Here is a 70,544-nt window from a genome sequence, read left to right as displayed (position 1 = left end):
ACAGCAGAGCAGCACCTCGGGTGGGAAACGGAGGAGCCTGCCTTGGGCAGGATTCTGAGCACCTCAGTTTCCCCCTCAGCTACCTGGGGCTCTGCCAGGAGCCCAGGTGTCCATTCTTTCTCCCACCGTGGCCCAGGGCACCCAGCGCTGGCTTTGTGTGCCCCCAGCCTCTGCCAGGCTGCAGGTGGGTGGTCGAACAATGGCCAGGGAAGTTCGGGCTGCAGGACAGATGGCAACGCCCTGGCTGCCTGACAGCCTCGCCACAATGCCGAGTCTCCCGTGAGGGCACCGCATGCGGGCCTGCAGCAGCCTCACCAATCACTGGCTCGGCGCATCACCCCGTGCTCCTGTGATGGAGCGGAAGTAGCCCATGCTGCCACCTCGGGTCAGGGACCACTCAGGCCCGAGACGGCGCAGGTGGGGGGATCGATTTCTATTATTGCTCTGATTAGTGTTGTTGGTTTAGATCAACTCGAGCGAGCCCAGGGTAGGAAATTCAGATGGTACCAATGCTGTGACCATGCCCAACTCCCAGCCACCCCAGCGTCCCTGGCCAGGCGCCGGCCTGGTCACCAGTCGTGTGAGTGCACAGAGAGTTGAGGTGGATCCTTGATACTTCAGAGCACATATTCACTGCACCTCACTGGTTTCCCGGGCTGTGGGGTTGGTGGCTCCTGCTTGGCTGCGCAGAGGCTGATTTGCGAGGCGTTCTCTGGCATGGCTTTGCATCCTGTCCCGAAGGAGCTGGAATGCTCCTGTCTGCTGCTGTCATCGGCTTCCCTCGGAGCCCAGGCACAGTCAGGGTGGAGACCCTGCCTTTGGCCCAGTCCTGACCTGTGGCTTTTGTGTCCTGGTGTTCAGACAGTGGCAGAAGGACCTCGAGGGCCAGGTGGAAGACCCGAAGGCCTGGCAGCTGGAGGGGCTGGAGAGAGGGCTGGGACCCTGCTACTGCAGCCCTGGAAGCTGCTGGACAGTTCTAAGCAGCAAAAAGCCTGATTGGATCTTTCCTTTCTTTCTCTAAATTCTTTCCACAGGGTTTCACTGCGTAGCCTGTCAGGGCTGGCCTTGAACTCCTGATCCTCCTGCTTCAGCCTCCCAAGTGCTGGAATTACCTGGGTCACCAGGCTCAGCTAGTAAGGCACCACCATCCCAGGCTTGGATTTTCACATTTAAAAATCACCTTTCTGGTCGGGTGTGGTGGCACACATCTGTAAACCTAGCACCTGGGAGGCTGAAGCAGGAGACTCATGGGCTCGAAGCCAACTGTCTTACAAATCAAAGCAAAAACTACAAAAAGTCACTTCATCCATAAGCGGAGCACAGTGCTGAGGGCTGGGAGCCAGGCCAGGTAGGAGGCACCCAGGCCAGATGGACTGGAGGCCGGGCGGCCGTGGGAGCCAGGCAGTGACCAGACTCAGTCTGAAGACCGCGCTAACAGGACTTGCTGAGGAAGCGGATAGGGTCGGAGGGAGGGGTCCACCGGGCCTGGGCCCCAGCAAAATCCACCCAGACAGGGAAGACGGGTAACCCAGAGTGAGTCACAGGGAAGGCGCACTCAGGGAGCTGCCCCAGCCTGGCCGAGCTGGAACCCAAGTCATTAGGGTTGGGCCCAGGTGTCCTCAGCCTCAAAGGCTCCACATGGGCTCTGACCCCGGGTTCCTCGGCACCCTGGCCGTTCTAGCACTGAGGACAGGAGGAAGCAGTGTCTGTGAGGGGCAGCGTCGCTACCTTAGCAAAATTCCTCAAGCTTAGGTGACCAGGAGGTGGGCAGGGTGTTGACAAGGGGAGGGACCTTAGGGGCCGGTGGCTGAGCCGTTGATTTGGGGGGGAAATGTGTAGATAGTAGATTACTTTTATGTTATATAAATAATTACTTAAAATAATTAGCCAGGTGTGGTGGCCCATGCCTATAATCCCAGCACTTGGGAGGCTGGGGCAGGAGGATCATAGGTTTGAGGACAGCCTGGGCTACACAGTTGAAGATAGCAAAACCATGTCTTAAAAAAATGATTATAGAAACAACAGATATTTTATTGAACAATTATTACACAGCAGGATCCAGGCCAACTTGATCCGCCAAGCTCCACTCCAGGGAATCACTGGAATTCTCTGGAGTCCCAGCCGTTTCCCCCATGCCTGGAATTGGAACTGAAACTCCAAGGCTGCTCGCGCCGGCCACAGCGAGAGCCAAGCTGGTGAGTCACTGGCAGGCAACAAGACACCAAAGGCAGCATTGGGGTCAGGGGGGCGCCAGCTGGTACAAGGGACGAGCCAGGAGGGACTGACAGAGTGAGGAGGACCTCTTCCTCACAGGGGTGGGGATGGATGGATCCCCGCACTCGGCCCCACAGCTATATCTATCCCCAGCCTTGCTTTCATCTTTACGCTTTGAGGCCGGGTCTCACTAAGCTGAGAAGTTGCCTAGGCTGGGCTTGAATTTGCAGTCTCTCAGCCTCAGCCTCCAGAGTAGCTGGGATTGTACCACTGTGCCCGGCCAGATGAATAAATGCTCAATTGCAACCGTCTGATGGATGGCAGTGAATCTATTTTTTTTTTTAAGGGAGGAAAGGTTTATTTGGCTTATAGTTTGTAGGGATTTCAGTCCTTAATCGGCTAGCTCCAAGGCAGAGTGGCACATGGCAGAGGGACGTCGCAGAGGAGAAACAGTTCATGGCGCCCACACATAGCAAAAGCCAACAGTGAATCTATTTAGAAAAGCAAAAGAGGCAGGCATGGTGGGACATGCCGGTAATCCCACGACTGAGGGAGGCTTAGGTAGGAGGACTACGAATTCAAGTACTACCTGGGGCCACTTAGCAAGACCCCATCTCAAAAATAAAGTATAGGGCTGGGGATTTAGCTCAGTGGTTCTGACGTCTGCCTCGCAAGCCCAAGGTACTGAGTTCGATCCCCAATACCCCCCCCAAAAATATATATAAAATAAAGTAAAATAAAATGGCTGGGGATGTAGCTCAGTGGTGGTTCACCCTGAGTTCCATCCCCTGTACCACATAAAACAAACAAAACCCCCAAATGTTGGTGGCCACTCAGCCCCTGCCCAGAGCTTGTCAGGCTGGGGTGCCCTTTATCATCCTGGTGTAACCTCACTTACGCAGCCCCTCAGCACATCAGCGTGTTGGCTCCAGCCACAGTGGTCTTGGTGCTGGGGACATCGCGCAGGGCCCATCGTCTGGGGCCCACGCTGGGGAGCTGGCGCTGCCAGGACCTGGGGCCACTGAACCGAGACACCCCTGACATCTGTGGAGGCAGGTTGCATGGACCTCTCCTCTGCTCTGTTTCCGTTGTTCACTGGTGTTTGCTTTAGGACATATTTTAAGATGCTTCCATGTCGATTCACAAGGAAGTACCTCCCTTTTTGGAGCTGTATCATATTCGACCGTATGCAGGGCCATGTTATTTAACCAGAGGTGAGCATGTTTCTGATGCTTGGGAGAACGAAACTGTCTAAGATGGTCTGCTCTTCCACCAAAACTTGTGCTTTCTTTTGACCTGGGGACTGAACCTAGGGGTGCTGTATCCCCAACCCTTTCTTCATATTGAGACAGGGTCTCACTAAGTTTCCCGGGCAGGATTAGAATTTCAGATCCTCCTGCCTCAGCTTCCCAAGTGCTGGGATTACTGGTGTGTGCCACCATGCCTGGCTTGTGTTACCCACTTGGGAATGCTTGCTGTGCCTTTCCCTTGGAGGAATGACTTCCTGAGGAAGGTAACTGGGTTTCAGACCATTACCCTCTGTGAAACAGAGGTGCTGTGTTATCTAGAGACACAACCAACAGCCCAATGTTTTGTTGTTTTTGTTTATTTGTTTTTGAGACAGAATATTGCTGTATAGTCCAGGCTGGTCTTGAACTCATTATGTAGCCCACCCTGGCCTCAAATTCACAGTGATCCTCCTGTCTCAGCCTCCCGAGTACTGGGATCACAGGTGTGCACCACGATGCCTACCACCCAATATTTTGAAATAAATATCATTATGTGCATTAGCATGACACATGATCACAGCCCTCAGGAGGCTGAGGCAGGAGGATCACTGTGAGTTCCAGGCCATGCTGGGCTACATAGTGAGATCCTGTCTCAAAAAACAAAAAAAGTATCATACATGCAGTATCTTTTGCTACTGTTTCTTCCAAAACTATGTTCCAGAGGCCTGAGACATGAAAAGTGTTTTGTGGGCACCAGTTCTGTCTCCCTCGAAAATGGCTTACTGGGTCCCACAGCTTGCTTTTGGAGATTCACAGCTCCCTCAGCACATCAAAGGCTCTGATAAGTTCTGCAGTACAGAAATTGTTGTTGCCCAGATGAGTTTGAGACATTGCTCCATCCCGCCGCCATCCCCCAGGTGCTGCTGGTGTCAAGTCCAGAGTCTTACAGGCTGAGAAATGCTGGCTTTGGGAGCAAAACAAAGTTCAGGACACGCGGGCAGGTGGCACCTTGCGTCTCCCTCAGGCGGAACCCCGTGAACTCGAGGTTTTCCTCCATTTCTCACTTGGAGGCCTCAGCTGCAAAGGTCCTCCGAGCCAGCATCCCTCCACTCCTCCCAGGAGGCACTGCGGCACAGTATGCAAATTACACGACACTCACTGTGCAAATTAAATAGCATCCTCCCGAGAGTGCCCTCCTCTGAGTGGAGACCAGGCCGACTGCCTAGGCCTGGGAGGGATCACATCCTGGTGCTGAGGGCCCAGGAGCGTTAGGCAGGTGGGACAGGGCGTTGTGGATTCTCTCTTCGAACTGCGAACAGGTGAACTCCAGGCTGGGTTGGTGGGAGTCTCTGCCCAGACCCCTTCCCCAGAGGGCACTGCGGTTGGGAGCCGGGGCACCCTGGCCCTGCAGTCTGCACAGGAGCAGTTGGCTGGCTGCTTAGGGGTGGCTCCTGAGGACCACAATTACATTAATTAGGCCTTTCAGGAAACAGTCCCTGAAGAGAGAGGCAGCAAGGCCTTAATTATGGGCCTGTCTGCCAATTAGAGTGGAGCCCGAGGTTTATAAATCCCAAGCAGAGGCCTTTAGAACATTTCTAGAACATTCCGGCTTGCATTCCAGAATGATGTGGAGGGGCCTTTCTATGCCCAAACCATGGAGGTCCTCTTTCTTTTCATTTTTTTTTTCTCTTTTAATGATGTACTGGGGATGGAACCCAGGGCTTTGCACACACTAGGCATGGACTCTATCACTGAGCTACATCCTTAGCCCTTTTTATTTTATTTTTGAGACAGGGTCTCGCTAAGTCGCCCAGGCTGGCCTTGAACTTACGATCCTCCTGCTTTAACCTCCAAAGTAGCCGGGATAACAGGCAGGGGCCGCTGGGCCTGGTGATGCTTTTCCTTAAAACAGTGCTGCCTGTGGTGTAAGAAAATGAGTCAGCAGTCTGATCTCCTGGGGAAGTTCTCCTCCCTCCCCCTCCCCCCGTCCCTCATCTGTCCAGCTTCTGAGAGCACCTGCTCTGGGCCAGGACCAGCCCCCACCCTGGGGTGCTGCACACCCAGGCCAACCATCCTATTTCCATGGGCCCAGTGAAGATCGAACACTTTCTTCCCTCATCAGCCCCGGCCCAGTGGGTCCCTTGCCAAGGCTTCTCGCGTGTGCCACTCACAGTTAGCGAAGCGCACACAGCCACCCCGGCTGACCCTGGAACTCTGAAGTCACCTGGGACCCACATTACCACCCTGCATTTGTAAGCTATTAACTTATCACCTACTGTGTGCCAGCTGATGTAAAGCGTACGATAGATAAAACAGACCCAGTCCCAGGTGACAATCTAGCAATGACAACGGACACCGGGGGTAGACAGGCTGAGTAGCCCCATGCCCTTCGCCCCCGCTGTCATGGGGTCCCTGCTGTGACCCTTCAGAGGAGATCCAGAGTGGACCCTCAGAGAGTGGGTGGAGCTGAGACCCACCCACGGCCTCTCCCGACCCTCAGAAAGCCCCGCCCACGTGGGGAAAGCCCCGCCCACGTGGGGAGTCTGCGAGGCCGGGGTGGAGCAGCGGAGATCTCCGGCACATTCCGAGGCCGGGAGCCCCTCCTCCGGCGCTCCAAGAAGCCTCTGCCCTGGGGTGAATGGCGAATCCGCTCCCCTTCCCCTGGTGGCTGGGGATTTCCGGTCCCCAGCGCCCCGAGAAGCCTGGGGAGCAGAAGCTGGTGTGCCCGGGCTGAGGCCTGGCCGCAGGCTCCTCCCGGAGGCAGAGCGGTCGGAAGAGGCGCAGAAGGGCATTTTGGGGCGGCGCGGAGGGGTCGGGCCCAGGCTGGCGCGAGGAGAGGGCGGAAGGCCTGGAGGGACGGGCAGTGGGGGCACGGCGGGGCAGCGGCGCCCTGGGCACCGAACTCGTGGTCTGGAGTGAATTCTGAGGGCCCCGGAAGCTTCTGCAGGGTTCGGGGTTCTGTTCAGATCGCCACTGTCAGGAGGCGGAAGGGTGGAGCGCACTCTGGAGCCCTTTTGATGGCTCTGATGGTGGGGCGGACCCTGAAGAAGAGGCCCCCCCTTCCCCGGGACAACGGGCTGACTGGTTCCGAGTGTGGGCCCGAATCTGGAGTCCAGGGCCTGGAACGATCTGCATACTGGCAATTCCAGCACTCTGGGAGGCTGAGGCAGGGGGGTGGCAAGTTTGAGCCCTGCCTGGGCAATTTAATAAAACCACGGTTCTAAAAAATAAAATTTAACCCCCCCCCCCCACGTCTCAAAATAAGAGAAAAAAGGGCTGAAGATGAAGCACAGTGTGAGGCTCTGGATTCAATCCCAGTACTGCCAAAAAAAAAAAAAAAATCATGGAAGTAAAAAACCATAAGCTTTTTTTTTGGTACTGGGGATCAAACTCGGAACCTTGCATTTGCAAGGCAGGTGTTGGAACCACTGAGCTAAATCCCTGGCATCATAAGCTTTTAAATACAGCAGGTAAGAATCAATGTGGTGCCAGATGTGGTGGCACTTGCCTGTGATCCTAGCACTTGGGAGGCTGAGACAGAAGGATTGTTGTGAGTTTAAAGTCAGCCTGAACTACGTAGTGAGACCCTGTCTCAAACAAACAGACAGGCTCGGTGTGCCTCCACTGGTAGGAGTCAGTAACAGAGGTGAAAAGGACACTGTTCCTCACAATGGATGCTAATAAACAGCATGAAATTCCCCAGAAAGCTGGAGCCAGGAAGCAATGATTGGCACAACAGTCATCCTAATAATCCAGGCAAGAACCACCTGGAGCCACAGGTGGGGGTGGCATTGCATGGTGCCCCCATGTTCATATCCTAATACCAGATTGTGAATGTGAGCTTATTTAGGAAAAAACTGTCTTGGGGGATGTACTTCAATTGGGGACTTGAGACGAGATCGTTCCAGATACTGGTGGGCCCTAATGCAGAGACAAGAGGTGGGCTGTGTGGTGGAGAGGGGACACAGATAACAGAAAGTGGAGCAATGGGACTGGGAAGCTGACATTGGAATGATGCGGCCATGAGCCAAGAACACCCGGAACCCCCAGACACTAGAAGTGCAAAGAGGAGTGTCCCAGCTCATATTTAGATGTCCCCAAAGCCTCATGTGCTCATGGGGGGGCTTTGGGGAGGTGACTGGGTCTTGGGTATGTGATGCTGGATTAGTTCCCAATGGGTTTTTAGAGGGTGTGATGTGGAGGTGAAGCCTGGTGGGAAGAGATGGTGCTGTGGGTGTGGCCGGGGAGGGTGTGGCTATACTATGTATCTATATAGAGATACTATGTATCTGTGTGTATCTCCTCCTGCCCACTTCCTGCCTGCCATGCAATGAGCTGTTTCCCCTCTGCCATGCCACCCTGACTTGCAGCCAGCCCACTATGGCAGGAACCTCTATAAACTGTGAGCTAAATAAACCTGTCCTCCTTTAACTTGTGGGTGTTGGGTATTTTGTCCCAATGATGAGCAAGTAACTAAGCCAAAAAGATTGTCCCTCCATCCTCGGGAGGGGACACTGCCCTGCTGCACCTTGACTCTAGGTGCTGACTGCGAGTCACTGCATTCCTTACATTCAGCTTGATGCTGGAGAGACAGGTGGCTAATGCTGGTGTCGGAGCACCTCCCCACAGGGGAAACTGAGTCACATCACAGTGCAGAATGTGGCCGGCTCAGTTTTAAAGGGGACTAAGGGCAGCAGGTGGCTCTGGTCCCGTGGCTGCCTGGGGACAGAAGCGACCCCACCCAGATCTGTCCCCTGTGTGTCCTGGGAACCCACTCTGCAGGTGGCATTGACCTCGGCTTGCTCCAGTCACAGATGCCAGGGCCACAGTCAGATGGACACTGGGGCTTGCGGCTGGCCCAGGGTGGGAGCGGGGCTTCCTCTCCACACTGCTGGGCACTCAGGGCTGCCTGACCATGTAGACTTCTGTGTCCCCGAGAGGGACCTCAGCCAGAGCTGCACAGCTGGGTTCAGGGCAGGGTTGGCCACACTGCCCCCCTGGGCCAGGACACCATGCCCCTGTAGGGGAAGGAGGGAGGAAGGACCCTCGACAGTGTCCCCCCAGGAGTCTCCTGCAGTTCGGGTGCATCCTGTGAAAGCTTTCCCTTGGGAGACCTGACTGCGAAGGAGACCTGGAAGGTTAAAAAACAAAAGAAAACCCACAAAAACCAAAAAACAATATCTTGCCTTGGGTGCCAGGAGCCCTGCGACACAGTTTTTGTACATTATCCTTGTGCTTTTGATACCTTGGTCATTCAAGTCCCTCTTTCAGAATTTAAGCCATACCCCCTCCTGTCAGGCCAGTGGCACACACTTGTAATCCTAGCACTTGGGAGGCTGAGGCAGGAGGATTGCCGTGAGTTCCAGGCCAGCCTGGGCTACATAGTGAGTTTTAAGGCCAGCCTGAACTACATAGTGAGACACTGTCTACAAATAAGTAAATAAATAGATAGATAGATAAATAATAATTAAAAAAAAGTAAAATACCCTTAAGTGCCCCTAGACCGCGAGTCCACGGCGGCAGAGCAGTGGGATCTTCTGACCATGGCGACCCCTGCAGATTCTCCAGGCCGGGTCTGAGTGCCAGCTGGGCAGCGGGTTCAGCGGGTAACCAGGGTTGGAACCAGGGGCAGATTTGGGGCCCCACGCTGCAGGGCCAGTTAATCTTGCAGCACCCTGCTTTTCCAGGTGGGCCGCGGGCAGGTTGGGATTCTGCAGCTGGGCCTAGGTGTCTGGGTCAGGACGGACCCGGGTGTGAGGGCTTGGACCCCTCCACTCTGGCCTTTCTCTTTTAGGGGGACCCTGGAGACCAGGGCGAGAGACCTCAGAACACTGTGGCTGGGGCTCTGCTGGCTTCCTTCGCCTGCCCGGCTCAGACGGTGGGAAAGCAGGGAGCATTCGCGCAGCTGGCTCCAGTGTGGGCGTGTCGCAGCAGGACTGCTGGCCCGCACTGCCGCAGGAGAGCAGGAGGGTCTCTGGGCTCACCCCCTCTCCACGAGGCTGCCCCGACTTGACTCTCTTCCCTCTTCTGGAGAAGCAGCGGAGACCGAGGACTCCTTCGACCAGGGCGTCCTGCGTTGGGGCCAGGCTCCCCAGGGTCACAGGGCACAGCGGATGGGGCTGGTGTCACGGACTGGGGGACGACACAGGCCACTTGGGTTGCAGCCCGGGCTCAAAGTCGGTGCTTTATAAAGATGAAAGCTGGTCGATGACGATTTGGAGCTGACAGTGGATCTCTGAAACCCTAAGGAACCAAATGTCAGAACTCTGCTTTTTAGGTTTCTGATGAATGGGACTTCTCATGGCATGTCAGGTGCTTTGAGGACATGAAGCAGTCTCCTGTCCTGCCCTTCACTGTGACCAAGGAGCTAGGAGAAGGTAAGGCACACCCCGTCAGGGGGAGGGAGGTGGTACTTGTGAGGAGGGGAGGGGGAGGGGAGGGGAGGGGGAGGAGAGGGCTGGTGATGACAGAAGTTCTTTTTTTCTTTTTTGCCGGGCTGTGATGGATCCCTGGGCCTCACTCATGCTAGGCTTGAGCTCTGCCACTGAGCTACACCCCAGGCACCCCAAGTGCACAAGGCCAGAAAGCTGCAGACGCTGAGGTTACATCCGGGTCCGCCCAGAGGCTCTCTGGGACGGGCTAATGGGGGAGACTGCAGGGAAGGGAGTCCCTGGTGGCCGGGACAGTAGTGCGGCTGGGCTTCTGAGAGTGAACTCAGCACCTGGCTTCAGCTCCCAAGACCAGCAGAGACCTGGGCACGGAGGAAGAGGGGGTGGCGGAGCAGAGCGTGGCTAGGGCCGGTGTCATTTGTTGGGAAAGTCCGGTGCTTCCTGGAGCTGCACACAGGAGGAGGAAGGCTGTGTTTCCGCTGTCAAGTGCTTGATTCATAGGGGTTAAGGGATGCCACCCTGGAAAGTTGTTTTTAGCTTTTTAGATTTCTAGATTAAAGAGTTAGCATGATGAAGATACTCCAGCAGAATGGAAGGACTGTTTGCTGGGAAGTAAGTTCTGTTCCTTCCTAACCCTATTAACTATTTACACTTTTCTCTCAGAAAGCCTGTGCGAGTGTAAACATAAGGTATAGATTCCCTCTCCCCATGACAACTAGGAGCACACTTTCACATTCCTTTGTCCCTTATCTTTTTCCCCCTAGTATACTGGCACTTGTAGATGTGTACCCATTTTCATAGCATGGCTGTATGCTATTCCACGGTGCTTGTGTATCTTAATTTATTGACTGTTGCTATGGCTTGGGTCTAGATGTCCCCTAAAGCCCCATGCAGTCATAGGTGGGGCTTTTTCCGAGTTGGCTGGATCTAGTGTGTGGCATTGGAATTGACTCATGGTTCAGTGCTAGGCTCAAGGGCACTAGGATTAAGGGTGTGAGTGCTACCCACTCTAAGTATCCTGGATAAGATGTGAGGGATAGAAAGAGCTGTGGGCAGCCCTTGCTTGCTTTGCTGCCATTCTGCCCACCATGAACTGTTTCTCCTCTGCGATGCCCTCTGCCTTGGAGCCAGCTGACTATGGACGGAAACTTCTACAAACTGTGAGCTAAAGAAACCTTTCCTCCTTCAAGTGTGGGTGTCAGGTATTTTGTCTCAGCAACGAGAAAAGTAACTAAGACAAATGTGTAACACTGGACAATGCTTGTTTTCTTTTTGTGTGTTACAGGGATTGGACCAGGCTGTTGGAACCTGGGCAGGGGTGTGGAGAGCAGTGTTGCAGGCAGAGGTGGAGGAAGGGACATTGCAGTAGAGCACAATACATGGGCAGGGTGTCCTGGGAGCCATACATACACTTCGGGGAGGCAGGGGTGGAAGCGAGCCTGTCCTCTGGAGTGGGGTGCTGGGGGAGCTCAGGGGTAAGAGGTGGTATCTAGGAGGTCAGAGATGCCGGGTTCACTTCCCTGCAAGCAGCTAGAAGCTCCGCAAGGGTTTGAAGCAGATGATCAGATGATAGCTTTGTATTTTACCAATACCACCCTGGTGAGCAGATTGTCGGAGAGCAAGATTAGAGACGGAAGAGCAGCCAGAAGGGGACAGTGCCCAGGCGAGCTATGACGCAGACCCTCGCTGGTGTTGGGGGCAGGAGGGACAGACCTGGTGCAGGCAGCAGGGACTTTGCTTGCTCCCCGTGGCTGTGGAGCTCACTGGGAAGACGGCAGTGGGGGGCAGCAGTGAGGATGGGGAGATGGGCACCATCAGAGAGGCTGCCCCAGGCTCTCTGCACAGAGGATGTTTCAAAGGTTCTGACCCAAACAGATACCTTTTGGGGATGTCTTTTAGGACAGACCCTTCCCTTGGGACCCTCCTTCCCCACCCTGGTTGTGGGCTTTCACTGCCAGGCACGCCTGTCCATCTTCGGGTACCCAGACAGGTGCAGGGACCCGACCCACAGGACGCTGATTGGAGCCTTTTCCTGGATATTAGGAATCCTCGTGTGGGGACGCTGGGTTGGTTACCTGTGGAACTGCCCGGATACCGTCACCTCCTGGCTGCCATAGTCTCCTGGCCGCTCTGCCTTCTCTAATCCTTTAATCTTGTTCTCCTAAATCTACTCTACAAAGAAAGTCAGAGGAGTATCCCTAAAAGACAGCAGCAGCCCCTGGTTTGTCCTGTGGACTCTGGGAGGCCATGCTTGTGCCGAGGGTCACCCAGGGGAGTTTCTGGACAGAAACGAGCAAGGACCTTGGGTGTGATGGGGCCGATGGAGCCCACAGGGTTGTCATGACTAATGCAGCAGGTAAGGAGAGGAGACTGAGGAACTGAGCAACGCCAGATGATCGGGAGCAGGAAGCGGGAGGATGAATGAAACCAGGCTTTGCATTCCAGTCATCCCATGAGCTAAGTCTATGAGATGGCGGGGGTGGGGCACATTCATGCCAGGGAGCCCAGAAATGGTCAGAAATGAGAGGCATCAGCAGCTGCTGGGTGAGAAGGAAAAAAGGAGATTTACTGTCTTTCCCAAGGCAGGTAGACTCCAGATCTGCTTCGTCACTTTGGGCAGCTCTTCCTTATTTTGCTTCCTCTGAAGGTCAGAACCAGGGGAACTTGGATTTGGAGATTCCTGCCTGTAGGTCACATGCCGAAAACAGGGAATTGTGGGAACTGTTGGTTAAACAGTGATATGGGCAGTGTCTTCCTGACTCAGATTCCAGAAAGCTGACAGTCAGGGCTCCACTATGGAGGATTCTCCCCGGTGAAATGCAAGATACACATCAACCTTTAATTTTCTGATAAGTAACATCTTCTTTCTTAGTGCAAGCATGTCCTCAATATTGCCAGTTTTTGTTGGTGAGATCTGGGGTGCAAATCAGGAGAAACTGAGAGGTTCGAGAGAAAAGTCCTGGGGTGCTAACCCTGGCTCCACCCTCCTTGAAATGGTTTGGTCCCTGACTCCTGCAGAGAGGTCCCTGAGTAGATGGTCTGGTACGTACCCTGGGATGTCAGTCACACCCCTCTCACCTTTCAACGACAAAGGAGCTCACGGGTGCAGGGACAATGCGAAGAGCAGAGAGTAGCAGCGAAGCAAAGCAAGTACCAGTCTGCTTCTCCTCTGAGCGTCCCCAGGCTGGGGTGCAGTCTTCCCACCCAGAGCCCCTGTGTCCCTGAGCTGCTGGGAAACCGTTTCCTTCCCTTAAATCTGAGCTTGTCTTCCAAGAAAAACCGAAGCCCCCAGCAGGATGTGTCTGCCTGTGCCCTCACCAGGCTGAGCCCGGGCAGCTTGGATGGAGAGGCTGCCCCTGGGGCAGCCATGGTCCCAGGGTCTCTGCCAAGTGACCCTGGCAGCTGTGGCCTCCTCGTGCCTGGAGCCTGGAGCTGGCCGGGGGCCGACTGCACTCGCTTCTCTGCTGGCAGCGGATGGAGCCAGCTGGCTCCGTCTCCAAAGTGGGCTCCACGGTCCACGCTCACTGTGTGGCCTCAGCAGTGCCCTCTGCCCTGGCTTCACCATGCCAGGAAGGGCTCAGGATCCTTTTCGTCTCTCCTGCGTCCAGAAGCCCCGGGCAGCACAGTGGTCGGATTAACAGCTGGCCCAAGCGCTGGAGAAGCATGGACCTTCGCTGGGTTCACTTGTCCCACAGCTGCTGAGCATTTCCTCTAGGCCTGCCATCAGGACTTTTCCTTCTTCTTTTGTAACTAGTTTAGTTTTGTAAGTTCCGAGTGCTAACATTGATAATTTCATCAGTTGTTCGGAAAGGATGATGACGTCATTTTGGAAGCACAAACATTTGAAAGACTCCCTAAATATGTGGACTCTGAAGAATCTGAAAAAAAGAAGTACGAAAGTAAAAGGGACATTCTTATCATTAGATAAGAGGAAGGGAATGAGGGGCGGAGGATGGAAGGATGGGTAAGGGGCAGGCGACATGGAGGTGATCAAAGTACGCACTGAATATTTGAATATTTGGATTCAAAACATGCACTGAAGCCACCCCCAAAACCTGAAACTGGTGGGAGGGTGGGGCAAGGGGGGTCAAGGGGGGCAAAAATGACCTAAGTAAGTTACGTGCATGTACGAATTGGCCAAAATGACACCTATATTCTGTATGACCAATATGCACTAGTAAAAGAATTTAAAAAGTGTAAATAGGGGTTTGAGGCATATGGTCTATTAATTTGTCATTCACTGGCACCAGGCATCTCTGAGACTCACCCTGAACACGCTAATGATGGTGGAAAACAGTATGGACAGGGACTGTCCCCCGCCGGTGGGGGTTCACGGGCCCTGGTCACCCCACTGACAGATGGCTGGCTGGAACCTTTGCACCCCAGTTCGTTTTCCTTTTCCAGCTAGGTCTCCGTATATTGCCCAGGCTGGTTTTGAGCTCCAGTTTCTGGTTGGCTGGGGCTGCAGGTGCCCGGCTCCACTTCTTTCTCAATGTGCTAAGACGCTGGACCCGAGGGAGCAGGCAGGAGTGACCAGGAGTGGCGGCAGGACGTCTTCAGCTTGTTTCAGCTCGTCTTCAGCTTGTCTTGGCTCGTCTACGGCAGTGTTGGAGAACTCCAAAGTCCGGGCCGCCTGCTTTTGGAAATAAAGTTTTATTAGAACAGTGCCATGCTGCTTGTTTACATTTGGTCCATGGCTGGTTCTATGCTGCAGGGACAGTGTAGATAGCGGCACCAGTATGGTTTCATGCCTAGGATGAGTAGTATCTGCCCTTTTCAGAAAAAGTCTGCCGAGCCCCATCAGGGGATCATAAAAGACTCCCAAAGTGCCCTCCCAGGAGGCTCTGTTCTCACTGTCCTGAGATGGGCGATTTAAGGGCGCTACAACCCAGGCCAGTGCTGAGAGCATAGGCCCAAAACCACCAGACACTGCAGCTCCAGGGAGCCCAGTGGGCATTTGTTTTTTGAGCTGGTCATACAAGCTGCTCAGGCTGGCCTTGAACTCACGATCTCCAGCCTCAGCCTCCCGCCTACTGCCTACTGGGGTTACAGTCGTGGGCCGCCACACCCGACTGATCTTTAGTTTGTTTGTTTGTTTGTTTATTGGTACTTGGGGCTTGGGCCTTCACGCTAAGCTACAACTGCATGTGTACTGTGTATGTACTGATCCAATTCCCCAAGATGAATGTAACCACCATGTCTATACAAACACATTAATAAAAAAGAAACAACTTATTTTTCTGTTTAGAGACAGAGTCTCTCTGAGTCTCTAACTTGTCCAGGCTGGGCCAAACTTTCCCATCCTTCTGCCTCAGCCTCCCAGAGTGCTGGTATTACAGGCGAGAGTCAGTACTACTGGCTAGGGCTCCAGTGATTAAGATCTGGGAAAGTCAGGCTGGTGGCACACGCCTGTAGTCCCAGCACTTGAGAGGATGAGGCTGAAGGATCCCCGAGTTCAAGGCCAGCCTGAACTACATGGTAAGACCCTGTCTCAAAAAAAATAGAGAACATAAAGACTTGTTCTAGACTCCTTCACTGGTTTAGTCCTCCCGTTGCCCTTCTCGGGCTGGACTCTGCCTTCTCTATTACAGATGGGGACATAGGTGCCCCAGATTCTGGGGGTTAGGGATTTGCTCCAGGCACAAATCCTAAAGCTCCATGCAAACTCTAGGCTCTCTCCAAAGCTGCAGCATGGCTCTGGGAGAGGGTTCTCCTCCACCACCCTTCCTGTCTGGCTCCTGCACATTACGGAAGACTGGTGAGGGGGGTGCCGGTGCCAGTGGAGGCCGTGGTCTTTACTGAGCACCTAGTAGCTGCTGGGCCTGGTGGGAGACAGTGGACAGAGAGACCCTACCCTTCGGAGCCTGACTTCCCCGACCGGCACCAGGAGCTGGGGTGAAATCGCCCCTGGGGTGTCAGCCAGGGGGAGGTCAGGGCCTGCGGTGCCTGTGGGGAGAAGAGCGCCCTGCACCTTAGGAGGCTCCGGCTGGAGCCCCGGGGCCTTCGGGAGCCCAAGGTGCTGGGGCTCAGGGAGCAGCTGGAGGTGGAGCCGTGGAGGGCAGGGCAGGCAGAGGAGGCAGGTGAGTCCCGGCCCTGGAGTTAAAGCGGCCCTGAGTGGAGACTCCGGGGAATGAGTGACTCGCTGCCTCCCCATCTGAGGCGGCCCGAATTCCAAGGCGGCCCACTGCTTCTTCTACTCCAGCTCGTCCCGGAAGTGGGGGAGGCAGGAGCCGCCAGTAGCTGGTACTGTGGGTCAGAGGTCAGCCCCGGGTGGCCACTGGATCAGAGGTCAGACTGGAGGGCGGAGATCCCCAGGCTCGGGTACAGAGCTCCCAGCTGCGCCTCCCTGCAGCCGGGTCTGGGAGCCTGGCTCTGAACCCCAGGCTCACGCAGGGAGGTGAGTTGGGGCGCGTCCTCGGGGCGGGGGGCGGGGGCAGAGTGGGCGCCCCGCGAGGTTTCAGCTGTCTCCTAGGAGCGTTGAGCCAGCGTCCGGCGTCGTCCGGTCTCCAGTCAAGGCAGGAGCCGTTTCCCACCCGCTGCATGCAAATTGCCCTCCAGGGAAGGGGCCGCAGCGGGGGAGGCGGGGCTCTGGCTGGTTTACTAGAGGAGCTGCGCAGTCCTTGCCCTCAGCAGGCGGAATGCGGGGATCAATCTGGGGGGGGGGGATCTGAAGCCACACAGTGTGCTCTGTGCTGCTGCCCAACTTTGCTGAGCTTTCTTTGAGCAAAATGGAGCGTTGAGCTATTAGAATGCTTGCTCTTGTTTGTTTTTTATTTTTTTATCTTGTTTGTTTGAGACACAGACTCTCCCTTGAACTTGCAGGGATACTCCTGCCTCAGCCTCCTAAATGCTGGGATTACAGGCATGCATAGCCACACCCGGCTGCCCCGCTATCTCAGGGAGTCTGGGCACTTTTCTGCTGAGAGATCTCGACCTGGAGTCAGTGTCTGTCGGCCGCTCCGCTCCATCCTGGGACGTGAACTGTCCCTTTTCTCAGGCGTGTCCACCTGCTGGTCATGGCTCACCCTTGTTTTACCTCATGGCCGCTGTGACTGTCCGTGGCCTTGGGTGTCTCTCTCTGGGCCTTGTGTTCTGTACCTGGAATCAGCAGTGTTGACCCCCAGGCCAGGCTGTCCTCACTGTCCCCTTTGTAGGGTTGGGAGCCCATGGAGCGAGTGGGGAGGAGACAGTGAGGTCAGCCTTCGAGGTGGGGGGGGCTGTGGCCAGGGCGGTGGAGGCGGAAGGGTACTGGGTGAGCGCACAGGTTTGGACACGCTCCTGGCACCAGCGTGCCCTGCCTCGTGCACTGGCAGTGGCGCAGCTGCGGCTCCGGCTGGGCCCAGGCATGTGGGTCAGGCTGGCCGAGCTGGCTGTCGCCTCTCGTCTCAGGCTGCCAGGCAGGGCAGAGGCCCCATGCCAGGCTGGAGGGTGGGCACCAATGAGCTCTTCTGGAGAGCAAACACGTGAGCAGAGCAAGCCTCCCTTTTCCCTGGCGGCTATTAGAGGCCACGGGGAGGCTGGAAGAGCTCTGGAGGCTTCTGTTCCTTGGAGGCATGGAAGGTGGGCTCTGCTTTCCTCCCTCGATTCCGCCCTCCGCTCTAGCTCTGGAGCCCTTTGAGGTGACGTCGCTCCCGCCCCTTGCTGGCCTCCTGCACTCAGAGCGGCTGCCAGGAGAGAAGCCCAGGCCTGGCTGCAGGTGGGCACGTGGGCCAGTCCTGGAGGGCACAGGGACGGTCACGTGGCAGTGACGGGTCGCTCAGAACCTTTCCACGTTGAGTCCTGCACGGGCTTGGAGAAGTCCCGTCCCGTTCCTCTGGGATGTGCCAGCCAGGAACCCTCTGTCAGCGGCCGATGCCAGAGCCGCAGAGGTGTGGCGGCTGAGGAGAAGCCCGGCCCCCCTTACCTGTGGTTTTGGTTTCCAAGGTTTAAGTGGCCTGTGGTCAGGCATGGCCGGAAAATAATAATGGGAAATTCCAGAAACCAACAATCCCTCAGTTTGGAATTGAAGGCCGTTCTGAGTCTAGTGATGAAATCTAAGCCACCTGCTCCATCCTGCCTGGGACATGAACTGTCCCTTTGTCCAGTGGATCCACACCATCAACACTACCCGCTGGTCATCAGCGGCCACCAGAGCGGTCGACCCGGTCCACAGCTGCTTGCGTTCAGCTCACCCTTGTTTTACTTCACATCGGCTTCAGGGTACAAGAGCTGAGCTTGTGGCCCAGGAGTGTGTAGAGAGAAGCTGGAAATGCTTCCATCCAGTGAGACAGTGAAGATCCAGGAGATATTCTGAGAGAGAGAAGGAGCACGTTCACATTATTACAGTATGTTGCTGTAAGTGTTCTGTTTTGTTATGAGTTTTGCTGTGGGTCTCTTAATGTGCATAATTTATGCATTTAACTTCGCCATAAGTGTGCAGATATAGGAAAAACATGACACAGGATCTGGTGCTGACCAGGGTTTCAGGTGGCCACCGGGGCGCTTGGCGCACACCCTGTGGATATGGGGGAGCCCTGTGAGTCATTGTGATTGTCGGATGTGTGGTTCGTTGCTTTTTGTGCAACTGCGATGGTTCATTTTGTGTGCCAGCTTCCCTGGCTGGGAGAGGGGAGGCTGCCCACTCGGCTGGGGAACATCCTTCTGGTTCATCTGAGACAGCGCAGTTCAGCCTCTGAATCAGAGCCCCTGAGACCCTGTGTGACACCGGTGGCCCATCCAATCAGCTGAGGGCCCGTGGGGAACAAAGCTCTGGAGGACAGCAAACTCTTCTTCTCTCCTCCCCTTTTCTCTCCTTCTTCCTCTTCTCCTTTTCTCCTTTTTTTGTAGTCCTGGGAATGGACCCTAGGGGTGCTACACCATTGAGGTACATGAGCCTTTTTAATTTTTTTTTGGTACTGGGGATCAAACTCAGGACCTTGAGTTTGTGAGGCAAACGGCGGAACCACTGAACTAAATACCTTTTTATTTTCATTTTGAGGCAGGGTGTCACTAAATTGCCTGAACTTGTGGTCCTCCTGCCTCAGGCTCCCGAGTGCTGGATTCCGTTCATGCACAACCACACCCATCTTCCCTGTCTGTCCTTGAGCTGAGATGTCCATCCTGACCTCAGAGCTCCCGGGTCTCAGGCCTCTGGATTTAGACTGCACTGCCCCGCTGGCTTCCCTATTCTCCAGCTCACAGACAGCAGATCAGGGAGCCTCTTGGCTTCTATAATTGTGTGAGCCATTCCTGTAACCCTGTTGGTTCTGTTTCAGAGGAGAACCCTGACTAACATAATAATAAGAAAGGAAAAACATCAGCTGGTGAAGCAAGGACATCCCTTTGGTTGTAAGTCACATTCTCTTTTCAACTAGGCGTGGTGGCACGTCCTTGTAATCCCTGCATTTGGGAGGCTGAGGCAGGAGGATTGCCTGAATTACAGTGAGAGATCCAGTCTCCAAAAAAAGAAAAAAAATCTGATTTCAGAGACATTAATCCGTGAAAAAAAATGTATGTTTAAGAATCAGTGAAATGTGTATGTGAATGGATGGATGGAGAGAGAAGGAGAATATGAGAATGTGAACCAGAGCAAGAGAATAAAGAAGAAAAAGGGCAGGAGGGAGAGGCAGAAAGAGAGATTTCTGAGGACATCTTCTTTTTTTTTTGTACCGGCGATCGAACTGGGGTCCTTGAGCTTGCACAGCAGGCACCGAAACCACTGAGCTAAATCCCCGGCCCCTCTGAGGGCGTCTTTGAGAGCCTGGATGCAGCCATTCCTGAAGCTGATGTGGGTTGGGAAGCCCACTGAGATCCCTCGTTTCTTAAGCACTGTCTAGTCAGATTTCTTTCCCTTACGCTGAAGGAGGCAGGACTGATCCTCTTCTGATTTGGATCCTTTTTATTACCTAGATGAGTTAACAGAAGGGCTTTTTCCTTCTGTGTCACCCTACCGGCCAGGACACTGTGGTCACTTCACTTGCAGTCCACAGAGCCTTGGGGCGGAGTCTGAGAAGTCCTCAGCAGAGTGCAGAACTGGGCTGGCCTCGGTTGCCAGGCCTCGGTTAGCCCGGTCCAAAGCGCGAGGGCGCCGGGCGGACCTCCTGGCCCGGGTGTGACAGTCCCAGGCGCTTCCAGCTTTCTGGCTGTCCTCGGGGCTTCACCTTCAGGCTGGCTGTCCTTGATGCCCGGTCTCATGGAGACCCTAGAAATTAGTGGGAAGGAGCTTCTCCCCCGCAAGAATTCTACCCACGGGCGGGCGTGGCCCGTCACCAAAGTGACGCTCTAGCCCCGAGCAGAGCAGTGATTGGCCACACGAGGTCACGGGACCCCTGCCTTGGGAGGTGGAGCAAAGCTGCCTAAGAAGGGAGCCGTTTTCCAAAAGGAAACCTTGAGCACCCGCAACAATTCTCCTCCTGTCTCCAGTTGACCCCACCCAGAGCGGCCTCCAGGGCCCCCGGAACCTGGTCCTCGGGGTCCTGGCCTCCCTGGAGATCGTTGGCTTCTCATGGATTCCCTTGTTTACCCCGCTTGGTGGGCCGATGCCCACCTCTGGGATCGCAGATGGGCGGGGTCTCAAGTGCACTTGCGTGTCACGGGCGGGTGCTGACCAGCAGGCCTCGCGTCTGCACAGTGTCCGCGTCCACCCTACAGCGCGGGCGCGTTCCGTCACTCCCGGCCCGTCCTCATGGCTGGACGTCAGGCCTCTTTCTGCCTTCCCTCGGGGACACCCCCAGCCCCAGTACTGGAGGTTGAACCCAGGGCTCACACTGAGCAACATCCCCAGCCCTTTTTAAAATTTTGAGTCAGGGTCTTGCTACATTGCCCCGGGGCCTGAACTTGTGATCCTCCTGCCTCAGCCTCCTAGGGTGCTGATTACAGGCATGTGCCACCACACCAGGCCTTCATTGTGGTTTTGATTAAATCCTTTTTTTTTTGGATGGGGGATCGAACTCAGAACCTTGTGTTTGCGCAGCAGGCGAACCCACTGAGCTAAATCCCTGGTCCCTTGATTAAATCTTTGTTTTTAAGAATTCTCTGTTAGAGGAGACTAAAAACAGATCCTCATTTAACATGCGAGGTTTCTTTGATGAAGAGGAGCCTGAGGACCTGACTTGGTCGGGGAGAAAATGAGCACTCACCTGCCTTCTGCTGTGTAGGAGCTGGGCTGAGTCTTTACAGATTCACCTCGTCATCCCCAGGGCAACTCTGAAAAGCTGGGGGGATTCTGGGAAAGAAGAGGGCAGCTCAGCAGTGCCCCCAGTCCCCAGACACCCGAGTTGGCAATGAACCGGCAGCAGCTCACTCCCTGGGGAGCGGATTCAGCAACTGCTCCTGGTGACAGACACAGTGTGAAGGTGACAGATGTCCCTGGGAGAGAGCAGCTCCAGGGGAGGCAGCTGGAGCTGAGAGCAAAGGCTTCCTTTCCACTCCAAGTCTCAGCATTGGTGGGGCAGGAGCAGAAGTGGTGCCCTGCTGTAGGTCATGACGTTTTCGCCCCAGCATTTGGTCCAAGTTGTTGGGGAGGTTGTTTCGAATTTTTCAGAGTCCAGTCACTGGAAGAGACATTTGAACACTAGAAAGCAGGTAGGCAATCTCACAATTACAGTGAACCTTGTTTGAATATGGTTTATCTATTGAAACAGTCAAACTTTTTGTTCTTATGTTTTCATCTTACTGTGGACTAATAGAAAATTGGTCATGTGGGGATTTAGCTCAGTGGTGCTGCTGCCTGCCTCGAAAGCGCAAGGTCCTGAGTTCGATCCCCGGTACTGCAAAAAAAAAAAAAAAAGAAAGAAAATTGGTCATGAACCAATTTTGAAAAAATTCGAAATTTTTTGAAAAGCACAGATTTTGGGGCCAACTCTAGGTTTGGATCACACGCCTGGTCCTGGGGGTCATGTGACCTTGGCAAAGTCATTTGCACTTTCCTGGTCCTGGGTGGAGGCCTAGAAGGTTACCTGTGGAAACCACCTCAAATCACCAGGGTCCTCCTGCCTCAGCCTCCCATGTGCTGGGATTACAGGTATGCACCACCACGCCTGGCTATGCCAAGGTTCTGGAGGGTGAGTGATACCTGCCAGCCTGTGCCCTGCATGGGCAGGAGCCTTTGCCTCTTGTGGAAGCCCTGCCCCAGGCCTTGTTCTTGCCCCTGGATTGCCAAGGCCTCCCCTGTGCAGCGGTTGACCATGGCGAGGTGGTGTGGCTGGGCTGAGCTGGAGGACAGCAGAGGAACTGGTACCGGGGTCTCCAATGCTCCCCTTCTCAGGTCACAGATGCTTGGGGCCATAGCAGGAACCGTGGAGGAGCAAAGGCCACCTTCACACAGAGCACCTTAGCCCAGCACCCAGCCGAATGGGCCCGTTAAACCCACCGCTGCCAAGCGCGCTCGTTCCTAGGAAGCATTTTTAAAAACCTGATGTCTCCCTTGTGGGTAGCAGAGGGCAACCTGTGGCCTCACCCTGGGCACAGGTGTGGCTGGCAGCGTGGGGACAGAGTGGGGACAGAGTCCCGAGGGCTCTGCACCAGGGTAGCCGGGCTCCCTGGGGAACAGGAAGCCCCCGTGCCAGGTCCGCAGTGGGCGCAGGATGTGAGGCGGGCCCCGCTCACCACATCCCCTTGGCGCCCTGCGAAGACAAAGGCGCCAGCTCTCAACGCACCCTTGTTCTCTGTCAATGGCTCCCATTGTGAGCACCAATTCCCAGCTCCGGGGGTTGGTTCTGTGCCCTGGCCAGAGTTGGAAACCTGGGGACCTGGGTTTCTCTTCTCCCTTCTGTGGGGTGCACAGCACCTCTCAAAATCTGCACCGCAGGAGGGTTCCCCTTGTGCCCCGTTGGTAGCAGGGCTGTGGGACTGGAAGCCAGAGGAGCTGCCTGGCTATCCTCCCCAGGGCACTGTACCTTCCAGGTCTCTGTCATCACCCCCACCTCTATTTGATATCTCCCACTCACGTCAGGACAGAGGCTGGCAAGTTGCTGCCTGCACCTACCACCTGCATTATAAAGTTTTATTGAAACACAGCTAGGTCTGTTCATTTAGTACATGTTGCTTCTGGCTGCTTTGGCCTATAACACATAGTCCAGTAGTGATGACAGAGACAGAGGTTACAGCATTCACAAAGCCTCACATTTTACCAGCTGGCACTGTAAGGAAAAATGTTGCCCTCTCATGATCTAGGGCAGTGATGGCGAACCTTTTAGAGCTTTTGAGGATACAAACAGCTCTCTGTGGCACGTGTGCCTTAGGTTCGCCACCATTGTCCTCAAGGGTTTTAGAAAATTGAACACTTGACATTTCTGTGTCCCCAGCCCTACCCTGGGGACAGAACCCAAGCCTCAAGCATGCCAGGCAAGCACTCCATCACTGAGCTGCCTCTCAGCCCTTTGTGTTGAGACACTAAGTTGCCCACCATGGCCTTGAACTCACAGCGATCCTCCTGCCTCAGTCTCCTGGGTGCTAGGATCACAGGCCATATCCACCATGGCCTTGAACTTGTGACCCTCCTGACTCAGTTTCTCAAGTAGCTGGGGTCACAGGTATGATAATGTTTCCACTCTTTATTACTATTATTTAGTATTTTGTAGTACGAGGATTGAACCCAGGGCCTTTGCACTGAGCTACATCCCCAGCCCTTTTTATTTTGTGAGAAAAGTTCTTGCTAAGTCATTAAGTTGCCCAGGGTGGGCTCAAAGTTGCAATCCTCCTGCCTCAGCCTCTCAAAGTGTGTGCCACCCTGCCTGGCTGCCCACTCTCTAGCTTGTTTGACAGATTCATTCATGTGCACCCAGCTCTGAGCTGTGTGTGGAGGACACTGATGGCTCAGGCAGACACGTGCCTGCCCTTGAGGGAGGCAGAGGAGAAGGCCACCGTACAGGGAGCTCAAACATTCCTCGTCACGGCTGGTTGCATGGTTACAAAGGAGAGGGTGGTGAGCCCTGGGCTGGGCTGGGAGCTGGGGCCAGGACTCTGGAGCAAGGAGCTAGCTGGGCCCTGGAGGGTGACTGGGGTCATCCAGGTCCACAGCGCTGGGTGGGGGAGACTCCCAAAGGACCCCATGGGGCAGGACTCCACCAGGAACACAGGGAGAGCTGGGGGGACCCGAGGGATGAGCCCCAAGATGGGGCACCCCTCTGCCCGCCACAAAGGGGTCTGGGGAGACAGGGCGAGCCCTCCCTCTCCAACCCGCCAGCTTCCTCACTGCAGGACCAGACCCAGCCTTAGTTCAGATCAATGCCCGGTTCTTTGGGAGGGGGCTGCCCAGTTTGGCAGCCAGGAGCCATGGTCAGGCAGCAACATTGCAGTGAATTAAAATAAGGCTGGCAGGGGTCGGATCCCCTGCCACACTGGCCGAGGTGCAGGCTCCCTGCGACCACGGCCCCAGTTGGACACTCAGGCAGTGGACAGACAGCACCAAGTCCCGTGGGCTGCTCTGGCCCCATCAGGTTTGTGAAGATGCATTTGACACTGTGACGTGGCCACTGATCTGGTCCCGTCAGGAGGCGCTTGTTTGTGTGAAGATCTGGCGAGGGTGCCGTGGGGAGGAGGCTGGGGTGGCCCTGCGTCCCTCCAGAGCCGAGGCATCTGCTGTCCTGCCGGAAGTGCTCAGGCTGAGCCGGAAGCCACGTCTAGGCCGCCTGTCCCGCTCACTCCGCTCTCTGAGAGAGTCAAGGAGATCAGGGAAAGGGGTGGCAGGTGGAAATCGAGGAGGGGCTGCTTTCCATATCTGGGGGCACACAGAGCGGGCAAGGGCTCCCACCTGCCCCATGGCTTGAGGAAGGACCTCAGACCGGAGGGGACTTCAAGGCCACCTGTTAGAATTCACAGTCATCTTGGGGAGAACTTTGGCCTTTCACAAGATGGAGAGAATGGGGGGTTGTGGGCATCTCAGGTGCCGAGGCCTCTGTGGACATCTGGGTCCCAACAGACTGCGACCCACTAAGGGCCGAGGCTCCTCCAGCCATGTGCAGAGCACCATCCTGGGGTCTGTGGGCCAATGCTGAAAACACTCACTGGCTCAGATGGATACTCAGTTGTTCATTCATTTCTTCATTCATGTGGCATAAATCTAATTTTTTTTTTTTAAAAAAGGAGGTAAGTAACAGAACAGTAACCCAGGAAGCAATCGCTTCTGCCTCCAGGGAAAGTTGGATCCAGGCTGTAGCAGTTCAAAAAGGACCAAGGTTCTCTTCCCCTTCTAGCGCCCTCTCTTTCAGTCTAGGGAGAGGATGCCGGCAGCTCCATGGCAGCAGGGGCCCCCTGATTTCAGCACGGGGAGAACTGGCTGCTCCCCCGGGCCTGAGCCGGGTCCCTGAGAGATCTTGGCTCTTCGTGGGTGAACTCATCCCCTGAACCTAGCCAGCTAGGGCCGCCTGGGTCAGGCTGTGTTCTCTGAGAGCTGAGTGGGAGAAATTGGGAACAGGGTACAACAAATCAAGGAAACCAAGGGACACAGAAAGTGGAGTGAATGCTCAGAATAGAACAAGAGAAGTCGCCATAATCCCCTGGGCACCTCAGGGCTGGGCTTTTGGGTGCAAAGGGCCTGGCCTGGCCCTCAGCGCCCATGGAGTTTACTACATTCTAGTGGGACCTGGATCCAACGGCCCTGTCCTTCCTCTCCCCAGGAGGCCCAGCCTCCTCTTTGTGCCCCTGCCTGGTATGAAGCCAACCCAGAAGAGGAGTGAATTAACCGTCCATTGTCTCTGTGATACTTCCTGTGAGCTACAAAGGGCCTTTCACAGGAGCAGGGGAACTGAGTGGATGCTGGGCAGCTTGGAAGTCACAGAATTCGCTTGTCCAGGTGCCAGGTGGAACATTCCCAACAGGTCATGTTCAGAGCTGGAGCTGACACAGACAGACTAAGAAAGTTCATATATGGCTGGCGTTTCAGGTACACGGTTTTGAAGTGAAGGACACTGGGCTGGATATTCAGACACTGAACACACATGGAAGCTTCTGGAAAAAACAGGGAATCATGGGAGCTGAGTCCCCTTTTAGGGTTCTCCTCACTCCGCAGGGTCCAGTCAGCTCTGAACCAAGGGGAAACGGAGGCAGGAGGACTATCGCCTTGTCCCCAGCCCTTCCCTGCCACCAGGACCTCCTTTCAGAGCAGAGTTTGAGGCATAGGGAGCAGCAATTCTATGGAAGGTGCGAACTCAGAAGAACCAAAGAACTGGAAGGGGCTGGAGCAGAGGGAGGAGCATGGAGGCCCCAGAGGGGCTCCCGTGGTATCCTGAGCATCTGGCGAGCTGTGGGGTGGAGGGAAGCAAGGCCCGAGCTGTACAAGTGCCCCCCGAGGCTGCCATAAACAGCAGAACTTTGCTCTCAAGACGTCCTGGGGCACAGAAGTCAGAAATCAAGGATTTGGCAGCCCCCCCCCCCCAGCAGCTCCCGCAGAGGAGCCTGCTGTCTCATCCAGCTTCCGGTGCCTCCGTGGACCCTCCGCCTGCCCTGGCTTGGAGCTGCGTCACTCTAGTCTCTTTTGCTGTCTTCTTGTGACCCTCTTTGGCGTGTGTCTTCTTATCAGGACCTCAGTCACTTGTTTTAGGGCTCCGCAGACACCCCATCTACTAATTACATCTGTCAAGACCCTGTTTCTAAATGAGGTCACATTCAGAGGTTCTGAGTGGGCACAAATTTGGGGGGGGGGGTGCTATCCAATTCATGGCAGGGCCGGATGTGCTTTCCCCCAGGCAGCGAGGAAGGGGGCAGGAGGCCAGGGCCTGGTGGGGATGGAGGAGAAGGAGGAAGTGGGAGGTGCTGAACAACGCTTGGTGGACCGGGTGCGGGGAGAGGATGGGACAGAGGGAGCAGTGCCCTGGGTCCGGGTGGCTCACGGACCATCGTCAGCAAGCACAGTGCTTCCAGGCTTGGGGTGTGATAGAGAGCATGCGCGCGGGAGAAGGAGCCGTCTGCACTCGCCGCCCGCAGCAGCCTCCCCGAACCTCGAACCTCGGGGCTGCAGAGCTCCCCAGGGACACTACAGGGCCACCCGGCGGCTCGGGCGTGGGCACCGCGGGGAAGCTGGGAATGGGGGTGTAGAATAAATAACCCTCCCAGTGAGCTCACTCCTAATTAGGCCCTCCTCCCTCCGTGTTCACCCCAGCCCTGCACCGGGGAAATTGCGGCTGCTGCGTGACGGAATGCGGCATCCCGTGGCCCCAGGGCTGGGCTGTGACCACGGGACAAGTGCCGCGCTCTCCCTTGCTGGCGCGGGTGGGGTGGGGTGGGGGGTGGCACTGCTGACACCAAGGCAGGTGGGTATTTAGGGTCGCAGAGCCTCTGTCGGGCCGCGGCTTTTCCTCCGGGGGGTTCCCTTTTGCAGATCTGACGAAGCCAGGTGGTCGGAGTTGGTGGAGGGTCAGGATGCGCCTTCGGGCCCGCTGTGACACGCTCACTAACTCGGTGCCTCCAACACAATGTATTTATTGTCTCACCGTTCCGGAGGCCGGAAGTCCAGAGCCCCTGTCTCTGGACGAAATCAAGGGCTCCAGGCTCTGTTCCTCCACATCAGTTTCTGGCTCCTTGACGTCTGGCCAACCCGGGGCTGCATCTTCAGCTCCCTCTGTCTCTCTTGTCGGATATGTGTGACTGCATTTGGGTTCCAGGCAGATAGCCCAGGATAATTCCCCATTTCCAAGGGCTTAATGGGGTCTGCAGAGAGCCCACCACCCTGTACTGGGGGTGGAAGCCAGGACCTGTGCATGCTGGCAAGTACTATGCCACTGAGCTACACCCCCTACTTTTACATCTTGTCTGTTTCTTTTTTTTATGGTCCCGGGATTGAACTCAGGAACTTGCCCTTTCGAGGCGAGGCAGGCGGCGGAACCACTGAGCTAAATCCCCGGCCCTCATCTTGTCTGTCTGTCTGTCTATCTACCTATGAATGACAGGTTCTTGATAAATTGCCGGTGCTGGCCTTGAACTTGCAATCTTCCTGTCTTAGTCTCCCAGTACCTGGGATCACAGGTGTGTGTCACCACTCAGGGAAAGACTTTGCTTTTTAATAAAAGAACTCTCACTCTTTAGCTAGTTGCAAGGTCATTTGAATAAAAATGTGTTTCTCAGGCTCCCTCCCAGCCCCAAGAGACCAAGTGCCTAACTTCAGCCAATGGGAAATGAGCAGGAGGACCATGCATGATTTCTCCTGCTTTTTTCTGTTATGATGGTTGGAAGTTGAATGTGATGAATGGGAGGTGAGCAGCCTTCGGGAACCAGGAGGTGATTTGGGGATGCACGCCACCCCCTCATAGCTTCTCAGGAAGATTAAAAGAGAGTATGGAGAGGGAGCCTGACACAAACACGTCCAGGAGCCCTTCCCCCTCCTCCTTCTTCCCCTTCATCCTTCCCTGTCCTCCGCCTCCTCATCTGAGCTTGCTGAGCTCACTGGTGTCCTTGGCAGTGGCATGGGGCCCTCTCAGGGCTGTGGCCGGGATATTTGGGTGGTGCGTCCCCACACGCGACACCACAGCTTGCTGTTTAAATCATTCTTGATTATTAATGAAAACAACTAATTACTAAGTAAGCCATTTGCACCGGCACTTAATATACCTTGCCTCCAAACCCCACAGCGATTACAACATAAAATCCCCATTATTCGGCACGCCATGTCATCTTCATGAAAGTTTGCGGGTAGGAGTTCAGGCTGGAGGGCATCATTCGCCCATAGCCCCACAGCCAGGCAGGTTGGGGTGTCAGGAGTCCATCCAGCTTGTTCCTCTGCCCCACAGGCCCGGCCAGGGACTCAGCCCTGGTAGCACCAGTCCCTACCTGGAGGGGTTGCTGATGGGGTCCCTGATGGGGTGGGAGGGCACTCGGGCTCTGCTGAGGTGGTTTCCTGCAGAAGGTAAACCAGGAGCTGCAAGGTGCTGGGTAGAGGGGTGGGTGTATAGACAGGAAATGGGGTGAGCGTGGGCAGTGGGGAGGCCGGGTGAGGGAGGGAGATGGAGAATCAGGAGGTGGACAGTGTGTCAGGGCTGAGTCTGAGACCCAGCAAAGGAATGACTCCTTTCATCATTTTTTCTTTAGGTAAAAACATGTTTTTGAAGCTGGGTGTGGTGCACACACCTGCAGTCCCAGCACCCTGCCTGTCTCCAAGGGGCAGCGCTTCCCAGCCCTGAGTGCAGCGTCCTGCAGGACATGGGCGTGGTCCTCCAGCCTGTTCCATCTGTACTGTTGTGTGCATTCTGCCCTGCACAGGGTACCACAGTGCTACACAGTCACAACACAGAGCCACTCCCTCCTAGCCCGTCCAGGCTGCTATAACCTGGAGCCCACAGACTGGTGGTTTGGACAACAAACCTTTATTCCTCCCACCTCTGGAGGTCAAGAATCCCAGGATGAGGCTGGGCCGGGTGGTGCACACCTGTAATCAAAGCACTTGAGAGGCTGAGGCAAGAAGATCATCAGAGTTCAAGGTCAGCCTGGGCTACACAATGAGTTCAAGGGTAGCCTGAAGTACACAACAAGACCCTATCTCAAAAAAAAAAAAAAAAAAAGAAAAGAAAGAAAAAAGTCTGGTGTGGGACCCATTCCAGTCCATGCACTGATGGCTGTAATCTTCTTGTGTTGTCACGTGACAAAAGAAAAATCACCTCTTATCTCTTCCCTTCCTAAGGGAGTAGGGTCCCTGCATGAGGCCTTCACCCTCCTGGGCTCATCCCCTCCCCAGCCCTTCCCCTTAATACCATCCCTTGCAGCTCCTCACCTTCAACACAGGAGCTCCGGGGACGCCAGAGAGGTGTGTGGTCCACACTAAGTTCACGCCACCCTTTGTACCACAGCCTCCTCCTACTGCTCCTACCTCCCGGCGACCACCCATCTGCTCTCCATCTCTATACTTTTCTCATTTTAAACTGTTATATCATGGTATGATATATTATATCATACTGTTATATACCGTATATGACCTTTGGAGATGGTTGCCACTTTGCAGAATGCCTTTCTGTCCGCATACAATTTTGCATTCTCCTGGGTGAGAATGTTATTCAGTCATCAGATGGCCAGGTTGCAATGTGTCTAACTAAACCCTCTTGCTGCTTAGCTTATTTCCACTGTAAAACTGTTGGTAATTATGCTGTGCAAATATCCTTGAAGCTGACCATGTGTTTGTAAGAACACTTCTCTTTTTCAAAAAACTTTTTGGTTGTTCAGGGGATGGAACCCAGGCCCTCACGCATGCTAGGCAAGCACCGTATCACTGAGCTGCACCCCACCCCAGGCTCGTTCCTTGAGACAAAGTCCCTGCCTTGGGCTTGCTGGACCAGCAGCCTTGCAAGTTTGTGAAGACCCCATGCCCAATTGCCCTCTAGCAGCAATGTCCTAATTTTCATCCCTCCAACTGATGTAGGAGACTATTTGGGAACCTACACCCTCGCCCCACTCTTTTTCCCAATAATTTTTATTTTGAGACAGGATCTTGCTAAGTTGCCCAGGCTGGGCTCACACTTGCTTCAGCCTCAGCCATGAGCCATCGTGCCAAGTTTAAAGGACCTTTGTTTCTTGGGGAGTTGGATGCACCCTTGTACCCTCTCTTAAGAAGAAAACTCTGGGGCCAGGGATTTAGCTCAGTGGTTCTGCCACCTGCCTCGCAAGTGCAAGGTCCCGAGTTCAATCCCTGGTACCAAAAAGAAGAAAACTCTGTCCCTGTAGGTTCATCTCAGCCTGGAACTGTTGAGAGCAGAGAAGTAGCCGCCTCAGCATGGGGGTCCTCGGGCCACGGAGTGAGCCCATGGCTTTGTGTGGCTGTGTCTTGGCACAGACGAGGGACAATGTGACCATCCCACTGATGGGACCTGCAGAGGGAGGAAGGAAGGTAGCCTTCTTCTCCCTCTGCCATCAGCCTCTCGGACCTCGGTCCCTCTAAAGAGATCATCATAGTTGTGGACAGTCACCTAGGCACCCAGACAGGGTGCAGAATTGGTGACCTAAGAGAATGACGCTCAGCCCTGTGTCCTATGACCCGCTCCCTCCCCACGCTTTGACAAATTCAAGAGTGCAAAACACCCAGGCACCAACCGGTGTACTCTGCCCCTGTGGTGCCCTCCCTGACAGCCCCGGCTCCCCCCACTTCCTGCGGGGCCTAGAAGGCCACCTTCTCAGTGAGGCCCTGCCTGAATTTTCCCATTAGCAAGCACCACCAGCCATGCAATCTGCCTTGCATGGCTTTGCATTCTTTTGGCTCTTTTTACTTGTGTTTGTGCTGTCTTCGTCCATGCAGGCTCCTCAGTGCTGAGAGCAGTGCCTGACATGGGCCAAGCCTCTGAAGCATCCTAGTGAATCCATGAATGAGTGAATGAATTGAATGGAAGACCCAACAAATCAAAGGAAAGAAGGAAGGAAGAAGAAAAGAGGAAGAAAGAGCACAGAGCACTGTGCTATAAGAAGAGCAGCACTGGTACCTGGCACCTGGCAGGCAGTGTCCATGGAGGGGACACCAGGGAGTGGCATGGCTGGAAGTGCTGGTCTAAGGGGGGCACCTGCTGTCCCATGCTAGCCCGCTGCTGCCTGAACCTAGGTTCTCAGGACTGAGATGTGCTAAAAGCCTGCTTGTCAGCCCCTGGTGCAACCGGGAGGTGTTGGAACCTTAGGAGGCAGAGTCTCACGGGAGAATTAGGTCACTGGTGGCCACACCCCTGGGGGGTGTGGGGACCCCACCCCCATCCAACTGCTGTGAGGTGAATGGGTTTCCTCCACCATGGAAAGTGACTCACTGCAGGGCCAACAGCAACCAGGTCAAATGGCTATGGACTGAGTGAGACCTCTGAAACTGTGAGTCAAAAGAAGCCTTTACTCTTTTCAGGTTGTTTATCTCAGGTATTTTGTCACAGTGACAGAAAGCTAACTGACACACATAACCATATAAAGTTGCCAAAATTTGACCATTTTTTACCCATATAAATGGCAATTTGGCATGATTCAAACTTAATACCCAATTTAGATGATTGCTAGCATTATAACAGCAACATCAGCAACACCCCCCCCCCCGCTCTGGCCGAGGTGACACCTGTGTGATCTGGGTCCTCTAAGGCCCCCATTTTGCAGGCGCCATGAAGGCACCGGCAGTTAGTCACCAACCCCAGCTGCACAGCATCAGCCTGCCTGGGCCAGGACCTGCGGGAGCGAGTGAGTGTGTGCGGAGGAACACGGGGTCTGCCTGGAGATCAGCAAGCTGACACAGGGCCAGCCTGTCAGGGATGGGGACGGATGTGGGGAGAAGGCCCCGGGTGGGCTATGGCTGCTTTACCAAGGGGGCTGCGACCCAATCAGAGGCCCCAGCAGCTGAGGGGACCCCCAGGCTTGAGCACAGTGTCCTGGGCAGAGGGCTGTGCACACAGAAGCCCACAGGGGGCCGAGTGTGTGATGGAGGAGCCCTGAGGCCACTGTGACAGGCCCTGGGAGTGAGGTCCTGGTGTGGCCTCTGACCATGCCACTGCTTCCTCCTCAGAGAGCTGGGCCCAGTCACACTGCCAGTGACAGGATCTGTGTTCTGAAGAGATCACCTGGCTGCAGCTCGATCCAGTCAGGGTTGCTCCCCCTCCTCGCTCGCCCGCTGCGGGGACCCTAGGACGGCAGCCAGGGCGCTAGGACGCTCGGCTGACCTCGCTGTGGCTGTGAGGGGAGATAGCGTCATTTCACTTGAGCCCGGCGAAGCATGGTGAGGATCATCTGGCCCACGGCCTTTCTGTTTCCATAGCACCTCCTACTGGAGGAGCGAATGGGGCTCGGGCCAGGCTGATGGGACAGCTGGAGCTCCCTGGCTGGTTGGAGAGTGGGCTCCCGCTAGGCATCAGCCTGGGGCCGATAAACAGATGCTGGCAAGTGGGAGCCAGGGCAGTGGGGCCCGGGGCTTGGTCTGCACTGGCCTAGGAGGGAGCGATAGGCCGGAGCGGCCCGCCTGGAGCAGGAGGGAGAGCACTGGAAGCAGCCAGGACACAGATCGCCCAGTCTGCCCCGCCACTGCGGCCTCTGGAGCACTTCTGCCCCAACGGATGCCATGGCCTCGTGGGCTCCCTGACCTCCCTTCCTGGGGCCCTTGTGACCAGAACAATGCTTCAGCTTGGCTGAGAGTCCGGCCTGCTAGGAGGAACCGGAACTGCACTGCCTCCCTACCTGGGCCCACTTCTAGGGCATCTGCGGGCTGTGTGGACAGAGGATGGAGACCACAGTGTTCAACTGCTCCTCCGGCGTCCACTCAGTGCCGCGCTCGGCACAGATTGTACCTGGGTGCAGCTACCCGGGAGCTCTGTAGAAATGCAGACTCTCAGGCCCAACCCGGGCCCCCAAGACCAGGATCTGTCTCCCGCCCAGATCTTGGGCCGTGCGGGCTGGTCTGCCGCACCTAGGCGTGCATCGTGGGACAGGGGCTTGCTCTGTGGTATGGGGGCTTCACATGCAGTGTCTCCTTCCACTCTCACCACTGTTGGAGGCCAGGGAAACACGCAGACAGGGAAACTGAGGCTCTGTGAGGTCAAGTGCGCCGACCATGGGCCTCCAGGCGCCGGAGGGTGGGGCCATGACAAACCTGGACCTCCTGCCCGGGATCTGTTCTCAGTCTGATGCCTGGGCCTGGGCTCTTCCTGTGCTGTGGCCGCGCGGCTTCGTGCACACCAGGGGACCTCAGGGAGTGTGGCTGAATGGCTGGGACTGAGTGACCGGCGAGTGGCCTGAGTGTGAACAGAGACCCACACCTTGTAGAAGGCCAAGTCTCAAGTCACCGCGGCTCCAGTGTGCGAGGTGTGAGCTTCTATCCTGCCTCATCGCTGGGAAGGCGTCGTGTGCAGGGGTCGGGCTGGGTCTCCGCGGCAGGGTCTACCCTGCTCACGAGCTCCTAGGCCACACAGGAGACACAGCAAGGGCTGCAGCAGCCAGCCCGGGTGAAAGACGGCAAGTTCTTCTTTATTTTTAAGTGTAAAAGCCTGGTGATTGTTGAATCAGATTTTGGCCTGTGTTTTTGGCATTACCTTTTCTTTTTTAATTTCACCTTATTAAGGCGCTGCTGATGTTAGGTTTAGACAAGAACCAGGCAGGCAGCTGTGGCTACTTGCCTGCTGGGGCTTGACCCTCTCTCACCTGGGTGTGATGCTGTCCCACAAGAGCCTAGGCAGGAGCGAGCATCGTCAGGGAACTCAGATTCTGCACCTGGGCCACGGGGCTTGGTTTCTGAGAGGCAGCGTGGAAACTGGCCGGAAGTGCAGCCCGGGCTGGCACAGGCGGGAGGTGAGGGAGGCCTGGCTTCGCCGGGCTGGGCAGGTCAGGGAGCCCGTGGCTCTTTTCTGTGTCTGTTTTTCTCTCTGCCTCTGCCTCCTTGTCTCTCTTTGTCTCTCTGTCTGTCTGTCTGTCTCCCTCTCAGGGCTTCCTCTGTGAGTCACGACATCTTACTTCAGGGACTTGTCAGTTTTTAAGGAGAGGCGAGTCAACTAATCCCACTGGGAACGGATGTCAGACTCTTACTCTGTCATGCTTTTTTAGCCAAAACATCTAAATTTTAAAAAATAAATTCCAGGGCAAGAATTTAAACTGCTTGAAAAGATCAAATTTCATCTCTGTTGCAGTTTTCCAAAGGCCACATGCAGGTTTGTGAATGCTGGGACCCCCGTTAGAGCTATAGCCCATTCTGGCTGAGGATTGAGGAAAACTCGAGCCAAGTTCCTGCCCCTTGGTTATTCATTCATTCAGCACGGTGGAGATCCTGGCCCTGGCTCTAGGGAACCGACATTCTCAGAGCTGCACACAGTGCCCAGGTCCTTTTGGTCCTGCTCAGTGCTCCAGGAGATAAGACAGGAAGAGGGTGAGCGTGGGGGGAGCCAGGAAGGCTCCTCTGAGGAGGTGAGCTTGGAGCTCAGGAGGAGCTGGGAACCGTGTGCGGGTTGAGCCTCCTGGGCCGGGCTGGAGGGAGGCAGCAGGCACAGCAGGTGCTGCGGGGGTCCTGGCTTCAGGAAGGACTCAGGGTGGAAATGGAAAGTGAGCCAGGGCTGACCCCAGTCGATGTCAGGGTCGGCGCTCCTGTCTGGCTGCTGTGTTGAGAACAGACCCTGTGCTAAGGGGACGCACGTGGGAGCCAGGTGGCCTCGAGGGAGCTCTGATGGCAGCTGGGGCTCAGTGGGGACAGGGGCCCAGGGAGAGAAGGCCCTGTGGACTGTGCTCCTGCCTGGAGCTGCCCCCCGAAGGAGACCACGCTCCTTTCCAGCACAGGGAACTGGCAGGGCCTGGGCTTCCTTTGCAGGACGTCTCCTGAGCACTTGAGGTCTAGGTCAGGAGGTCGAGGTCGCATCCTGGGCATTGGCTGGTGGAGGGCTCAGGCCTGAGGGTTTTCCTCGCAAATTCCCCTCCGTCAGCACACCAGGCACCCGGGGAGGGGCCTCCTGAAGGCCAGGCTGTGACTTCCCCAGCTCACACCTGCACCCGGGAGGAAGAAAAACACTCAGTTACTTACACAACCAGATTGACAAACCTCCAAGCAGAGGGATATAGAGAGGGAGCCATCCTGCATGCAAGTGTGTGGGTGTGCAACCCATGCGCACCGTGTGCTGTGTGTGTGTGCGACACTGGTGACAGAAACCAGGGCCTTGTGCATGTTAGGCGAGTGCTCTGCCACTAAGCGACACCCACAGCCAGATGAGTGTAGAGTTTTCCTGCCGGTACTGAGTGTCTACCTCACTCCACACACCTGAGCTAAAGCTCTTTATCACCAGCAGCTCCACCCCAGGTCACCCAATGTGCTGAAGGCCTCACTGTCACCTGCAGTCTCCAGGGCGATGCTGCCATGGGCCCACAGGCTCCACTAATGAACTGGCATCTGCTGAATACCCACCGTCTGCCAGGCAGAAATGGGGAGTTTGGGTTTGCTAATTAGGCTCTGGAAAGTCTCCTTTGCATGAAGTAAACTCTGTCTCCTACAGCTCTAGTGAATTCCCTGTGCTCACAAAGTAGAACTCTTTTGGTGATACCTTGGGCTGATGGGAAAAAGACTTCCTGGTGATATTAATTGCCCTTTTCTCCCCAGTGGGTTGCATCTGTTGTCACCGGAATAACCCATAGCCAGAGGACCCACCTCTCCATGTCCAAGCTAAGACAGCCCTTCCTGTACTTCTGTCCTCAGAGCCCAGTCTACCATTGACAATGATGTCCATGCAGATGGGAACAGTGTTTTTCTTTTCTTTTTTCTTTTTTGGAATTTTGAGAAGGGTCTCACTATGTAGTTCAGCTCAGGCTGGCCTCAAACTTGAGGTGATCCTCCTGCCTCAGCCTCCTGAGTGCTGGGATCACAGGTGTGAACCACCACACCCAGCAATAATAGTGTTTTTCAAAGGGAAGGTCATGACTCATCAGGGCTCACGTGATCTAATGAGGTGGTATGATAAGCAATAACAATAATAATGAAGGGATTAGAAAAGAAACTGTGAATATGAGCATTGTCTCAGAGGAGGGGAATATGGTCAGTCGAACTTTTATCTTGGGTGCACTGAGTCACAGTGCTGCTAAGGTTTTAAATAGCTGAGAGCCACTAGGTTGGAGTGCTTTGGGGAGATACCACAGTTAGAGAAAATACATTTACCAGCCCTGGGCCATGGATCTGATCTACAAGTTCCTTCCTAGAGCTGCCCCCAACCCCCAGCCGCCAGTGACCTCAACTATGATCTAGACCGAAAAGGTGTCAGAAGTTCAAGATCATCCTTCAGACCCCCAGCTTCCCTGTCCCACCTCTGCTCTGGGGGTGGGTTGGCTTTGTCAAAGCCTGGCCCAGACAACAGCCCAGAGCTGCCCACTGCAATCTGGGCCACGCTTTTCAGTTCCAGTGTCTCAGCATTCAGATGGTAATCCATGGACAGTGATTCTGGATTGAGCACGGACTGAATCTAGACATTTCCCAAGTTGTATCTCACTTGACCATCATGGCAATCCTATGAGGAATAGGGTCTATTATTAGCCTTAATTTACAGAGCAGGGAATGAGTTACGGGTGGTTGAAATCTCTTGGCTGTGTGTGTCAGCAATCTTAGCAATCCTTTGGTTGCAAGTGACAGAAACCCAATGGAATGCATTAATTCATGCAACTAACAAGACCGGACGCCTGGCTTCAGGCACTGTTGGATTAAGGAGCTCAAATGAAACAAGGAACCTGTCTCCGTTGCTTAGTGCTGCTTTCCTGGATGGTGGTTTCATTCTTAAACAGGGTCTCCCCTGTGCTGGCTGCAGTCCTAGGCACCTGGGTCTGGTATCTCAGCAATCTTCATACTTCTTTTGTTTTTTTCTTTTTGAGACAACATCCTGGTGTGGAGTCCAGGCTGCCCTTGAACTTGTGATCCTCCTGCCTCTCGGTGCTAGGATTACAGGTGTGTGCCACCACACCCAGCTCCAGTACCTCTTTTTTTTTTTTTGGTACGGGGATTCCAGTACCTCTGTTTTGATAGTTGTAGTCAAAGTCTTGTCACTCTAATGGGCCAGGCAGGATTATATGCCAGGGGTGAGGGTCATCCCTGACCCATGTGGGTTGATAGAATCATTCTTTGTCTCAGATTAGCCTTGCCATATAAAAACCACCCCAAAGATTAGAAACTTAGGACAGTAAGCATTTATTTAGCCTATGATTCTGTGAGTTGGAAATTTTGGCGGAGTGTAGGTAGAAAGTTCTTCTGGTGTCTGCTGGACCCTGGTGTGTATTCCAGGGTTCCCTGCAGTCGGCCCTTTCCTCAGGGTTGGTGGCTATAGGCAGAGGAACTGCTGCTCTGCCCTGTGTGGGTTTTCTTTCCCAGCAAGCTGGCTTGGGCTTGCTCATGGTGCTCACAGGCCCCGGAGTGGGAGGAGAAGAGCACAGAGCCCTGAAAGAATAAGCGGTCACTTGTGGCCAGTCCCAGGCAGCCCAGATTCAGGGGGCAGGGATGGACAGTCCACTTCCTGTTGGGAGGGGCTGTAAAGTCACACTGCAGAGGGACACGGATACAGGGAAGCTTGAAGGTGTGGGGCCATTTTCATAATTAATCAACCAGATCCTGTAAAAGAAAATCATGGTGTCTTTCTAGGAGGACAGGAACAGTTGGTCAGCAGGCAAAAGCAGCTGCTGTTCACCAGCTGTGCTCCCATGCAGCTTGGAGGAGGGTTGGACATTGAATCCAGGCCAGGCTAATCTGGAGGCTTTACTCTTACTCACTTGCTTAAAACTTCATAAAAAAAAAAAAAGATAATTAAAGAGGTTTCTTTTCTTTTTTTTTTTTTTTGGTACCGGAATCGAACTTGGGTCCTCAAGCTTGCGCAGCAGGTGGCAAAACCACTGAGCTAAATCCCTGACCCCATTAAAGAGGTTTCTTAATACACAATTTACTCAAGTAAAGCCTGGAGTGGATTCATGATTATCCCTGTATAATGACACCCTTCTTACTTGTACTCTTCTTTGAAACGCTGAATTGCTGATCTCAATCCATTACTTAAATTACCCAAATAATTCCTTTAATTTACTTTTCTGATAGAGTGGAGCCTTCTGGTTCCGAGTAACTTACACAAGGCACTCTACCTGCAGCCTCCAGACAGCATGCATCTCAGGAGGGATCTTTCTCAGGTGGCAGCTGGCTTCCCCAAGGATGAGCTCTAGGAGAAGCAGGCGGAAGCTGTGGGCCTCTCATGGCTTCATGCAGCACAGCTTGTGGGTGGGTGCAGTCATGAGGGTGTCCAGGTTCCAAGGGAGCAGCTAGAGACCCCTCTCTCAGTGGGAGGAATGACAGAACCTGAGGGCCTTTTAAAGAGCCACCATGGTTATCTCCCAAGAGTCAGTTCCTCCTCCTGTCTTCTGCAGTGATGCTTCCCCAGAATCCCTTGTGCCTTCCCCTGGCCAATGAGATGTACAGAGAAGTTTGCTGGTGGCCTCTGGGAAAGAGTTTTCCCTGTGGTGACAAGAGGGAGGCTCACCGAGTTCATTTTTTTTCCTGCTTGGGAGGTTGTGGGTGAAGCTCAGAGAGGAGAAGCAGCATCTGGTGACCAGAAGTGGAAAGCCGAGGCATCAAGAGAATCCCTGTCACCTGTGTCACAAGTGGGATCCAAAACATCTCCCCAAAAGACTCACTGTATTGAAGGCCTGGTTGCTGGTGGACTTTGGGAAAGTGACTGACTGGATCATGACGAGATCATAACTGATGGCAGTACCAGAAGACGAGGCCTAACTGCAGGAAGTGGGTCGGTCTGTGACCTTGGGGACTCCATCGGGCCCTGCCTCCTCCTCTGGCTCTTCCTCTGCTCTGTACTTCCCGGCTGCCATGAGGTGACCAGCTCTGCTCTTCCGGGTGCTACCCACCATGAGGCTCTGCTTCCCACACACCCAGAAACAACAGAGCCAAGAGACCATGACCTGAAGCCTCTGAACTGAGCCAGAATAAACCATTCTTCCCATAAGTGGGGTTCCTCGGATATTTTCACAGTAACTGCGAACCCTAACACACCTTGAATCTATGAAATTATCACCTCTGAAATTCTTTTTTGCTTGTTTTCATTTTTTTATTAGACAGGGTCTCATTAGGTAATCCAGATTGGCCTTGAACTCAAAACCCCCCTGCCTCAGCCTCATAAGTGCTGGAATTTCAGGCATGCACCACAGCACACAGCCTTTTCAGAAGTTCTTATTCCAGGAGAGGAATGGACCTTTATTACACAGGCCACTCAGAGATTATTCTCTTGAATTCAGGTCCCACAACTTCCTAATTAATGCACCAGAGGTTTCCCTGAACATTCTCACCAAAGTCTTTCAATTACCAGTGAGAATTCTATGTCCTGTGTTGTGCTTTCCTGGTGGCTGTCTGGAGCGGTGCTGCGTGGCTTTTGCTATGCTGCAGTTTGAGAAGTAGCTGTCAGGTTTTGTTCCTAGCGTCCTCCTCTGTCGAAGGCTACATTTGTGAGACATGCCAGGACAGGCTTTCTCAGCCTTGGTCCTATTGACATCCTGGGCTGGGGAATTCCCAGGGGACTGGCAGTGCTGGGGGCTGATAGGTAGCAGACAACTGCATCCCCTGTCCCCCATCTGTGACAAGCAAGAAAGTAAGACTCGGCTGCCATGGAGGACCCTAAGTAATCCACAGATGTGGACTCTGTCTCTGCAGGCTGGCAGCGTCCCCTCCTTCCTGACTTGCTTGTGATTTTCCCAGGCCAGGGTCCTCTCACCAAGTCCTCCTCACAGCCAGGACCAGCTCCTGGACGCCCCTGGGTAAGTAAGACCTTCTCCCCCGGCCTGTCTGGCGACTCCAAGTGTGCCTCGGCTGAGCTGGGCTGGAGAGCACTCAGACGGCTTCCACAGGTCGGTTCTCTCCAGCTTGAAGCTTGCAACAGCCAAGGATTTGGCCTAAAATTGGCTACAGAGAGAAGGTTGGAAATTTCGAAAATAAGAATGTGCTTTCTTGCTGGAATGCCATCCCTCCTGGATTTGAGATGAATTGGTGGGAAACCAGGAAGCAAAGCCTCAGTGGAGTGGAGTGGTGCTTTGGGAACACACCCGCATCACAAGGGCTGCCGAGTTGGCTGGCCGCAGGGACACCAGCCTGCTCTCGCCAGGGGAGGCTGGGTGTGTTTCACTTTGTCTAACATGTTGGAATGATTCATTCTTCTGCTCTCAATAAAATCCACCGGCCTTGCTGAGGACCTCCCCATCATCACAGAACCCTGTTTTGTATAAAGTAAATTAGAACCGCTGGCGCCTGATTCATCTATCTTGAATGTGGCAAAAATAGTGCTTTGTGAGAAACGCTCGTTGCCCCGTCAGCCAGGGAGGCTTGTCCGTTGCCCCGTCAGCCAGGGAGGCTTGTCTGTAACGATGCCTTCTTCCTTTTGAAAGCAGGAAGTTCACCAGGCCACAAGAAAATGAGCTCTCCGGCCAGTTGACAGCCCTGCTTGCCTCCCACCTGTGGCCTTGTGATGCTGCGCAGCGCTCAGCAGCTCTGGACACCAGCAGGCGGCCAAGAGCGTCTGCACAACTCCCCTTTGGGCCTGGTCCTCCCTGGGCCAGCAGTGTCCCTGTTCTTCAGACAGAAGCTTCCATCCTCCTCCTCCTCTCTCATCTTGGACCCTCTGTTAATCCCCGGAGCACAGGTGGAACTGTGGATGCGTTCTTTCCTCCAAGAGTCTGACAGGGGGCAGCTGCCAGAGCTCAATATTCTCACCACCTCTGGCTGAGGGCCGAACGGGATCCCTGTAAGGAGGTGTCCCAGGCTCCAGACCCAAGAAGCTGCGTCAAGTTTAACTCCAGGACAGCAGGAACCCCTTGCAACCTGGCTTAGACAAAGCAGGGAGTTTCCTGGCTCAGATATTTGAGAAGTCCAGAGGTTTCAGGCACCGCTGGATCAAGACACTAAAAGATGCTGTGAAGACTCATTCTCTAGGGCTGGGGATGTAGCTCAGTGGAGCTGTACCTGCCTGGCAAGCGCAAGGTCCTGAGTTCAATTCCTGGTGTGTGTGTGTGTGTGTGTGTGTGTGTAAGAATCATCCTCTAAACTGAGTGTGGTGGCACACACCTGTAATCCCAGCACTGAGGAGGCTGAGGCAGGAAGATCACCATGAATTTGAGGCCAGCCTGAACCACATAACAAGACCTTGTCTCAAAAAAACCATCATTCTGTGTTCCTCAATATTGCTTTCCTCTCTTGGCTTCATTCTAAGGCAGAGTATCCAGGTGAAACATCCACTGCTAACTTGAAGCTTCCCCCTGCGCCTGTAGGAAGTCCAAGCCACACACCTGACAGATAGGAATTGTTCTTCTGCTGGTCACTGCCCAGCCCAGGGACACCCACACAACTACTTGTACTATTTTTGTTTTAAAATTTCTCTTTGTGTTTTCTAGTCCTTCCCAAACTTTAAACAGTAAACATAGCCTTAGTCAGGGATGATTTGACTACTTCAAGTATCTTAAGTGCACAATCACTCAAAAAACAAACAGGATTTAAAGGTTGCTTGGGGAGTCCTGGGCAGGCAGTGAGGCCTGATTTTGTGAGGGTTGGGAAAGAAGAGCAGGGATCCATTGAGAATCACACAGGCTAGGCAGTGGCACAAGCCTGTACTCCCAGCTCTTCAGGAGGCTGAGGCAGGAGGATCCTGAGTTTGCGGCCAGCCTGGGCAACTTAGTGAGATCTTGTCTCAAAAAAGAAAATAAGGCCAGGGATTTAGCTCAGTGGTTCCACTGCCTGCCTTGCAAGTGCAAGGTCCCAAGTTTGAGAAGAAAAGAAAAGTCAATCCCATGTGCCAGTGCCAAGTGATTTTCCTGTGTCGCAACCAGGCACAGCTGGCCTCGAAGGCAGCACCTAAGCCTCTTCATCTAGGCCTGCAAGAGGCAGCCGGAAGCTCTCATGGCCCCAGCCCCCAGCAGAGCACGTGATCCAGCCTGGCCGAGTCCCTGCTGGGTCTCTCGGCTGGAGCCAGGAAGCTCCGTGACCCTCTAGGACCCGCGGCTTCCGACTTTCTGAGAAGAAGGTGCAGGGCAGGCAAACTAGGAAGCACAGCACCCTCCTCCTGACTCAGGGCAAAGGCTCCCTGTCCCTGTCACAGCCACCCTGCCCTGGTGGCCTGGCCTATGTCACCTCTCGTGTCTTGGGGAATGTCACTCCTGACATGGCCCCTGCTCTCCGGTATGGTCTGTGTTGTCCCCCGCCCATCGCTTTCGTGGACTGCGGTTTCCGTCCTCAGCACTGTGAGGCCTGGCCGCCCTGGCGGGGCAGCGCCCTGGACCTTTGAGCCCACTGCCATCTTCACTTCGCTCCACCCCTGAGCCTCTGCTCCTCCCGCCCTCCGCTGTCTGTGTCCATTCCCTGCCTGATGTCCCCTTCCCTGGGCTGATGGCTTCCGGGGAGCTCTCTTGCCTGGGTCTCCTCCTGGAACATGGCACTGTCCTTCCTACTGCCCAGGACCCTAAAGGAGCTCCCAACCCAACACTCTCGGATGAGAGCAGCGGCCCCTCCTCCCTGCCACACCGCTAACTCTGCTTCGCCACTGTAGCCAGAGACGAGTCCTGCCACCACCCACTGGGTCAGGCCGCTGCTGCAGAGTCACGGACCCCTTCTCGCACAGGGTTAGACAGTCCTGGGGCGCTGCTGGGGCAGCGGGTCTTGGCACATGGGCTCCTGTCCATTCCCGCACACATCTCTGGCTAGCTTGCCTGTGCCTTTGACCTTGTCCCCATGCAGTGACTTTCCTGCCGTCCACTTAGGACATCATCTCATCCCACTCATTAAAAATCCTCCAGCCCTCATTGAAAACCCATTCTAGGGCCGGGGATTCAGCTCAGTGGTGCTGCCGCCTACCTTGCAAGCACAAGGTCCTGAGTTCAATCCCCGGTACCAAAAAAAAAAAAAAGAAAATCCATTCTACAGAGAAAAGATCTGAGCATCCTACCTTGGCCCCAAAGGCCTCCGAGCTTTGCTCACTAGGCCTCTCTGGGCTCACGTACTTCTTGTTTGTTATCTCTCTTCCCACCCTCCTGGCCCCACCAGTCCCCATCCCAGCCTCCGCACTGAGACTCCTCCCTCCCTTCCTTCCTCTCTGGGTGGTTGGCTTCTCATCCCTCCTCTCTGGATAGCACCACCAGGCCCCTAAACACACAGACGCCTGCAGCTTCTCCAGAGCTCCCCATCGGTTTTACCCCTCAGAAGAGCTGACCCCCGAATCATTATACCCATGGGTCTAATGTTCGCCATCCCTCTTCTCCCTTCTCAGGGATTCTGTTTGTTTCATCAGCAACCTGTACCCTCATCTGCAGCACTTTTTGCCACTTCAAGCCATTCCGTAAATATTTGTGCACTGCATCACTTGTGTGAGCAAGTTTATCACTCAGAGAGCAGATAGGAAGATGGAAATCCCAACAGCTACTTAATCAGAAAGAATTTAATGAGAATGTTTGTTAGCCAGGCATTGAGGACTAAGGCTACCATAGATGAATAACTACAAAGGTAGGTATAACTTCAATAACAGAAAAAAGTGCAGACTATAGAATTAACCCTGCTAAGGGTTTAAACAAAAGCCTTCCATAAATGATAAGAATTATTGACAAAAAATAGCACATACTTGATTCTGGAAATTTATAAATAATGATCTCAGTTAAGTCTTAAATCCAATATCAGGGATTTGGCTTTGTAAGTGAAGTTTTAAGGCTTTTTTAAAGCAAATAAAAAGACAAAATCACAATACTGATTTTTTTTGGTACTGGGGATTGAACCCAGGACCTTTGCACTAGGCAACAACCCCAGCCCCAATCCTTTAAATCTTTCTCTAATTTGAGACAGTTATGCTAGTTGCCAGGCTGAGTTTGAACTTTTGATCTTTTTCCTTAGCCACCCAAGTGCTAAAATTACAAGCCTGAGTCGTCACGTCCAGCTACTTCTTTTTAAAATAATCTTTTAAGAGCCAGGTGTAGTGGTACAGGGCTGTGATCCTAGCACTAGGTGGCTGAGGCAGGAGGATCAAGTGTTTAAAACCACACTGGGGTATATAGTGAGTTCCAAGACCAGCCTGAACTATGTAGCAAGTCTAAAAACAAAACAAAACAAAACAACCAGAAAACAAAAACAAAACAAAACAAAAAACCCAAACCCAAAACAGAACCGAAAAATAAACAAACAAAAACTCACAAAAGCCTTTTAAATTTTATTTTATTGTTTATTTATTTATTTGTTTTTGTACTGGGGATCGAACTCAGGACCTTGCACTTGCGCGGCAGGTGCCAGAGCCACTGAGGTAAATCCCCAGCCTTTTTATTTTATTTATTTATTTATTTATTTATTTATTTTTGAAGCCTTTTAAATTTTAGAAGAGCTTTAGATTTGCAGAAAAATACAGAGACAGTACAGAGAGAGTTATCATAAAGTCTATGTCCACTTTTTTTCTATTATTAACTTTGCAGTTACCAGAAGGAAGTACCTGACATACACAGTCTAAAGGAGAAGTTTGTTTGGCTCTTGGCTGCAGAGGGTTCAGTCCATGGTCTGCTGGTTCCAAGGCAGATATCATGGTAGAGGGGTGTGGAGAAGTGAAACTGCTCACCTCATGTCATCTGGGAAGCAGGAGCAGGAAAGAGCCAGAGAGGAAGAGGACAGGGACCAGAAACTGTCCCATTGGTCCTGTCTCCAGGACCTACCCGGACACATCCAGAAGTGGGCTTTACAAATCTCCTCCGTGTCCCTCAAGCTAATTGAGTTGGCAATGGAGATCAACCATTGCCACATTAACATCTGACGTGTGTTACCATTCATGAAGTAATATTGATATGTCATTATCAACCACAGCCTGCACTTTGCAAATTTCCTTAGTTCTCCCGCTACAGGATCCTGCCGATCCTCATCACAGCACACTAAGGTGTGCGGCTATCGTGCAGCTTGTGCTGCTGGTGCTGGCCTCGCTCACCTGGCTGCTCCACTTTGAAGCCACCCCTCTCCCGCTCATGCCTTGCAACCCTTTGCTTGCCTGGCGGTGTTCACTGGTCCACAGAGGACAGTGACACGATGTTATGCCTGCATTTGATGCAAGAAGGGAGATGGAAGTTCCTATCAGTGGGGTTGCAATTGGAGCAGTTTCTTTGCCTGAAAATCCCCTATTTAAAATATATGGTTTCCTCAAAGGAAGGAGCAGCCTGTGCTGAGCACCGCACCCTCAAAAAGACACCCCAGGGATGAGCACCTGTTCGTCCTCCAGGGAGACAATATCCAGATTGAATGGCTTGTCACAAGAATAGATTTCTATCAAAGTTTCCAGTTTTCCAAATACTGTGAATTTACAGGGAAAAAAAAAATCCAATGACTCGGGACTTAGTGCTCTTCTGGACACAGGAAGTGTGCTTTAGAAATACATTTATTACCTAAAGAAACCGACCTGTGAGCCTCCCTACAACATGAGTGGAAATTTTATTTTATTTTATTTTTTGGTACCGGGGTTCTAACTCTGGCCCTTGTGGTTGCAAGGCAGGCAGCAGAACCACTGAGCTAAATCCCTGGCTCTGGAAATTTTATTTTAACCAAATACTCATCTATTTCCCCCTTCAGTCCCCCCTACAACTTAATTTTTTTCCCTGAAGCTATTTTGGAACTAAATAAAAATGTTACATTCTTCACTTATGACAGAAAACGTTCCCCCTTGCTTTGTTAAAGCTGCCAAGTGCTTAGAGTTTCAAGGAAGAGAAGAATTAGATCTAAAATAACTGGCCTCCTTTTGGGGGCAGTACTAGGGATTGAATCCAGGACCTTCACACTGAGCTACATCCCCAACCCTTTTTATTCTTTAAATTTTGAGACAGGGTCTCATTAAGTCACTAAGTTTTCCAGGCTGGGCTGAAATTTGTGATCCTCCTGCTTCAGCCTCCCAGAGTGCTGGGATTACAGGCTAGAATAATACTATTTAGAAAGGAAAATGCTGTCTATTGCTCTGGGCTGGTGGATTTTGCTGGTAGGTATCTGGCACCTGCTGGAGCTACCTCATTTCTCCAGACACCTACCAGGATCCCAAGTGGCACCGCACATGGTGGGGGGAGGCTGTGGCAGGGAGTGGGAGTCTGTCATGTCATTGCTTGGTAACAGTTTGCTCTGTGTCTTCATCAGTGCTCTGGTGGAAAAAGCAAAAATGAGAATCCATGCCCCCTCTAAATCTAAGGAGGTGCCAAATAACCAATCCAGGTGCTGTGGTTTGATCTAAAATGTCCCCCAGAGTCTGGTGTGTGTGTGGGGATGGGTCATGGGGTGCTGAACTCTTTACGGATCCATCCATGGGTGGCTTCATAGCTCAGTGTACTATGAGGAGGTGGGGCCTGGCTGGAGGAGGAGGTCCCTGGGGACAGAGCTGGATGGTGTATTTTTATCCCTGCTCCCGCCCCCTGCTTCCTGGCTGCCATGAGTTGAGCAGCCTTCCTGTCCATCACCTGGCCCTTCTGCCGTGATGTTCCTCCCTTGGAGCCACCAGACCATGGTCTAAAACTGTGAGCCCAAATAAACCTCTCTTTCTTAGTCACAGGGTCAGGTGTTTTGTCCCAGCAAAGTGACTAATATGGCATTAGAAGGACTGTGATGCCGCTGGGCCTCGGGAATAGTCTGGATCCAGGGATGCTCAGTGCCGTTCTCCTAGTGGGAAAAGGGGTGACGAGTCGCACAAGGTCAAGACCTTCCCACCCACGTGGCAGGGAAGCAGCCTCTATGCCCTCTCCTGCCCGGTAAAGGCTCAGGGAGTCCTGGGACCTGCGGGAGCTCTCACTGACTTGGCCTAGGCCAGTGAAGGAAGGCACTAGGCCGGCTGCAACCAGGGGCTCCTGTAGCAGCCACGAGGTCCAGAGGTGGGGAGCTTTCCTAGAGGAAGAGGAAGGGGAGTGGTCTGAGCCCACAGAACTCTTAAGGTCTAAATAGCAACTTAAGGGCAAGTCAAGCGTATTCTTAGACTAGCCTAGAAGTGCCTGGGTCAGGTGTTTTCTCAGTGTGATTCCTAGAGATGAAAGTCAAGGCGTTGTTCGGTTCTACAGGTTACCAGGAGCCCTTCCTGTAATCCCATCTTTGCACGGGATGTTAACGTACTGGCATTTTTCCTTCTGGCCTTTTCTGCCCCTCTACTCCAGACTTCTGGGTTTTGCTTTAGGGAGGCTGGGCTGCACTTCGGGTTCTCAGCTGATCTCTGCGTCTGTGGATGTGGGAAATTCTCCTTAAATGGCTGAATTGACATGGTGCTCAGTGAAAATGTTTTTTGTTTTTGTGGGGGTTTTTCCTTGCCAGTTTTGGTGAATGTTGAAATGTGACTAGGACGAGGAAACTTGCCACCTGGTCTCATGAAGTAGGGACCCCCCAGTGTTGGTAGGACACCCCACTTTCTGAATGCCCACGCAGACACTGCAGGTTGGAGGACCGATTTGTTATTGGCACATACCGGTAAAAAGGTTCAGATTAATTTCCAGCATTTGAAACCAAGGGCTTTATCTGATAGGGTCCCAGTCCTTTCCCTCAGTGTCCCTGGACTGGCTGTGCCTGCCCAGTTCCCTCAGCAACACGGGGGCTGGCCTATTATGGGATGGGCAGACCCCACAGCTGCTGCCTGGGTCATCTGTGAGGCCGGCCTGGGCCACTGCTGCTGGGGCTGCCTGGCTGAGGCCCTTTGTGTTCCACCCAGCAGGGACCCATGGTGCTGCTGCTGCTGCTGCTGGGCCTAAAGTCCCCGACCCAGCCAGCACTGTGTGGAGCTGCGGGGCTGCAAGAAGATGAGGTTTTCAGGGAGAAATACTGGGAACGAAACTGCATAGGACCTGCCGTCCTTGGGTAGTTTAGAAACACAGACTTCTAAAATTACCTTGGTGCTTCTGCGTGTCCCTCCCTCTGTTCTCTTATCTTCATATTTACACTAACAATACAGAGGAGTCCATCAGATGTGCCTCTGACTCCTGATACTCTGAAGGAAGCTCCCTGGCTGCATTTATGCATAGCCTGTGCACTCCTCAGCCACCTGCTCACCTTCCTATCTCAGCCACACACATTCTTAGTCTGTGCCTTCTCCTAGCACCCAGAGTACTTGTGTGATGCGTGGGATTCTCGAGAGTATTTCTGACCACCTTCGGATCTTTGTTTTAGTTTGTTTTTTCGAGGCAGGGTCTCTTTGTGTAGCCCAGGCTGGCCTTGAACTCACAGCGACCCTCCTGCCTCAGCCTCCTGAGTACTGGGACTACTGGCATGCACCACCATGACCAGCTAGGTTCTTTGTAGTGCAACTATTTAGAATCCAGACAGGGTGATTCTTGGAGAGACAGGGCAGTTCAGAGGAGGATCCCGAAGAGGACAGAGGAGGAACTTACACTGTAGTGGGGGTTTTCAGCTTAGCACGGGCAGGATTCAAAGAGTCTGAGAGGATTCTGTCAGGATGATATTTTGACCATTATCTCATATATGTGTACAACTTGACAATACGCATTTTTGTTTATATATTTGCATCATTTATTTATAATTCATAAATATACACATATCTCAGGTGGAATGATATGAAATTACCATTCTTGTAGATTCAACATAGCCCGATATCTACAATTTATATGGCTTGATCTCTTGGCAACTTTTATTTATTTATTTTCTTTATATAACAAAACATTTATCGGCACATTTTAGGCACACGTAATGAGAGCACTCATCACAGGGAATTTGTACCTGTACACAGTACCTCTTGCCCCCTTTTCCCATTCCCCTCCCCTCAAACCCTTTCCCTCCCTGTGTATAAAAGCTTTGTTTTGGGGTCGGGGATTTGGCTCAGTGGTTTCACCGCCTGCTGCGTAAGTGCAAGGACCTGAGTTCTATCCCTGGTACCAAAAAAACAAAAACAAAAACCAAAAGCTTTGTTTCCATTTTTTCCCTCTATTTCCATGTTTTTTCTTGTTCTTTCCTTTCTCCCTTCCTCCCTTGTTCCCCTTCCAATTTGAACATTTTCTTTCCATTTCCCAAGGTCTATTATACATTTTAGTCCTTATTTCCACTTTCGGTTTCTCACACCGGAGAAACAATGTGGTATTTAAACATGTGTGTCTGATTTATTTCACTTAAAAGTATGGTCTGAAGGACCATCCATTCAGCTATAAAGCCAAGGCTGTAGCTCAGCAGCACCACACCTGCCTGAAAAGCACAAGGTCATGAGTTCGATTTCCTGTACCCAAACAAAACAAAAATATATCTGCGTTGGTGGCATAGTGGTGGGCATAGCTGCCTTCCATTTAGCTATAAACCTCTGAAGCTCATCCTTCTTTATGACAGAGTAGTACTCCATTGTATAAAAAAATCCACATCTTTATCCATTTGATGGTCAATGGACATTTGGGCTGTTTCCAAGATGTAGTTATTATACTCTGTGTCTTGGCAACTTTTAAAATAAAAATAGGGCCAGAGATTTTGCTCAGTGTTGCCACCGCCTGCCTTGTAAGCGCAAAGTCCTGAGTTCGATCCCCGGGGCCAAAAAAAAAAAAAAAAAAAAAAAGATAAAATTATTAGGAAGTCCAAATTTATTTTTTTATCCTTTAAATAACACATCTAAATAGGTGCTCTGATCTTTTTTTTTTTTTTAGACAGGGCCTCCTGATGTAGTCCAGGGTGGCCTTGAACTCCAGAGATCCTCCTGAGTGCTGGGATTACAGGCATGCACCACCACACCCAGCTTCTGATCTTTTTAGTGACCTTGGACAAGACATTTGTTACCCTATTATAGACAAGGAAATTAGATAGAAATGTTATAGGCAGTCAGACAGGGCCAATGAGAACACATCAAAAACTGGAAGCACATCTGAAGATTAAAGTCACAATGGCCAAATTTACATACTTCCCTAAGGAAGGTGGAGATTATGGTACCGCCCTTTTGATTTTTCCCACATAGATAAATCATTATCTCACTAGGGGTGGGCTCTCTTCTCTCGCCAAGACTATGATTAAAGACAAGACTAAACTGTAGATGATGACCGAGGCCAGTGATGGCATCCACATGCTGTTGCTACTCTTGGATCAATATTAGCTGAGAGGCCACACTTGTAATCTATTGGTTGATTATGATTCGACCCATGTTGTATCCAACCCAGTGATTTTGCTCTATGAAACTTTCTCAGAAAAGTGGGCTCGTGAGAAACCCACTCGGGACCCCTCCTGTCTCTCAGGAGCCAGTCCCATGCCTCAATCAGTTTTCCTGCTTTTTTTTTTTTTGGTACGGGAGATTGAACTCTGGACCTTGTGCTTTCAAGGCAGGTGGTGGAACTCCCGTGCTAAATCCCCAGCCCAATTTTCCTGCTTTTAACCTCCTTTATTCCTTAGAATTCATTACTCAACTTCAGAGAACGTCACCTTGGTGTAAATAACATCTCACAGGTTGGGAGTTATGTTTATTTCCCCTATATCTGCCCCAAAGCTTGCTTTCTTATCTGCAGCATTAGTAACAGCCTGACTTCATGTAAGTGAATTACTTGTAATAAGGGTGCTGTTAAAGTCATTATTTGTTCAATATTTTAGATTATGTTTATATTTACAATATATGCTTATTTTACAAAATGGAGTCCTATTGTCTATGGTGTTTAGTAATTTGCCTTCTTTTTATTTATTAACTTATTTTTTTCTTTTTTGGTGCTAGGAGTCAAACTCAGGGCCTCGCTCTTGCCAGGCAGGTGCTGCACTGCTGAGGTACATTCCCTGCATGACTTCTTTTTGAATATAAAACAATATATGGTGACAGTAATTGTCTTTTTGTTTTTTGTTTTGGTACCGGGGATTGAACTCGGGTCCTTGCGCTTGGGCAGCAGGCAGCTGAAACCACCGAGCTAAATCTCTGGCCCCAGTGACAGTAATTGTCAATGTCATGTATAATGGCTGATCATATTTATTGTTTGGACTTTTTTTTTCTTTTTTTCGGCACTGTGCTTTGAACCCAGGGCCTTCAAACTAAGCAGCATCTCCTGCCCTTTTTATGCTTTCTATTTTGAGACAGGGTCTCACTATGTAGTTAAGGGTGGGCTTGAACTCACTATGCAGCCCAGGCTGGCCTTGAACTCCTGAGGATCCTCCTGCCTCAGCCTCCCGAGTGCTGGGATTATAGGCGTGCACCACCATGTCCAGCTCAAGCTGAATCTTTAACAATTCTTGAGCTAAACCCCTTCTGATGGGCATTTTGGCGGTTTAAAGACTGTATGACTGTGTATCACATCTTCGCTTCAGGGTGTATCGGGGTGTGTGCTGGCTTTCCTCTCCAGCCACTTGGGTAGCACGGGCAGCTCTGGGGAAGCTGAGCAGGACACTGGGGCATGGAGGTGAGGCAGGCACAGTGGTGTAAACCAGATGAAAGGGCTGATTATGCATGCAGATGGCGTCATAGATAACTGAGTTTACAAAACCCACTGCCAAGTAGTGGAAAGACACCCTTCTTTTGTGATTTTAATGTCACCTCTCAGCCCCGCCACTGAAACTTCATTCCAGTTTGAAGGAGGAAAACTCAGCAACCTTCTCTTTCCCTGGTTTCCTCCCTTCTCTGCTTTCTGTGCAATTGAAAGGTCTGGTTTGTAAGCTTTTCTTCTAGGAAATGAAGCACGAGATACGGATTTGCCTTTTCTTTGAACATGTTTGGATGCAGAAGTCTGGAAAAAACCCACCAGACCCATCTGAGGCACTTGGGGAGACTGGAGGGAGCGGCTGTGTGCAGCGGGCGTGGACAGCGAGTGGATCTGACGGCAGAGGGGCGGGAAGTGGAGGAGACGCAGGGTGAGGGTCTCAGCTCCTCTCTGGGCCTCAGTTTCCTCCCGAGGTTGGGATGTTGCTAGTGCATCTCAGGGCTTGAACACAGTAACACCGGCAAAGTGTCCCTCGGCTGGGGAAGTGGCCACTGCTCAGGGCCTGGCATCTGTAGATCAAAGCAGCACTGTCTAGAAAATGTGAGGGTCCAGGTTTGGGTTAGGTTTGGGTCAGCACCAGGGTCCCAGGTGGCCCAGCCCCGAGGGCAGGGTTTTCCCGTGCGCTCCCTCCCTCAGCCTCTCCGGGTCCCCCACACCCTGCTGGGCATCGAAGGCCTCAGAGCCCTCCTGAAGGCTGCTCCTTCTTGACCTTCAGCCCAAGGGTAAGTGTCTCAGGAAAGCCTCCGCTGTTCCTGCAGCTCTCGGCTCCCAAGCTCTGCCCGCTGCAGTCAGACACTCAGACCTGCTCTTCCTTTGCTGAGACAAGGTTTCCCTGTCACCGTGTTTCTCAGGCTAGGCTCCAACTTGTGGTCCTTCTGCCTCAGCCTCCAACTGGCTGGGATTACAGGCCTGTGCCACCCACCCCGCAAGGGCATTCTTGGCAGTGCAAGGTACAGATGCTACCTGAGGGGCCAAGGGAGGGATCCAGCTGGATGTGGGGAGCACCACAGGTCTGCGTGAGAATCCCGATGCTGGGAATGGAGCCCCCCTGCCATTTTTCGGCCACTGCGTCCCCCTGTGGGCCTGTCTGCCGCGTGTCCCCCATCCCCAGGCTTTCTAAAGCACCTCCCGGAGTTGCGTGGCCTCGGGGATGCTCAGACCACCGTCTGGCCCTCCTGCCCAGCCTGGCACCAGAGAGGCGCCCCCAAAGCCATTTGCTGAATGAGGGACTGGTGGATGTCGCGGACTGCAGTGGCCTCCTGGGGCTCTATTGTGCCTTGGACCTGCCCTCATCTGCATGCGTGAGCCTCCCAGCCGGACTGGAAAAAGGCTCGGCTCTGCTTTTCATGCCACGAGTAAGCTCTGCATAAAGATAAAACTCCAGCCTGTGCGGAAACACCCTAATATCTGTTACTCTGGAGGCTGCCTAGCCCCAGTGCCACTTCTCAGAGTGAGCCCCAGGGGCCGCAGGCACCGGCTGGGCACCCTGTCCTAACTTCCCTGTGCCTCAGTTTCCTCGCTTGCATAATGGAGCCAGGACTACGAGCCCCTGCCGGCCATCAGGACGATAGGGCAGTGACTATAGGAGCCTGGAAGGGAGAGGAGCAGCACTGCCGATGTCACTGAGGTCGGTGGTGAGGGGGACGACTCTGAGAAGCTGGCGGCCACTTGGACCTCTGACCTTGCCAAGGAGAGCAGCGGCCAATCAGGTCATCCAGGTTCAAGCTCAACGCACCTTCCGTGAGAGCCCATGAGCCCCTGGCTTGGGATTTTGTCTGGACCAGCCCGATGTGTTTATCCGGCTGGAATGTGGCGCAGGAGCGGGTCACCAGCTCCTCACCACTGGGGCGCATGTCGGGCATCGCACCCGGGGCCAGCACAGGAAGTCGGATCCTCTGTCCAGAAACACTATTCTTGGGAAAAGACAGATCTAAAGCACCTTCACCTCTACGGGGTGACCTTTTCTCAGCTCAGTCCCGGGGGGACTCTGGAGCAGTGATATTGCCTAAAGGGCACCCTGGGAGGGCTTGGGGACACTCAGTGACTGTCACAGTGGCTTGGCTGTACAGCGGCCAGCACTTCAGGGGCCATGGATGCTGTGTCCTTGAGGTGCCGAGCAGCCCCGGCTCCCCCACCCCGCTCTGGAAAGTCCCTGGCCGTTCCCTTGGCCAAGAAGGAGTTTGTGCTGGACACCCGAGTCTAGAACCAGTTTCCTGACAGTGAAGCACAAAGCATATTTTGCAGTTTCAGTCATCCCTGAATTTTCCAGGAAGCCATGTACGGTGTGGAATGAGGGGGAAATAGATTTTGTTTTGAGTCATTCACCATATTCAGAGTTTCATCACCACTGTCCCTCCTGAACTGCGAGCTGCTTGAGGGGAGACTGGCACAGGACGCCATGGGGCACTGGGGGCCCGGGATATCCTCAAAGACTGGTTTGAAGCTGGGGGCCTGCAATCCCAGTGCTCTGCCCAGTGGATCTGAGCCCAGCCTGGGAAATTCCAACTTAGTATAAAAATAATGAAAAGATGGGGATGCGGGGTGTAGCTCAGTGTGAAGGCCCCAGGTTCAAATCCCCAGTGTGGCAAAGCAACCACAAAGAGTCTGATTTGGGTGCTTCTAGCTGTGGCCCCTGGACATGTCTTTCATCACTCTGAGCCCTGTTTCTTTAGATGTGAAACGGGGATCCTAAGGTAGCAGCCTCACAGGGCAGGTTTCTGAGTACAGGACATGATGGGGCCTTATGCTCAGCAGCACAACAATCACAACTGTTAAACAGGGAATGAACAGATAGGTAAAGGAATGAAATGATCTCCCTCCTTCCTTCTTCTTTCCTTCTCTTCTTCCTTCCTTTTATTTTTCTGTACTGGGGATTGAACCCAGGCGTGCTTGACCCTTGAGCTATGTCCTTGGGCCTTGAACTATGTCCTCGGGCCTTGAACTAGTAAACCCTTTACTCCCCTTGAGCCTCCCCAGTAGCTGGGCTCACAGGCCGGGCCACAACACCCCCAAGCCCTGTGTTTCCGCCCTTTGTGCAGTGTGCAGCGGTGATCGCCCGGAGCAGCGGTGCGATGAACACAGGAAGGTTGGGCACAACTCACTGGGAACTGCTCCTTCTCCACCCACGCTGGACGGGGAACCTGGCCATCTGTCCACCATCCCCTGGACAGTGGCAGGGGCAGGAGGCAAGGCCCGGCTTGTCCCTCAACGCTGGGCCGGGGCCGTCCAAGTGTCCTTTGGTTGCAGTAACAAATGGCCACAAAGTGTTTAAAGGAGAGGAGGGAAAGGGGAAAACAAGAAGAAGAAGGTAAAGCAGGAACAGGCACAGATTCCCGATGAGTGAGTGTGATCGTTATGTGTACCTAAAATGTGCCAATAAAATTAATTTTTTAAACAAACAAATGACCACAGACTTATGCCTTAGAACAACATAAGTTTAGTATGGTTCGGTTCTGGAGGTGAAAAACCCGAAATGAGTCTCACCAGCTGAAGTCAGGCCCTCAGTGGGCTTCACTCCCCGCGAGCCTGGCCGGGGGCTCCATCCTCCCTTTCCAGATGCCTGAGTGCCTGGCCCTGGCCAACCTCCCCTGCATCCTCATGAGGCTTTCTCTGCCTCAGACTCTCATCTCACCTGGGTCATCCAGGGTCATCCCCCACTTGAAGATCCTCGATTTAATCACAGCCGCTAAATCCTTTAATACTGACAGGTTTCAGGTATGACAATGCAGATGTCTTTTTCTGGCGGCGGGGGGTGGGTACTTGAGGTTGAACCCGGGACCTGGGCACTGAGCTGCATCTCCATCCCTTTTTAACTTTTCATTGTGCGATAGGGTCTCTCTGAGTTGACTGGGCTGGACTCGAACTTGCGATCCTCCTGTCTCAGCCTCCCGGATTGCTGGGGCATAGATGACTTTGGGAAGCAGTATTCTGAAGTGTGGCTGGCAGGAAAGGACAGGCCTCCTGGCTCCCATGTGTGCCTTAGCCTGGTAATTGGGTCTCTCTGGGCCTCACTTCCTTGCTGGTGGACAGAGACTGCGGAGACCATCTGCTTTTTGGTGTCGTGGGAGGACAGGACGAGTAGAGGACTGCGAAGTGCTGATGGTTTTGACACACATGAGGACGGGTGCTGTCTCAGTCCTCACTGTTGCCATCATCAGCTACACCTTTCTGGGGGACAAGCCCCTCGCCCCCTCGGCACCCCACCCTGGATCCCGCAGCAGCTGCCCACAAGGCTTTGAAGTTCTTTTTCTGTTTTGGCATTTGATTCATTTTTGGCCGTGTGTGTGTGTGTGTGTGTGTGTGTGTGTGTGTGTGTATGTGTGGTGTGTGGGATGTGTGGTGTGTGTGTGTGTGTGTGTTTGTGGTGAGTGAGGGGAGGTGGGACGGAGACAGGCTGAGACGCTCTGCGAAATGTTTATATTTTATGCCTTTTGAAGTAATTCCAGCCAAACCAGATATTAAATCATGCAGCAGGAAGCTCCTTAACATTTTTAATTTGTTGTTTTTCTTAGAAATGATTATTTCCACATTGAGCCCAGAGACACTGGAGCCTCATCCTGTTTCCCCTCCTTTTATTATTCCGAAAAATCTCCAGGTGGGCTTTGCCCGCTCTCTGAGGTCCACCCAATCGCTCACTCGGGTAAGTCAAAGGCTCGGTGACCTCAGGGCCAGGCGCGCTTGCTCTTCCGTCCCATGGCTGGGTAGCTGGGGGGAGGTGGCTACTTAGAAGAAATCCAGGCTGCAGATTCCTTGTCCTAAGCCCTGTGGTGCTGTGCGGATGGGTGGCTCAGGAGAGTGGGCAGGCTGGGGCTGGGATGTGTAGCCTGGCACTGAGCATGCAGGGCAAGAGTTGGGGCTACAGCTGGATGTCTTGGAAGATCTTTGCTGCATTAATTCTTTTTTTTTTTTTGGAGACAGGGTCTCGCTGTGTAGTCCAGGCTGGCCTTGAACTCACAATGTAGCCCAGGCTGGCCTCAAGCTCATGATGATCCTCCTGCCTCAGGCTCCCAAGTGCTGAGGTTACAGGCATGCACCACCATACCCGGTTGCATTTAATTCTTGACACCAGGATTTCTTGATTTCGAAGAACAGTGGAGTGAAAGAAGACAAAAAGCCACATAAATTGAAAAGAATGGAAGCACAGAGCTGGGGACATATTTGTGGATGGGAACAGGGTGGGGTTCGTGCTTGCTTCAAAGGCTTGTTTTTTACAAGCAAGGAGGACACTTGCTTGGGGACACTAGAGTCCCCCAAGGGGCCTGGGTCTGCAGGGATTCTACAGCCGGGGAGACAAGGCTGGGCTGGGTCTGGTTTCACAGGCCCCCTTGGTAGGGGACACTTCCTGAGGGTCAGAGTTAGAAGCCAGGCAGAGTTGGGATAAAGCCTGTAACTTCCTGTACCTCAGTTTCCTCACTTGTGACAGCCAGCCTGTGCATCATTGGGGAGGGAAATATGCTCACAGGGAGACACCGTGCTATGGCGTGGAGGAGCAGCTGTGGGACTGAACACAGAAACAGGTGATAAGATAAACAGGCTTTGTCGAGCAGGGGTTCCCTGAGGTGGGGGCTGTCCTGGGCACTGCGGGATGCTGACTGGCACCCCTGTTCCCATCCACTCCATGCTGTGGTGACACCTTCCCTTCCCCGAGCTGGCGACAAAGAAAAGTATCTCCAGGCATTGTCAGGTGTCCCCATTCAGGTAGAATACCTGGAGCCCCATTGCAACTGCTGAGTTATAACTCAAATGCACACCTATTGTAAAGAAAACAGAAACAGACCACATCGGACAGGGACAGGGCGGAGGGGTATAAAGAAGATTGCAAGGTCATCACCAGAGATGCAAACACACACAGCGCAACACTCACAAATGAGTAGGTTTGCTTTTTATATACATGGTCGCATGTGTAATGGTATCATGTTGTTTTTCTTAAGTAACTGATTTTACCAGAGTTTTCTAAAGATTTCAGAAGGAGGGCACACTTCCTGTCAGTGGTGGAGGAATGCAGGTCTCTGTAGAGAAAAGGGACCCCCCACCCCCACCCCACTGGCTCCGTCACCGTGGTTACTAATAGCGGCAGCTGTGAGTCACGCGGAGTGGTGCAGTGCCACCAGGCTGGCACTAAGCCTGGCCATGCACCCCTCAGTTGGGCCTCGCTGAGGTACTCCATGTCAGCGTTCTTCTCAGTTTCCAGTTGGCAGATGGAGAAACTGAGGCACAGAGGGTCTTTCCCTCCTGGTCAAGAAGGGCTGGCTCCTAGTGGCACACGCTAGGTCGCTGATGTCCTTTGGGAAGCGCAGCAGTGGTATCACGGACCCTGGCAGGTCGAAGCTCTGGGGTGGGGCCTGACAACCTCTGTCTCCAGCCAGCTCTGCAGGGACCCGGATTGCACCTGGAGAGCCACTGGCTTCACCCACGTTTCCCAAGTGTGTGTTGCACACCCTGCAGTCTTTCCAAGGTCACTTTTGGTGGTCTGACAAGGACAGCATTAGATGTCATTGTTCACTACAAGCATGGAGAAGAGGGGTGGGCGGGAAGGAAAGAAAGGATGGACACAGGGAGGGAGAAAGGTTGAGCTTCCCGTTTTCCAATCTTTTTCAGTCCTGGTTACATCCAGGACAATATGGGCTAGCTGCAGAAACATGTCTCCTACATCTGCCAGTGCCTCTATTGTTTATCTTTATTATTTTTGACAAAGAGGAACAAGGCCTGCAGCCTGGCCCCTGCAGCAGGCAGGAGCTGCATGGCAGCCAGGAGTTCAGCATTATCTGGGTTTTTGTGGATTCATTTTGTTAATAGTCACTGGAGTGGTACAAGAGTAGCGGCAGTAACCAGTAACAGAGAGTTTGCTTTCAAAATAAAGCCCCGAAGGTAAGTCACTAAAAGAGCAATACAAAGAAAACACTGCAAGTGGCAAGGTATTTGGAAGGAAGCTGCCATTCTCAGCCCAGCTGCAGCAGGGCGACCCTGCTGTGCCTCCATCCCCAGGCCCCGGTGCCCACTCCAGGGCCTCTCTGGTAGCTGTGAGACGCAGACAGTCAAGATGCTCCTGGGGAACCTGTCAGGCTGCAAGCAGGGCCCAGCCACTCCTTGCCTGGGACCCCAGCAGTGGGGTCCCCCAGCAGCGGGCCTGTCCACTGCAGCCCCACCTGCCAGCTTCTCTGGCTCCCTGGCTGTGTGGCCGTGGAGCCATGTCTCCTTGATGCTTCTGAACTGGTGTCAGAGAAGATGCAGGCCACTCACTGACTGTCCCCTGGGCTGTGGCCTGGGCTCTCACAGGGCTCCGGTTATGCTGTCACTCTGGAAACTCTCAGTGGCTCTTGACAAGGGACCCCGCATTTTCATCCTGTGCAGGCCTGGAGCATTCTGTGGCCACACTTGGTGCCAGCCCCACCTCCTCCAGCTCGGCCTCAGCTGCTCTGAGCTTTGGGAGTCACCTCCAGGGGACAGGGACCCCCAGACCCCCAGTCCCACACCTGTGTTCCCGGCCCCGGTTGTTTTCTTTCAAGCAGGATTTGGAGTGGAGGGAGGCACTCAGCTGATGCTGGGTCTGCTCACGCCAGCCTGCACCAGAGCTGGGGAGAAACACGAGGCCTTTCAAGGCCCTGGTCATTCGTTCCCAAGCTACAAAGTGCGAATCTACAGTGGAGCATGTCTGCAAAAAGCCTGACCTGGACTCCTAAAAACATGTCAGTGTCAAAGATGACAAGAGCAGAAATGACAGTGGAGCCATCCTAGACAAGAGGAGGCCTGGAGAGAGGAGACAGCTAGAACCAAGAGGAGGACTTTACTTGGACAGCTGGGTCAGGGGCCAGGCCTGGGCGGCAGCCGGTGGCTTAGGTACTATGACCGGGGTATTATAGAGATGAGATGCTATTGCTATGTCACATACACGGCACACTTGACAGTAAATGACGCGAAAGCCACGGTGGGTGTGTAAAGTGTGTGCTTAGGAGACACACACTGAACAAGCGGGTGTGCAGGGTACTCACCCCAACAAAGCTGTGTGCACACATGTCCACGCACACGCAAACCGCTCCTGGGCCGTGTGAGGAGGAGGTGGGTCCAGGGCAAGTGTGAGTGAGGTCCCTACTTTGCAGAATCACAAGTTGGGGAACCCGGGGCTGCCCACTCTCCCCGCTGAGCAAATCTGCGGGCTGTGTGTGGCCCATGAGACCCTTGGGTTGTGACATCTGCACTAAGTCGCTTTGAGAACTTCTTGCCTGGCTTTCAGACCCCGACCCCGAGGCCAAACTGGTCATGGTCAGGAGCATGGGCAGGCAGTGCAGGGTCCCCCAGTTAGAGCGACTCCTTCACCAGGCCTGGGAGGGGAGACAGAGTTTCCCGCTTGCTTCGCTTCCACTGTCCCCTCCCCTACTCCGTATCAGGGTTAGAGTGAAAAGCCCCAGGATCCCTGATACTTGAACGAGAGAAACCTCTTAGTTCTCTCACATTCTTTAAAGGTCAGCAGGAAAGGGGCCAGGCCTGGTGTGGGTGGCACCCCATGGAGTCACCCATTCTATATTTTTGTTTTGCACACAAGCCTTCCATTCCCAAAGATATCTCATGGATCAAGATAGCTTCTGGAGCTCCAGCCATCACATGCATAGTCCAGGCACCAGGAAGGAGAAAAGGACAAGGAACAAAACCGGAAAATGCCAAGTGGTTGCTGTCTTTTGAGGAAGTTTTGATTTGCATCTCATTGGGCAAACTTGGTCCCATGGCCATGCCTAGCTGTAATGGAATCTGGAGATGGAGAACTAGTGCTCAACTGAAATGGGAGGTTTTGTTCCTGCAGAAGGGGAGAATGGTGACAATGAAAGACCAACAGCAGTGTTTGTCACACCCCTAAACCCACAGAGGCCCTGGCAAGAATCAGCGAACTAAATCCCATAGGTCACATCTGGCCCCTGGCCTCCCAGTCTGTGAACAAGAGCAGCGTTACATTTGCATGGGTCGATGAGAGCCTAGGTTAACGCCTCCACGTGCCCCTTAGCCAGTGAGCCTGAGCATGGATCCTTCCGTGATTTAAGAGAAAGCCTGGAGAGCCTCATACTGGACGCTCCATCAACTTCCACACCTTCACCTTTCCAAGACTCTGCCAGCCATGTGCCCTGTGCCAAACCCTGGAGATGCAGCAGCAAGTTGTCCCCTTGGGCCTCATGGTGAGGAGGGAACAGAAAAAAGAAACAGGGAAAAGGCTTGATGAATTCCGTGCTGAGAAGCGTGGGCTAAGTCGGTTTGGGGCTGGCCGGGAAGGGCCGAAGGACAGGCCAGCCGATATCTGCTGTGTGTGCCTATAGGGGTACGATACTTTAGGGACAGAGGAGACAGGGATGAAGGCCTCAAGGTGGAGAAGAAGGGGTGTTGTCCAGAAGAGGCCAGCGTGTGTGTGTGTGTGTGTGTGAGAGAGAGAAGGAACAGAGGGGAGGAAGCAACATAGAAATGACCGAAGAAACCCGCCTGTACCAGGCCCTGCAGGAAGCTCATTAGCTGCAGCTCTCAAATCCCGTGAAATAGCCATTTCTGAAATGGACCCCCTGTCTTCCTTTCTTTTCATCTCCACTGCCTTCCCTGTCTCTTAGAAAAAAAAATGCAGGGATTCCAGAAAGACTGGTCCAGCCGCATGGAAAGTGGCCCAGGAAACTGCTTGGTGATGGTTGCAAATGCCGTGAGAAGAAAATTACCCCATAATTGAAGGGGAAATTCTTTATTAGAATTTAAAGAGTTCTACAAGCTCCTTTCATCTGTGGCTTGCTCCACACTTTAATTAGTTTTGATCCAGGAGTTTTCCTGAGCCTCTGGTGGCACCCCTCTCCCTTTGGGATCATGCCTTCTGCTGCAGATGGAGACACTGAGGCCAGAGAGGCCCCAGGGCTTGGTGCTTGGGGGAACCAGTCCTCTTTCTGAACATATCAGGCCTCAGGCTTCCAGGAAAGAGCCCAAAGCCAGCTGTTTCAAAGCAGAGAAAGACTTTCTGTCCTTAAAAGTATGATTAAATTACATTTTATAAGAGATCCCAAAAAGCAACATATGAACAGATGAAATTTGTGGCCTTTAAACATTTTAACTGACACTTATTTATGGGGTACAGTGCAATCATGGGACTTGCGTATGCAAGTGGAATGATCAAATCATGGTAATTGCCATTTTCCTCTTCCCAAATATTTATTATTTCTCTCTCTTAGGAGCATGACCTACTTTCTATGGTAACTGACTAACAAAAGGCTCAATGCTGTTCACTGCATTCTCCTCCTTTTGTCCTTCTTGTGTGCTGAAGATTGAGTCCTGAGCCTTGTTTGGTAGGTAAGTGTTCTACCACTGAGCGAGGCCCGCAGCTCTCTCCTCCTTCTTGGTTCTTAGTTAAAACTCAATTCAAACTGGTTAAACAAAGTGGGGGTTTACTGGTCGACATTATGATAAAAGTCCGGGAGATAGATCTTCAGGCCTGTTCTCTCTCTCTCTCTCTCTCTCTCTCTCTCTCTCTCCCCCACCACCACCACCACTCTCTTCCCCCCTCATCTTTTTTTCTCTCCTTTCCAGACTGGCCATGGGGTGGCTTCAACTGTTCACAGAGCTTTCTCAGCTTTGCAACTTGGAAAGGCTTCTTCCCAAGGAAAATCCTAAGAGAGAATAATGAGATATTCAGAGATAGAGGATGCTAGAGAAAATTCCTCCTTTGGGATTTTTAAGGAACATTGTAAAAGTTGGATTTCAACTGTTTTCGTTGTTTTGGTTTCTGAACTCTAAACATGGTAGAAACAGGAACACAAGCGGTCACTATCCTACCAAGTTCACACAATCAGTTACTATTTGGGGTATATTTTTTGTCTGGGTCCCAAAGCGTTTCTGTAACAAGTGGAGTTGAGGTGGTAATGGGGCTGTGTGGTGGGTCTAGGCTTTAGGACCAGGTGGAGTCAGGTCTGAGTTCTGCTTCTTTATTCTCATTACATATGCATTGCACAGGGGAGGGGAGAAAGAGAAAGAAGTTCTTGAATCTTTGAAAAAACCCCGGCAAGCTTGATGCTGATTGGACATTGCCTGGCCAATGCCTGTGAGCAGGAGAATGCCTTGGGCTGATTGGCTCAGGTCTGAGTTACCTGAACCAATCACCACGGAAGGCAGGAGAAAGCCCCCTCATTGGCCGAGACAGGTGGCAGATCCTGCGAAGACCGACTTGGCTGTGGGTGTGTTGCTGGATGCAGCTCTCTGGGAGATAGATGGAGTCCTCAGGCTTGGAGGGACAGCAGTGGCCTTGCCCGGGTCATCCTTCTTCCCGGGCATGGCTCTCGGCCTCTGCCCTCCACCTGTGTCCCTCCTCCACCCAGCTTGCATCCCCAGCCAGGTTTATGCCACATTCCCAGCCCACACCCGCCTCCCCTACTCAGAAGCCCCAACTGCCACTTAGGAGGACAGGCGGTGTTTTGTTTTCTCCTTGGCAAAACATGAATTCTCTTTTCTAAGAAAATAAAGGGATGGAGGAGGAGGGGGGAGAGGAAGGGGAGTGGAGAGGAGAAAGGAGGAAAATCATAAGAAATAGAAGCCCAAATCCCAACCCCAGCAGCAAATTGTACTTAAATAGCTCTTAACAAACTAGACTCAGGTCATTCTCGAAGGAGGCATCAGAGCCACAGTTCTCAGAAAAACTGAGCCAAACGGAGAAAGGACAAAGACTCAACCTTGATGCTGATTGGACCATGCTTGACCAATGCCTACGGCCAGGGGAATGCCTGGTGCCGATTGGCTCAAGGGTAGGAGGCCAAAACTTTAATTACTGTCCACACTAGGGTGCTGAGCACCCTGCTGTACAGTACTAACATCTACTCTCCTCCCAATGGCTCTGTGTTAGAGAGCAGGAAACTGAGGCAGTGAGGTGAGGTGACTTTGCCCCTTGCAAAGCTGTGTGCCCTTTCCTCCAAAAGCTCTGCAGCAACGGCTGCTCACTGACCCCCTTCGGGTCTGGGATTTGAGAAAGTTCACTGACTGAAGTTTTTGGGGTGAGGGGCTTGAAGCAGCCTGCCCCGCTGCTTTCCAGATAGTGTTGGGGTGGGGCCTGGATGTTAGGGCTATTTCCAGCTGTCTGGGAAAGGGGATCTTATTCTTTGTAATTTTCTGCTCCCTGGATTTTCCCAGCAAGCTGGAGTCACCCATCTTCTTGGTGTACAGATGAGAGGGAGGCAGAGCATAGTGAGCCTCCATCAGGAGCCAGATCCCTTGTGAGAGTCCTATCTCATCCCGGCTCGGTGGAGAGAAGCAGACCAGAAAGCCAAGATCATTGAGCCCTGAGACGAGTGCTGAAAAGACAAGGAGGCGGGGTGAAGTGGTGGAGAGGGACTGGAAGAGCCACTTTGGCAATCAGGGAAGGCTCCGAGGAGGCGACACTTAAGCAGAGCCCTGAATAATAGGAAAGAACCAGCCATCAGAGAAACTGGGGAGAGATCTGCGGAGGTGTGGAGGATGTGCAAGGGTTGGCCAGAGAAAGGGGCTGGCGGGGGGCAGGGAAGGCAGCCCCCCGGGAGGAGCTGCCCATATCTGGCATCCTGGAGTGTCCCTGGGCCAGCAGAAGACTGTCCCACAGTCAGCACCCAGTGATCTTCCCAGCCTGGTGACCTGAAGGCCTTACTCAGAGGCCAAGGGACAGTCATTTGGCCTTGCAGAGCTGGGGCTGTGGGTGCTGACGCGCACCAGGCAGGGAAAGGAAGTGGCAGGTGAAAACGTCCCCTCCACGGGGACTCCGGCCACCCTCACCCTGGGTCGAGCAAACTCCTAAGGAGGATAGCCCAGCAAGGAACGTCAGCTGCTCAGCTGCCGGGCTCCTGGGGCTCGGAGGGAAAAAGACAGCTTTGTTGGGAAGCTCGTGGAGTCACTTAGGCAGTGCTTTCTTTTCCCTTTCTCTTCCTCTTTCCAGTTCAGAGCAAAAGGCACCGCCTTATCCTGCAGGCTATGTCAGGTTGTTTTCCAAAAGTGAAAATTGATACCTGCTCTCTCAGCTGTGTTGATTTTCATTTTAGCAACCCTCCAGGCAAGCAAATAGGAAAATATCAGTTTCCAGGATGAGATGCAATAATAGAGGGCAACTACCCCAAATTTAATATGGATGACTTGTTTAATATTCACTGGATCTGTTTAAACATTCCAGATCACCAAAATTATATCCTGGGGAGGTGCCGGGTGCATATTTAAACAGCAGAGAGCAGAGGTTGTCAACACTGAGGTTTCACTCTTTTGTCTCTCACCAGCTCTGGGAATTTGGGCAAATCCTTACCCTCGGTGGCCCTTTCTCGTCTAACGGTGCCTGACTGGTTGTGGATGACAGCACATGCTGGAATATATGTAAGGGGTTGAGCACATGTCTGTTACTGGGGATGTTGAAGCTCCCAGTACCATCGCTACTAGGAGTAGGAATGGGTGGTAGGGTTTGGAGTCAGAGCTTCTGAGCTCAGTTACTGGCTTTGCCACTTATCACCTGGGTCTTGGGCACCTTACTTGACTTCTCCGAGTCCTCGTCTACAAAATGCAGATGAAGGTAAAACAGATTTAGGATGAAGACTACATGACTACGAACTTAAAACTGATCTCAGAGCCAGATGGGATGAGTCTGTGAAACTGTTACTGCATTATTAACAGTAGCACATTGCTATTCTAATTCTAGGAAGTTTTCTTCCTGAGAGCAGGGACGTGGTCCTGTTCTCCACGACATCCTAGTGTAGGCAGCAGGGCTGAGCACACAGTAAGAGCTCAATAAATGCTCACCAACTTCAGTAAGTAAGTAAAGCGCCCAGCCATGCTCCAATCCAGTGTTTTCTGCGGGTGGAAAGATGCTGAGCCCTGTAGGTGCTGAGCACTCAGGGTAGCTCTTTGCCTTTCTCTTCAAGCAGATGCCTTTGAGTTCAGGATCTGCTGTCACCCCCGGGACACTAGCTTGTCACTGGGCATGGTGACAAGCTGGAGATTGTACTTATCAGCCCTGCACTCCTAGACCGTCTCCGGTATCTGCCTGGATTGAAGATGAGAGGATGAGACTCCTCTCACATGCTTCCACATAAAATTGTCCCCAGGCCACCTGCACAGAAGGCTGGACCAGTGGACCACAGGGCAGTGGGCTAGAAGAAGAGCATACTGGGTAGGCCAGAGCTGAACTGCCCTGGAGAACAAGCCTGAAGTTCACTTCCGGCATTGCTTCTCAGCCTGGAAATCAGTAGACTTTTGAGCCTACTTTTCATATCTGGGTGAGACGTGGTGATTGTATCTAGGGCAGGTAGGGATGTGCTGGGGGTGAATGAAATCGAGGCTTAAACATGACATGGCTTTCAGAGCAGGCCGGAAGTCCTTGTAAGACAAGACAAATGTCACCCGATCATGCAGCAGAATGACACACTTCTTCATAGATTTCGTTTTTTAACACATAGGACATTAAAAATTTTTTGAGCCTGCTCCAGCCAAGTAGTCATCCAGACCATCAGATAATAGGTGTTTTTCTCTGTAATTAGGAGTATTTGGACCGGTTTATGTAGCACTTGTGCTGCAGTCTTAAAACCCCGAAGAGGGGAAACTAGACAACCAGGCCTCCACTCTTGCTTTTGAGAGGTCAGTTTCCACATGGAGCTGGCTTCTCTGGACTTGGGCTGGGGAGGGACAGGCTGGGGTGGGAGTGTCCTTGGCCCCAGTGCAGCCCCCGGCAGACAGCCCCAGTTTCCGGGTTTTCTAGGACAGAACCCCATTTCAATCTATTTAAAGCCATTTTTAGGGATCCCCATGCCCTCAGGGGATCCAATCTAGTTTCTCAGCAGAATGTTTACAATTCAAAAAGGAAATATGGTTCCGATGCCTCTGTAGGTAGAGATCAGACAGGGAGGATGTTCCAGAACCAATGGCTCAATATTGTTCTATTTTCTAATTTTGTGCATGTTTAAACATTTCTGGGAGCCTGGTGACTCCTGGGCAGCTGGACCAGCTTGGCACCTGCGGAGGAAGTGAGTGGACAGAACGTTCCAGGGAGTAACAGTTTCAAGCCAGAGGCCACAATGAGGCACGCTTTCCTTGGCCAGTGTGAAGTTCAGTGCTTGTCAGTGTTTAAGAATAGGAGGGCTTCACACAGACGCCTGGGTTCCCAGCTTCTCTGTGAAGCCAGAAGGTGCAGATGTGCTGGTTCCCCCGGTCACACAAGGCCAGAGCCCCCGTCTACCTCCCTGTTCCTCTCCCCAGCCCACTTTGCTGCTTCATCCCCATGACCCACGTGGCTTCAGTGCACATTCACCTTCACGAGCCTTCAGTTTTGCGGTAAGTTCCCTGAGCGCAGCCTCTGAAGAGCCAGATCTTTCCTAGCGTTGTGATCTTGAACAAGTTACCTCTCTCTCTCTCTCCTTTTTTTTTCTTTTGGTACAGGAGATCGAACTCCGGTCCTTGCGTTTGCACAGCAGGTGGTGAAACCACTGAGCTAAATCCCCGGCCCTAAGTTGCCTCTCTTAAACCCATTTCTTTTTCTGCTAGATGAGAATGAGATGCTCTCTCTGTTTAACCAATACTTCACTGAGCATCTACTTTTCTGAGTGCTGGATCTATGGTGAGAATATAAGCTACTAAATCCATGACTCATGGAATTTACAATCTAGTGAGGAAAATGTTGACAATAAATAGATTTTGGGGGCTAGTGTTAGCTAGTCAGGAGTTTGGGGTGCACATTAGGGAGTAGATTAAATGACATAATGCATTGAAACCACTTAGTCTTGTAGTTGGCAAACTACTGCATAGTCTGTGGGACAAATCTACCTGCCTTCTGCTTTTGTAAATGAAGTTGTACTGGTCCCGAATCTCACACATTCCTTTACCTACTGTCTGAGAACTAAGACTGCATCCAAAAGGCAGAGTCAAGTACTTGCAACAAATACTGTGTGATCCTCAAAGCCTAAAATATGTACTCTGTAGCTCTTTAGAGAAAAGTTTGCCAGCTCCTGCCATAGCCCAGTGCCTGGACAAATCACTCAACTACTAAATGACCCTTCAGTAATCATGAGAATGACTCCCCTGTCCAACTCTCCGTTGCTAATCCTGCAATGCTGCTGCAGAGCCACAGTGCTTACTTCTGGGCAGACTGCATAGGATGTTTAATGCAGCCCTGGTCAGGGCAGAGGGGCATTCGCTCACGGTTCCTCCCTGTGTGCTGGAGCTAGATAATCAGGCCCAGGGACACTCAGGGCCAGGCAGGGTGCAGTGTGAAGCACACTTCTCCGGGTTCTCTATGTCCCGGCAGCAGGGGTTCCCCAGCCGCGGTGCCCTCTTATGTGCACTCCAGAACTCCACAGGGTAGGAGCAGCAGAGGGAGGGCCCTGGACGGGTGGCTCTGCAAACCAGCATGGTCCATGGCCAAGGCCTGCTTCACGTGCATGTGACCTGGTGGTCACTCAGCTGCCCGTGCTTGCAAAGGCCCCGCGCTTAGTTTCATGCTCAGTTAATGTCAGTGTTGTGAAATGCTCAGTGTTTTTTTGTTTTGATTTGTTTTTCACATTTTCCCTTGGTAGAGGGCCCTGTAAATGGTGTAGCCAGTCTTGTCTTGAGGGCCTGGGACTGGTTAGGATTCAGTCTTGGAGGGGCCAGCAGGGCCACTGCTGGTGGACAGGTAGAGTTGAAAATGACCTGGTTTCTCGCAGGCTTTACAGCTCCTGGTGTCCACACTTGTGAGCTTCCAGGGATGTGGCCGGAAGTGGAGACAAAGGAGACCCTTCCTCCATGGCAGCTGAGGGGCGGGAACAAGACAGCCACAGTGGTGTCACTGAGTGCCAAATGCTTCACACCATGCCAACCCTGTACACTGGCACCCTGGAGGACCTATCTGTAGGTGCCGGATGGAGGGTAAAGAATCTGCCAGCGGTCCCTGAGCCAGCAGACCTGGGCCCTGGGGATACTGCTGGTTGGGCTTAGACCTGCAGTGAAAAGTTATCTCACCTCTTAGGTTTTAGCTTTCTGGTCTGGAAAATGCAGCAATGAAAGCCCCCTTGTCCTGCCATCAGGAGGATTGCAGAAGAGACCCACAGCGTGCGTCTGAATGACACCCGTGAGGACGCTGGTGATAGCGATGCTGGTGAGAGCCATGGAGCTGGTGACAGTGGCAGCGGTGACCATGGTGACCAGACTGTTCCCACTCCAGGTTTGCTGCCCTCCCCTCCATTCATAGTAGGGCGTTGGCCCCACAGGAGAGCGCGGAGTGCCCTCCTCTTGCTCCCTGATATTAGCTTCTGAGGCTGCCATGGTGATTTATCAGGAACCGGGTGGCTTACAACAAAACAAAAATTTATTCTCTCAAACATCTGGGGGCCATCAGTGCCAAATCACAGGCATGGCAGCCTTGGTTCCCCTGGGGGCTCTGAGAGAGGAACGGTCCCCTTCATGTCCCCTGGCTGCTGTGGACACCAGTGAGGCCTCGGGCTCCAACCGCAGGTGGCCTCTCCGTGTCTGCGTGTTCTTTCCTGTCTCTCATGGAGGCACTGGTGTTGGACTTAGGCCCCACCCTAACCCAGAATGACCTTGTTTGTATCTTAGGAGCTCATCTCCCCCTAAGGCCACATTCTGAGGCCCCAGGGGGACCTGAGAGGGGGCTGAGTGACCGGCCACTTCCACGCAGGTCTGGAGTCCAGGAAGGTCTGTCCTAGCACCACCTCCTGCCAGCCCTGCTCTGCTCATGTGCTCACCTCTGGCGGCGACAGCAGCTCCGGTTCAGTGTGCAGCACTGCTGGGCACCCCGAGGGCAGTGACTCATGCCGTGTGCCGGGCCTGGGTGCAGGTGGGTGAGCCCAGGGCCCAGCCCCCTTCAGCAGCGGGTGACCACAGTGGCAGCCCAAGGCCCGGTGTCCACATCTGGGGTCCACATACGGTGTCGGGGCGGGGGGGAGCTGGCAGCGTGGGGCTGGTGGGCTGGGCGTGCTGAGTCCAGGTGGGGCCTGCTTCTCCCTTTTCCTTTCCCTCCTTTAATTTGGAGAGGAGAATTGGAGTTTGATCACCGCAGGCAAGCAGAGACCTGCCCACAGCTCGGAGAATGCCGTGTTGGCTACCCAGAGGCATTTGGAGCCGGATGGGTGATGGGCCGCCAGGAGGTTCAGAATGGGCTGGGCCTGGGACCACGGGTCCACACCCTGATGGGCCAGGCAGGAAAAAGAGGTAGCCAAGGGGGTGACACCATGGGTCCTCCCCATCCCGGGCGGGCAGCTGTCCCGGCAGGTCTGCGCTGCTCCATGTGTGAGCCTGGGGCTGGCTCTTGGGACTGTCCCCATGCTGCCTATGTCCCTGGGCTCTCCTGGGTGCAGCTGCCCACCTTGGCCCCTCCAGGATGCACAGCCAGGCCTCAGCCTGGAAAGAGAGGTTGGACCTACAGTATGGACCAGCATGTTCCTTCTCTTTTGTCCCAAGAAGTGTGAGGATCTGGCTGAGCCGAAAGAAGCACGGGAGTGTGAGCCACCAGTTGTAAGTGACAGAAAATCAACTCTGTGTCAGCCAAACAAACCAAAGGTCAGACAGGCTTCCGACGCAGAGAAGGCAGACTGTGGACACTCTGTCCCTGGCCTCTGATTTTCACAGCTGTGGCTTTCTGCTCAGCACGTAAAGCTCCAGTCTGTGGCTGAGCAACTCAGCAGCCAGCACCTGGCCAAGTCCCGAGGGCTAGTTCCTATTGCTGCAGCTTGGTCATGGGCCCTTTGGGAGCCAATCACCATGACTCTGACTTCTGGCCCTGGTTCAAGAGTCTGCCCGGAACCTGGGGCCAAACCCTGTAGGAGTGCATGGATCACGGTGAGGGAGGAGAGATTTGGTGGGAGTGAATTAGACACTGTTATCAGAAGGGGCAGTGCTGTATGGCCATGGCAGCAAGGCCAGGCAGCTGGTACACAGCAGGTCCTGGCTTTAAGCCTTGGTTTGGATAATTCTGGTCTCGTGCTTTTCA

At 53.2% G+C, this 70,544-nt stretch overlaps 1 long non-coding RNA gene across 1 annotated transcript; it reads left to right on the top strand.

The window, feature by feature from the left end:
- Positions 1–15,981: 15,981 nt before the first annotated feature.
- On the top strand, positions 15,982–26,419 carry LOC110348289 (uncharacterized). The gene is made up of 3 exons (XR_002393402.2): positions 15,982–16,229; positions 17,756–18,166; positions 19,087–26,419. It is a non-coding gene; the product is annotated as an uncharacterized LOC110348289 (long non-coding RNA).
- The last annotated feature ends 44,125 nt before the right edge of the window (positions 26,420–70,544 follow it).

The sequence above is a fragment of the Heterocephalus glaber genome, unplaced genomic scaffold (genome assembly GCF_053883595.1).
Source record: "Heterocephalus glaber isolate CG9 unplaced genomic scaffold, H.glaber_assembly_v1.0 deba00001673, whole genome shotgun sequence".
Classification (NCBI taxonomy): domain Eukaryota; kingdom Metazoa; phylum Chordata; class Mammalia; order Rodentia; family Bathyergidae; genus Heterocephalus; species Heterocephalus glaber.
This window is presented reverse-complemented; position numbering and strand designations above follow the sequence as displayed.